General features: G+C 39.3%; 5 protein-coding genes across 5 annotated transcripts in view; 1 reads left to right on the top strand and 4 right to left on the bottom strand.

Moving 5' to 3' along the window:
* LOC109418227 (DNA polymerase zeta catalytic subunit) overlaps window positions 1-6,975 on the top strand; it is a 29,558-nt gene extending 22,583 nt beyond the window's left edge. Inside the window, exons 8-11 of the mRNA XM_029876851.2 lie at window positions 3,743-4,782; window positions 4,873-5,443; window positions 5,629-6,417; window positions 6,726-6,975. Of these exons, the coding sequence (XP_029732711.2) occupies window positions 3,743-4,782; window positions 4,873-5,443; window positions 5,629-6,417; window positions 6,726-6,866 (2,541 nt within the window). The 3' untranslated portion in view covers window positions 6,867-6,975. The remainder of the gene's footprint in view (window positions 1-3,742; window positions 4,783-4,872; window positions 5,444-5,628; window positions 6,418-6,725) is intronic.
* Window positions 6,894-14,821, bottom strand: LOC109418228 (trypsin-1). The gene is made up of 3 exons (XM_062859596.1): window positions 11,780-14,821; window positions 7,229-7,561; window positions 6,894-7,096 (listed from the first exon to the last, which is right to left on the bottom strand). The coding sequence occupies exons 1-3, from the start codon at window positions 12,176-12,178 to the stop codon at window positions 6,959-6,961; spliced, it is 870 nt and encodes a 289-aa protein (XP_062715580.1). The 5' UTR covers window positions 12,179-14,821; the 3' UTR covers window positions 6,894-6,958.
* Window positions 14,822-19,353: 4,532 nt separating this feature from the next.
* LOC109427991 (uncharacterized) lies at window positions 19,354-20,821 on the bottom strand. Its single transcript, XM_019703648.3, has 2 exons — window positions 20,441-20,821; window positions 19,354-20,371 (listed from the first exon to the last, which is right to left on the bottom strand). Exons 1-2 carry the CDS (start codon window positions 20,551-20,553, stop codon window positions 20,008-20,010), a joined length of 477 nt encoding a protein of 158 aa, XP_019559193.1. The 5' UTR covers window positions 20,554-20,821; the 3' UTR covers window positions 19,354-20,007.
* Window positions 20,822-26,257: 5,436 nt separating this feature from the next.
* LOC109427990 (galectin-12) lies at window positions 26,258-27,410 on the bottom strand. Its single transcript, XM_019703647.3, has 2 exons — window positions 27,154-27,410; window positions 26,258-27,071 (listed from the first exon to the last, which is right to left on the bottom strand). The coding sequence occupies exons 1-2, from the start codon at window positions 27,246-27,248 to the stop codon at window positions 26,606-26,608; spliced, it is 561 nt and encodes a 186-aa protein (XP_019559192.3). The 5' UTR covers window positions 27,249-27,410; the 3' UTR covers window positions 26,258-26,605.
* Window positions 27,411-42,918: 15,508 nt separating this feature from the next.
* LOC109418223 (integrator complex subunit 3 homolog) lies at window positions 42,919-44,267 on the bottom strand. Its single transcript, XM_019692381.3, has one exon. The coding sequence runs from the start codon at window positions 44,195-44,197 to the stop codon at window positions 43,013-43,015; it is 1,185 nt and encodes a 394-aa protein (XP_019547926.3). The 5' UTR covers window positions 44,198-44,267; the 3' UTR covers window positions 42,919-43,012.
* Between the last annotated feature and the right edge of the window lie 27,822 nt (window positions 44,268-72,089).

The following is a 72,089-nucleotide window of genomic DNA, read 5'->3' as shown; positions in this document are numbered from 1 at the left end:
GCGTTCAATTTTCTTGCAACCACCTCTCTCAGCGCGGTTGTCAAACACGCCGTCGCGACGCTGTTCGGAAATGGTAAACATGATCAATCCACCATTATTCCAATTTCGTTCTCGTGTTCAAAGTTTCTTATTTTCCATTCGCGATGAAAATTTTGATGGATAGTTGTTACAAAATTAGCTAAAATAGGCTCAAAACAATGTTTATCCTTCTGCTCGCTTTCCAACGGCTTGACAGCGGCAAATGGAGATATCATGACAACAGTTTTGATTATATCCGCAGCACCTAGATAACAATACTCTTCAATCTATCACACAGGTTCAACAAGGTATAACATAACCTCCATCTTCAATGTTTGGCTCCCGCTGAGAGAGCATTTTGAGTCAGTCCGCGACACTCAGGTGAACATCTCCCACATTTGTTTTGCTAGGTTTTGCTGCAGTGCATATAATCAGATGGAAAAGCTGAAATATAATTAACTATACAAAAATATTAACCCTCGAGCGATCGCGCTGTTGTATTTTGTACAACACGTTGAAAAAATCTCGCTTTTTGTACTTAGCATTCGCGTGGTGCTGACGCAGGTAGTCAACCGTGCGAGTTACGGAAGGTTAAGGGCAGTTGTCCTTTGACTCCAAATTTACTTTTCTTTATCACTTCAATGTCTATCATTAATCTTTTAGTTGAATCATGGTATAGTTATGCTGCATATCTATGAGGATATCATATCCGATTTCCATACAATTTTTCTTCGTTTAGGCTCCAAGTTAGAAATGACTGTTGATGAAATGTTAATGTTACAATCGATAATACTACGGCATTAATAGGTGTCATATTCTGATGATATCGTATCAAACAAAACAAGTTTTCAATCACGAGATTCTTCTAAATTTAAAATAAAATCTAATTTAAATTTTTACTTATTCATGTAAATTAATGCCTAATAAAATATCAAAATGAATACTAAATTTGTTATTATTTTTAGTTATTACCCTTTAGATTTGATAACTCCCTGAGAACTGCGTATGATATCAAGTCGTAAAATGTAGATAACAAAATGAGATATCAATTTGTTATCAATGAGAACTCATTCTGATTTCAATTAGATATTCCAGTACATTATTTTGTTATCATTTTTGTTATGTTAACACTTAAGTCATACAAAATGAAAACTCACTTTGTTATCAAAATTCGTGATATCTAAATAACTCAATTTGTTTTTAATTAGTTCTCATTCCCTGCTCGGGGGGGTTGACCTGGGTTTAAGAAGCTATGCTGGAACTATCATGGTTTCAGTGTAGGTAATACGGTAATACGATTGCCAGATGAATCTGTGATAGTAGTAACATAGCTCAGGTGGTTAAATATTATTCTATAATTCTGAAATAAGTATTTGTTTACTCCTTTTCACATGTGCGTACCCGAATAAAAAATACAGTAGAAAAACCGAATGTTGTATTGTAACAGTACTATTTAGAACCATATTGTTACAATAAACACCACTGTAAAAATAAAAAAATACAAAAACAATAAGATGTAATGTAGACACCATACAGTGAATTGTAAATAAGGTTTTTACAATATACTATACGGGTTGTTAAGTATCGTAACAATATAAAAAAATATTTTTCTCCATATATATTTTTTTACAAAACCATTCATTTTATTGTAAATGAATTGTTCGAAATACTGATACGTGAGCTTTAATATACCGTACATTGTATGGTACACGTATAGTTTCAAACAATAAAATGTACCGTAAATATATTGTTTTAATTGTAATTTCACTACTGGTTATAAATTTAATCATGGTTTTGGAATGGTTCTCTTTTGTTATGTTGTACAGTGACGATTCGTTCGTTGAGAGCTCGTTAGATGGGCTGTCTCGATGGTTGAATGTTCACTGGTTGGGGCAAAACCCAACTAAAAAGCACTGTCAATGTCAAAATAGATGTCAAAACGAGTTTGACGTCTGACCGCCGTCGCATCACAGCTCCTGTATACAGAACTTTTACGCAAGTATGTGAGTGTTCCGTGACGTATTTCTCGTCACTTGCGTGTGTCTAGAGCATTTTGATCAGTTGTCAGTTGCCCCAACGAATGAACACGATTCGCTAATCGGGGCGCAGTCGTGACCCAACCAGCGAATCCGGCCTGTATTGCTTTACATTAGATAAACCATATAATGTTATATTATCTCGTCATGTTCCTTCGTTAATGGCAGTTCTAGCCAAACTAACCTAAACTCGTCTAAGTCTGAGTAGCCTCTGATTGCATTAACAGTTGAAGCTTAGGCTCCCATGTCCCACCAGCCAGATAACTGGGTTTTGCAAACTAAGCATTATTTGTGGCAACACTTTGAGCGGCATGATGGAACTATGCCTAGCGCGCTAAGTGTTATTAGACCACTAATGTAGTTGCATGAAGTGGGTGACGAGGTACATAAGTATCATTACAGCGTGCTTAACCGTTATTGCAATATTGAGGCTCCAGTTTGACTGAACTATGAAATATGTACATAACAACTCATGAGAAAACTGAGTTAGGTTAAAAAGCGAAGACGAACTTATATCAGAAGTCGTTTCAGTGTCGCAGTGATGCTAATACCCAACACGGAATAAAAAAAAATTCGGTTGTGGTACAACACAATTAAACATGAGAGAAGAAGAGAAAGAATAGTGTTGAACTCATCCACTTATTTACGGTAATCTGGCCTGCGTCTTTCCGGTTTGACCTACATTCGTATTCCTCTCATCGCACTCTACATACCTAGCCCACCATATCTCTTGGATATGCAGTCCTTAGGACACCTGGTTTACCTCGTGGTTTACCACTTTATTTAAACAATTGACTTTAAATAGATGTTTCAACTTATTCACTTTTTTCTCTTTCATTTCTTTTGCAACAAAAATGTCACGAACATCAACAAAACAAAGCACGGAAAAAATCATAAACTGAAAAATAATTAAAAATGCACGGAAAAAGATTGTTTCGGAATAGTTTATGGTTCAAACGTAAGAAAAACAGTATAATATATTGTTACATAAAGATCGGATGTAAATGTATAGTAGCTACCAATGTGCACAGCTTTTAGCGAACCATTCCATTACAATACACTATATTGTAGCTGGTACACTGTATGGTACAGGAATGGTTTTCACCAAATACCCTATGGTTAGTTTTTATCCGGGTAAGTATTGGAATTTATTATTTTCTCTGTGATAACCGCTGGGAATTGGGTTGTTTAGTGAGTAAAATATTGCTATTTTCTATAGCCTAATAGAAAGAGCTCATTTTTCTGAGCATAACGTGATTTTATTGGATTCCAATATCTTTGTTTTGATGGTTAAATTAACAAAACAATTTTAATTTTCGTGGATAGAATGACAGTTCAATCGATAAAGTGACAGTTCGACCCGAACAAAAAAATTTCCCCATACAAACTTTAAATGCATTTTAAAAATAGTTCCCGGACTCCAAAAATTATGAAATTTTGGATTTCGAATATTTTTTGGGCGGAGAATCCGATTATGAAATAATCCGGATACCCCTAAAGAACCCAATTTGCTTATATTCATGGCATACAAAATTTTTAGGATTCATTGTAGGGCACTCTGTCATTTTGACGCACACTGGTTTGTTCATCATCAACTGTGCTAATCGGTTTATTACCAGGTAATGCCATCCATTAGAACTGGTATCCCCTAATGCTCATTTTTCTGTTTTCTCCTTGCTTTCTTCCAGTACAACTTCCTGACGATCATGTCCGTTGAAGTGCATGTTCAAACAAGAGGCGAGCTGCAACCAAATCCCGAGATAGATCCCATTTCGGCAATTTTCTATCGCATTCATAACGACGTGCCGGAGGATCACCGGAGGGCACCATCCGTTTGCGGTGTGATTCTCAACAACGCGCAAGGTTTGCTTGGAGGATCGGAACAGGCCGACCCGTACAAGTATAACAAGTGCAATTATGTGGCCGATGTGGTGACTGTGGCGAACGAACGGGAATTGTACGAAAAGTTCCTGATGTTGATCTCATTCTGGGACCCGGACATCTTCGCTGGGTATGAGATTGAGCTGGGTTCGTGGGGGTACATTATCCAGCGGGGATACACATTGGAGATGAATCTGATGAAGATGCTGTCGCGGGTACCGACGGCCGAGAAAGTTCACGTTTCCGAAGAGGAAGAGCAAGAGCTGCTGGAGATGCATGAGTACAGTGCAGGGTTGAAGATTCCCGGGCGGATACTGCTGGACATTTGGCGCCTGATGAGACACGAGATAGCGTTGACGTCGTATAGTTTTGAGAATATTGTGTACCATATTTTACATAGACGAGTACCGTGCCATGCTTTGAAACAATTGACGCGATTGTGGAATAAACCGTACTCCAAGTGGGTCGTACTGGAATACTATCTGGAGCGAGTTAACGGTAATCTGGAACTGCTGCATCAGCTGGATTTGATAGGACGAACAGCGGAGTTGGCGAAACTTTTCGGGATTCAGTTCTACGAAGTGCTTTCGCGTGGATCTCAGTTCCGGGTGGAGAGCATGATGCTGAGGATAGCGAAGCCCAGGAATTTCGTGTCCGTTTCGCCGAGTATACAGCAACGAGCGCATATGAGGGCTCCGGAATATCTACCGCTTATATTGGAGCCCGAATCGAGGTTTTATGCGGATCCGCTGATAGTGTTGGACTTTCAGAGCTTGTATCCCAGCATGATCATTGCATACAATTACTGCTTCTCGACGTGTCTTGGAAGAGTCGAACATCTGGGACAGTAAGTATTGTAGATTATCAGATGTTAGACCTTCTTTTGAAAACCGTTTTGAAAGTCATTCTCTTGAATACATAACTTTCAAACTTTCAGATCCGAGCCATTCGAATTCGGTGCTTCTCATCTCCGACTATCGCCACGAATGCTCAAAGTGCTGGTAGAGAAAAATCTGATCACATTTTCCCCATGTGGCATTGCGTTCGTAAAATCCTCCGTCCGAGAAGGTATCCTGCCAAGGATGTTAAACGAAATCCTGACCACACGCCTGATGGTGAAAGGTTCCATGAAACTGCACAAGGAAAACAGTATTCTGCAGAGGGTGCTACACTCGCGACAGCTTGGATTGAAGCTGATTGCCAATGTAACCTACGGGTACACGGCGGCCAATTTTAGCGGTCGAATGCCTTGCGTCGAGGTGGGCGATAGCGTGGTTAGCAAGGGACGCGAAACATTGGAACGGGCTATCAAAATGGTCGAAAGTACGAAACGTTGGGGTGCCAAAGTGGTTTACGGCGATACCGATTCGTTGTTCGTTCTCTGTCCGGGACGAACCAAAGAGGACGCATTCAAGATTGGAGCAGAAATTGCCGACGCAGTGACGAAAGACAACCCTCCACCGGTGAAACTCAAGTTGGAAAAGGTTTACCAGCCGGCGATTTTGCAGGTGAGAGCAAAGAATTAGAATATGATACCGTAACTGTACGTAATTCCAATACCAACAACATGTGTTTTCTACAGCCCTGAGGCTTAATGCGTCACTATAAGTATACGGAATTTTGCACAGTCACGATAGTTGTAGTTTGTAGACATACCGTTAGTCAAAGATATAAAAACCTCTTGCTTTTGTAGACAAAGAAACGTTACGTGGGTTACATGTACGAAACACCGGACCAGGAGAAGCCCGTTTACGAAGCCAAAGGTATTGAAACAGTGCGCCGCGACGGTTGCCCTGTGGTCAGTAAAATGCTCGAAAAGGTCCTCCGGATCCTGTTCGAAACGCGAGACGTATCCAAAGTAAAAGAGTACACCTGTCGGCAGTTTTCGAAAATTCTCGAAGGACGAGTCAACCTGCAGGATTTTATATTCGCCAAAGAGTTTCGTGGTGAGGATGGATACAAGCCCGGAGCATGCGTTCCAGCGTTGGAACTGACGCGCCGTTGGAAAGTGGTGGATCCGAGGCGGGAACCTCGTCGGGGTGAGCGTGTTCCGTACGTTATAATCAACGGTCCTCCGCTAGTTCCGTTGATTCGGCTGGTGAGAAGTCCCGATGAGCTGCTGGCAGACAACGGGTTGAAAATCAATTCCAGTTACTACATCGGAAAGGCAATCATTCCACCCTTGAATCGGTGTCTGCTTCTAATTGGTGCCGATGTTAACCAGTGGTACAATGATATGCCGCGAAGGTACCAAATGTTACATAACACCGGCGGAAAGCGTTCGTCACTTGCTAGCGAATTGCAGTTACCGAAAAAGAGCACGATCTCACAGTACTTCTCCACCACTAGCTGCATCGGGGATTGCGGCAATCAGACGCACAGTGGAGTGTGTAATGAATGCCGCAGGCGGCCACAGAAAACAGTGACCTATGTGATGGATAAGATCAATCGGTTGGAAAGGCGAGTCGAACTTTGCGAAAAGGTAAGTTACTCTTTGGTGTGCCCCATTTTGGGGAAAACTGGGAGCTCTAGGAAATTTTGGTTAGATACCGGTACTTTCCAGATCATAGAGCTTCGGTTCGGGCATGATTTCATACCAAACTCTGTTATATTTTACCAACAAAAGTGATTTCAGTTAAAGAGAAAAATCTTGGAATGAGCAATTCTCGATGTGACCGGCTCACTATTTACATCTTACCTTTAATTTTTTCAAGTAGTAATTTCTTGCAATCCTTGTCAAAATATTGAAGAAAATGCAACGACAGCCGACTTACCTTTAAATACTTTCAGATGTGTAGATCCTGCTGTCAGCGCAATTTCGAAACGGCATGCATTTCATTGGATTGTCCTGTGTTATTCGTGCTGAACCAACGCACTCGCGAGCACGCCCAGGTTCAGTACTATCGTGATCTTGTTGAACAGATGTTCTAAGGTAATCATGTATTTACAGTAAGGCTGTTTAGTTCCTTTTTAGACAATTTATTTATTCTGTTTCTAGTTTAATTCCATTCTACCAAATAAAATCAAGCATTAGAATCGACGGTATGTGTTTCGATTGTTATCCGAACCCACTCCTTGAAGCAACTGATCCACGTCACTACGGTCGGACTGCGATACGCCGTGCACGGTAAGGCTCCCCAGGATATTATACCGATTTGGATCTCTCAGGCTTATTCTGCGCGGCGTGTGAGGTGAGACGAGTCGAATGAGGTGACAAAAGTCGACTCGCCCCATTTGATTTACATTAGTCGTCTCACGTCACGTGAGACGAAACCGTCCGTCTCACCTCACACGCCGCGCAGAATAAGCCTGTCTATTTCGTCGATGGTTTGAATCAGAGGTCCGCCGGAATCGCGATGACAGGCGTTCACCGAACCATTCAACTCTCCGGCGCAAAAATTTGTCTTTTCGAGAGGACTGAACAGCGGGAAGTACTGCAGGCATGCGTCGTACGGGAACACCGGTAAGTACGCTTTCTGTAACTTATCCGGATAAACGGGATCGAAGAATGGCGATGTCGATCCCCATCCTGGCAAGACGGCCATCCCATATATTGGAGTGTTTCTCTCGTCCAGTTTCACTGTTGTCACATTGTCGTTCAGTTCGAGGGGTTTCTCTAGCTTAATCTGGAATATATTTGCGTTACAGAAAAAAAAATTGGAATTATTATGGGCAAACGCCTTGAAGTCCCGCTTCAATAGTGCATCAGATCTTCAGGCGCACAAACCTCAAGAAGCAAGCTTCAAACACCAGTGCATTTGATTATTCTGTTCTTGCCTACTTGTAATAAGCGAAGAGATTTGTGTTCTCGAAATCGTGAGTAGATGCCAAAGTCGGCCATTTTGGGATTATAAGAAGTCTGTCCTTAAACCGAAGTCATTTAGGATTGACTAAATTCAAAGTAAATTTGACATTACCAAGAGAAAGATGTTACACATTTTTGACAAACACTAAATTGAGTAACATTGGTTGAAATTTTTAAACGGGACTATCATGAAAGGCCAAATAACAAAGATAACCCAATAATAAAAGGCTTTCACGGGTCAATAGATGGCCAAGACAGCCAGCTAAGAGTTGTATACTTAGCTGGTAGTGTAGCCTGAGAACGAATAAACTTGCCGTTAGTTCAAAGTTCGGCTACGTGAGCATATACACGCAGTTGAAAACGAGCTAATCAGCAGTTCAAGTGTGGCATTACGCACTGCAACATTGAGTTATGCTCCATATTGGAAAAAAGCGAAGCTGGTGAAAAATGTGAAAAAAGCTGCTCAACTGAACGTTTGGAAGTCCATGTACATCGCCACAGCTGACCGTCCTCTTATGAATGGAAGACGATGCTCCAATCAAATCTCCTCTCTTCAACTTAACAAAACTGAGAATATGGTATGTGGGGGCAAGATGGGTCAGGAGGCAAGATGGGTCAGTACCGTTTTCAATCGCACAATATATGTTTTGAATCTTTCAATAATTTTCCCAGATGAACGACGGGGATACACAAAAAAAGTGATATATTGTTTTGAAAATTCTATACGTTACTCGTACAGAAAAAAAAACAAAATATTTTTTCGTTATACTCCTTATGCTATACATTCCATATAACTACGTGTATTGTGTAGACGGGGCAAGATGGGTCACCCTAATTTTTCGGTATGTTTGCATAGTTTTTGAAAATGTTTTATTTTTCATGGAAAGGCTATTCTGTGACCTACATTATTCAAGCGATGAGAGCACTGAAAATTTGAGAACATATTTTTTAAATTTTCCTTCAAAAAATTTAGGTTTTCAAAGTCCGTTTATGGCTACCCGAACAAAAATCTTCTAGTTCTGAGAATAATCTACCGATATGTTTCAACACTTTCTTCATGTAATCTGTACGTCTATGAAGCTTAGATGTATAAAGAAAAACTAGAAGATATAGTATTTTTTGTTGGAGGAAAATCGAGTTTTCTTATAGCTGACCCTTCTTGCCCCCGTTAAAATGAGGTGGGGCAAGATGGGTCATGTTTTGAAAATTGTTTGTCAAGAAGCAGGTTACAAACTTTATTACCTTTTTATACTCTTATATCATAGCTGACTAGTGTATCTGAGAGTCGTGGTAGAATACAAAGATATGCGATTTATATTCAGAAAATTATAGGGATTCATTTCTTAGGTGACCCATCCTGCCCCCACTTAACAGGTGTTTCTCTGTTGGAAATATGAAACTTGAAGCATCCGATCATTAAGAACGGTCTATGTAAACCATACCAAGTTGTAACAATTTGTCATATTGTGCAGAAATTGTCGAGTAATATAGTAATGAAAACTCAAGATACATAGTGGCAATGCAGAATGACCTTTTCTCAAACTGTTTGCGATTTTTTTGCGCAACACACTCACACATATGCATTTCACTGTATGCCACTTAAATTCAACAGTTTGTCAAATAGTAGCTTTCATTAGTATCTGTACCGATCGAACTTTGCAGTTTGCATTTAGTACACTGAAAAAATAAATCACATATCACATGGAAAATTTCCATTAGTTTGGCTATATAACTGTTATTGGATTTTCCGATGAAAATTTCTTTGGAAATTTCACATGAAATCGATGCGGAAATCACATAACTTCTATTGGAAAATCACATAACTTCGCAAAATCTATGTGATATTCCAATAAAATTCAAAGGATACGCGTATGGAAACAGTCCATGTGAAAATCAGATGAAAGCAATGTGAAGATTTTTTTCAGTATAGAAAAATAAAACAAAATTTTTCGCTCGCGAGCTGAGTTTGTTGTTCACCAAAAATTTGCTTCAGAAAACGGTTTGCAGCGTTTGGAGTGCTCTGGATGGAACAAGGGTAAGTTTTGCATGACTTATGAATTTCTTTTTTTGTGCTATATATCTCATCGGATGCAAATTGTTTTGCAGGGTGCTGGAGCTTGAAGTTAAGGAACCTGATCCGGCCTGATTGTGGAACTGTTAGGGGTCCCGCGAAAGGGAGTAGTAAAAGTTTCGCTCTGCAGAAATTGAATGCTCCTTGTAATTAAAAAAATCGGTTAATCGCTGTAAGTATTACCGAGCCCTCAGCGTGGGGCGTTGAATTTGTTCAATAAAAATATCCAATGTATACGCAAAAACGCTTTTATTTTGAAATAGTTGAAATATAGCAGAACCACATATGGTAAGCTTAAAATACAATGAAAGACCATAAATCAATAGTAACCCATACAGTGTTCGTTTTACTTCTAGATTTATTGTTAAACTGTTCTCTAACCATTTGTTATGCAGTGAATTGTGTGAAAAACTGGATAATATATTAACCATATCCTTTACTGTATTGCGAAAAATTTGTTCGGGAAAACGAACGATTTTTTATGGTAACCAATCTTATCCGCCTATTCCATATACTATAAATTGGCGGATTACCGTTTGTCAAACTGGAAAATATGTACATGGAATGGTGAGCTTACTGTTATCTTTGATAGTCTGAAAAATGGTTCAATGACAATTGCTAATGGTTCTCTACAGTATGAGAAACGTTGCATTTACAGTTCGTGGTTATGCGGGAACTGTAAGTGTTGTATCCTGTCTCGCGTCGCGTTCTATGTGTATTGTCGAGGTTCTTAGCACAAACCTCAAGAATTGAAGAAATTGAAGTGAAATTGTAGGGTAGTGTTTCTCCTACAATTATCACCAAGGACAACTTAACTCCCATAATTATGGCGTAAGAACGCTAGTATTACATACTCATAATAAACAACAGTAACAACAGGTGCTACTAACACCTTTTTCTTATTGAAATCAGCAACCAGTAATCAATCAATCTGAAGAAACTGTTAGACAATACCCCTATAACATCTAGAGGAGAAACAAATCAGCCCGAGCTGAAAGTTTCTATAATAAAAGTATGATGATAATAAGAATATATATATGTACCACAGACAAACAGACGTAACACTCTCAAAACGGCTTGGCACATGCATTTAACGATCAATTCAAATTTGATTTGATTTGCGCGATTGTTCCATCAGATGCGCTAGTGTTTGACCGCTTTGATGTTTGCCAGTGTACACGTTGCTGAATGATGCAAACGAAAATTACAAGCAATTTGTGTAGTAGTGTGCGTGTCAACAAAACGACAAATTCAAATCCATCATGGCCGACAGTGTCGCACGCGGTTCTACCAACAGGTGGCAGTGTGCTCATAAAAATGACACCGGGCAAACGTTTTTGATGAATTTCCTCTAAGAGTTGCGTCTGTTTGTCTGTGTATATACTTTTAGAGGACAATCGATAAATATCCAAATTAGGAGAATTCCAAAAGAATTATAAGAAAGATTTGCAAGTATCTATTACTTTTGGTGACCCTCCTGAAATAATGTGTGACGGAATTGCTTCATCTAATGGATTGCCTGAATACAAATTGCGAGGAAATTTTGGAATTTATCAGAAAATATTTCTAAGGTATTCCTGGAAGAATATCGTAGAAATCCCTGAACACTCTTAAGGACAAGGTATTTGGAGTACATAGCTGAAATTTTCTAGAGCACCGTTTTTTTGAACCGTTGAACCGTATGGCTGAAAATGCATCATACTGATTGCTCAGTGGTTGTCAACAGCGTGATGCATTTTCATCAAAATCCGATCAACGGTTCTAAAAAACGGTGCTCTAAAAAATTTAGGCTATGTACTCCAAATACCTTGTCCTTAAATCAATGTTTTTGCAAAATCCTTTTGTAAAAAATGGTATATATCTGGGACTGCGAAAAATTAAATTCTAACAGCAGAATATAGTCTTGAAGTTATGATCGTTTATCTGGCATGGAATGGCCCCATGCCGCCCAGCTCAAATCCTTCTCACCAGTGCTATATCATTCGGTCCGACGAAGCCAGGCTCTCGATTCTCGTGTACTAAAAAGTCGCTCACATTGCGCCGTTGCTCCGAGCCTTCGTCATGCTGCAAATCAAACTCTCCGGCCACCACTTCCAACCAACCGTCTGCGAACACCGTCTCTCTGCAATGTGCTGCCGTCAATATCCAATAACGGTCCACGATGGTACCACCACAGAAATGTACGGCCCGAGAACCGTTTCCGAAGTTCCACTGAATCGACACCAGGAACGGAAACTCTCCTGCACTTGCATTTTGTCCACCGACCACCTTTGCAGTAGATTGCTTCAACCCTAATCCCAGGCACGAACAAACACCTGCACTGCTCAAAACTATCACCCACAACCACGGTAGAATCCTCGGTTCCATCGCTTCAGCAGGTGGTAACTTCTATGCGCACAGCTCTACGATTAGTACTAAACTGAGGCGTCCTCGCAGCTCGGAACCACGTGAGAAAAGGTGTGCGTACTTTCACCGGTCGCGCTCGCTCTGTTGCCTTCCCGCTGCGCTGATCTTCTCAGCTTTCGCTTTCGTTTGTCTCGCGGCAGCTCACCGCCGCACGAGACTGGATGACGACGCAACGCAACGGCCCGGCCGTCTGGCGCACGAGGATCAAGTTCATTTGAATATTGCCTATCTGCTGCCCTGGCGCTGTCATGTGTGCGGTGACGCGAAGTTGCGATTGCTAATATACGGTGTTGGTATTAATTTATGATGGTGGAGGCGTGACGGTGACCGGTTAAATAGTGATGACGATCGACTTAAGTCTGGTTTGTCCAGCATCTAGGTAGTTACGACTTGGAGAAGGAAGAAAGATTATGAAATGCCAATAATGTCATGCTCGTTTCGAAGGGTTCCATTTGTTATCGATTACATATACGGGATTAAACTGTTACTATCGAACCAGAAAAACTCCAGTTTATATAATTCATAAACTGACACTTTATCTGTCATGAATTGGATACATATGATATCATTGATTTGCATGTACATTAACGATTTGTTTATGGAGTAAGTAAATTACAACAACAATAAAAAGATTAGATCGAAAAAAAATATTGATGGTTGATTACACTACACATTTTCATTTATTTAACTACCCTCATACAGGAATAACAATACTTACTTACATTCAATCTTGTACACCTGCAATGGTGCCCATAGGGTCATCCTGAATGATATCCATTGTGAGACATGACCAATAATTGGCAATTATTGCCAGTTTAAATTTTCGTCGATTCTCTTCGCTTTCGCTCCTGTGTAGAGCGTGGCCTATCAACCTCTACTTTGGCTGCCAAATGTCTGTCGCTGTGACATCAACGATGGAGCTAAGCGTATGCTATTAAACGTTATGAAGCCAATCATTTTAAAATTTTTCACCATGGGAATCTGTTGGTAAAGAGTTGAGTGTTCACCACTGATACACACGTGGTTTTATTGTATATATTCGCATTTTGTTTCTTCGATTTTCTGTGAAATTTTTAAGAAACAAACCCCTTGTTTTCTTGATCAGTGCAACTATGCCTACCTAGATCTTGGTGCCATCTTCTTCTTCTTGGCGTAACGTCCTCACTGGGACAAAGCCTGCTTCTCAGCTTAGTGTTCTATGAGCACTTCCACAGTTATTAACTGAGAGCTTCCTCTGCCAATGACCATTTTGCATGTGTATATCGTGTGGCAGGCACGAAGATACTCTATGCCCAAGGAAGTCAAGGAAATTTCCTTTACGAAAAGATCCTGGACCGACCGGGAATCGAACCCGTCACCCTCAGCATGGTCATGCTGAATACCCGTGCGTTTACCGCCTCGGCTATATGGGCCCTAATCTTGGTGCCATCATCGGAAGCCATTTGGTTATCCAGACACGAATGCCACATAAGTGGTAAAGTGTCTTTAATAAATATTAATAATAATATTTGGTTATCAATACTTTAGAAGCACTCAACATTCTTCACTACCCCTGTCCAGCTACCGTGAAGCTAGAAAAGGCTGACCGAGTTTACATCCACCAGTGGTGTAGCATACAACACCAGTGAAATCTCATTGTTTCTATGAACTAAACCTAGCATATGCATTGGTATAAGTGTCAAATCATTTCGACAATGTTTTTGAATCAAAATTTGAAGTTTTTATAGGCACCCATTGAGAATCATTTCTGGAAGTAAAAACCGGTAACTTATATGGTTGAATTTTCAAGGAAATCCTTTTTACTTACTACTGGTATGTATGTTGCTTGTTGGCCACCCTACTGCCCATATTTGATCATATATGGCTCATTGCACGGTGACGTCATCAAGAAATCGCTCTTTTTCTCTCCTACGGGAAATTAGAAAACAACAGGACCAACACCTTTCAAATTTGACAGGTACTGGTCCTGTTGTTTTCAAACTCTCTGAAAGAGCGAAAGAGATAGAATTTCACCGTGAGGTGGTCTATAGGAAGCAGAGTACCATCAACCTCCTGCAATTTTACACAACCCGGGTAGAGCGAAATGGCAAATGAAGGGCAAATTTTACCATTAAAATAGAATGTTTGAATGGCAAAATTTGCTATTAGTTTGTTTGAAATAAGAGTAAAAATAACAAAAATAATAACTGAATTTCAATGGCATAACAGCTAAAGAATAACTGACTTTGCCATTGTAGTAACAAAATAATAGCAAAAATAATGTCATAATAATAATATATTTTAATATGATGGTAAATTATGTGATTGTTTTGATATTGTGACAGGATAGTAAGATAGTAACATTTGTTATTATTATGTTATTATATTTTTAATAATAACTCGTCAATAGGAAGCAATCAGTGAAGTACTAGATTGAAAGTAGTGAGCTGGATTTTTGTATGGTGAGATGATCAATTCTCCGTTTCTGCAATGAAATGGTGTAAACAGCGTGGGTTATATGATTTCTTGCTTAATTTTATGGTGTTTGAGCAAAACTTTGGGTATCTGTGTTGTTGTATTATTTATTTCATGCAACTTCAACAACACAGTTACCCAAAGTTTTGCTCAAACAGCATCAAATTAGGCAAGAAATCATATTACACTGTTGAAAATGCTTTGACATCCATGTGCACAACAGAACATGTGCTCGATGAACAAATTGAGATTTGAAATTATGAAAAGAAATCCACGTACTCCGGTGAGACTCGAACTCACGACTCCCAATTCGCTAGACGGGCGCTTCTATTCCTTCAAGCTACGGAGTCACTCGACTATCTCCGTCGCCAGCAGGCCTAGAACTGAACTCGATTCCACAATCGCACATGGTTATCTTCTTTTCACAATCCAAACCCCCTTCGGATGGGATTAGATGAACATCTAACACATTGTCTGTTGTGCACATGTATGTCAAAGCGGGAGAGGAAGTTATTTTTAATTGTCGAGAGCTTCGGGCACTGCCTTCCAATCACTTATTGGTATGGCAATTAGTGTGCAGTCGGACTCTCGACGGGTCGGTCCTCGGCCGACCGAATACGGTAAGGGTGACCGTAGCACCTTACAAATGTCAATTTCTTGATTTTGCTTTGGCTGACCAAGCCATGTGGGAAATTACACTGTTGAAAATGCTTTGACATCCATGTGCACAACAGAACATGTGCTCGATGAACAAATTGAGATTTGAAATTATGAAAAGAAATCCACGTACTCCGGTGAGACTCGAACTCACGACTCCCAATTCGCTAGACGGGCGCTTCTATTCCTTCAAGCTACGGAGTCACTCGACTATCTCCGTCGCCAGCAGGCCTAGAACTGAACTCGATTCCACAATCGCACATGGTTATCTTCTTTTCACAATCCAAACCCCCTTCGGATGGGATTAGATGAACATCTAACACATTGTCTGTTGTGCACATGTATGTCAAAGCGGGAGAGGAAGTTATTTTTAATTGTCGAGAGCTTCGGGCACTGCCTTCCAATCACTTATTGGTATGGCAATTAGTGTGCAGTCGGACTCTCGACGGGTCGGTCCTCGGCCGACCGAATACGGTAAGGGTGACCGTAGCACCTTACAAATGTCAATTTCTTGATTTTGCTTTGGCTGACCAAGCCATGTGGGAAATTACACTGTTGAAAATGCTTTGACATCCATGTGCACAACAGAACATGTGCTCGATGAACAAATTGAGATTTGAAATTATGAAAAGAAATCCACGTACTCCGGTGAGACTCGAACTCACGACTCCCAATTCGCTAGACGGGCGCTTCTATTCCTTCAAGCTACGGAGTCACTCGACTATCTCCGTCGCCAGCAGGCCTAGAACTGAACTCGATTCCACAATCGCACATGGTGTACAGTGTAATTTCCCACATGGCTTGGTCAGCCAAAGCAAAATCAAGAAATTGACAAGAAATCATATAACCCACGCTGTTTACACCATTTCATTGCAGAAACGGAGAATTGATCATCTCACCATACAAAAATCCAGCTCACTACTTTCAATCTAGTACTTCACTGATTGCTTCCTATTACAAGTTTTACAATGATAGCATATTTTGTTATTTAAATGTCATCCTGAGCTATTCACAAAAAAACTAAAGAATTGCAAATTTCGATATGATGGCAAAATATGTTATTCTTTAGTTATTGGTTTGTTATTCACCTCTATCCGGGAATAACCACCTTATCTGTAGCTGTTTACGACTCCTAGTCTAAAGCTCTAAAGTGCTAAGATTATCTACACAACTCTGTTACAATTGTAGCTTAAGTGGCAACGGCTTTCTCCACGTAGTAAAAAATGACACATTTTATCAATGGTGATGGCATTCGTGTGATAATCATAAATCGTATGAAGTCAACAAGGCTCGTACAGTGATTTTGCTGTCCAATCAGCATTTTTGTTGGTATATGTGTAATTCTTATCTTTCCAACAATATGGAACAGTCAAAATACTAAATATTATAACATTCAAATTGTCGCACTAATGATCCAAAAGAATAGTTTATAATTGTTTACATACCAAAGTGTCTACTACCTGGAAAAACCTGGAAAACCTGGAATTATCACGGAATTTTACTCGACCTGGAAAAATCCTGGAATTCTCAGGGAATTCTGGTGACAATCAGGGAATTTCTGTGTTTATCATTTTAATACAAATTTTCAGTTAGAAATGCCTCAAAGCGAATAAAAATTTCGGCTGCGCTGCTACTATAATTACCCGCTCGATTAATATTACTTATCGGATATTCATTACGTTTTACGTTTACGTCATTACGTTGAAATTAACTTGTACTTTCTCCACAGCAATATTCTATTTTATGTTTTACCTATTTCGGAAAATTGAGCAGACATACTTTTATTGTAGGATATTCTCAATCTTTTTCAAATCTTTCACTCTATTGCAGCGTTAAATATTGGTTTAGTGACTTAAATTGTATAAGCTAATTTTCTTCATTTTCATGTAAATGAGCTTACTGTCTTTATTTATTGAAGGTCTTTGTTTATTGAGGTTTACCTAACAAATTCGCAATCGCCTGTAGATATTGGAAAATACCTAACACGGAGAAAACAAAGTACCTAAATATGAGTTTATTTCACCCAACTTCGGGGTTGCGTGCGGGAACCCATATTTGAGTTCGTGGAAGCGATGTTGAAGTAGGTTTTTTACATTTGATCCCGTGCGGCAAACTACCTACCGGCTAAGTTTTTTTCACCCAACTGCTAGTTCAAAATACTCAGATTTAAGTTCAATGCTGTTTACTCAATTTTGGCTTCCCGCACCGAACTGTCAAAGTTGGGTTGGTTTGCTCTTCGCTCTCTGACAACAACAAAGAGAGTGGATGAGAGAGGAGACAAAAAAGAACTCAAAAGTGAGTTAAAAAAACTCAAATTTAGGACTAGCGAGGTTGCATCTAGAGAGGTGAAAATGCCGTCTCCAAAGGGTTAAATGTTATTATAGTTGAAACTAGAAATTTCCTAAAAAGTTGCGTTTCCACAAATTTCTGGAAATCTGATATCATGTTTAGTTTAGTTGATTTGTTAAAGTTTCTAGAACCTGGAATTATTTTCAAAATCCTGGAAATATCAGGGAATTTCATTTTCATAATTGAGTAGACACCCTACAGTCAAATTTTAATTATTATGAAAAACAAGTTACCGTGCCATGCCCTAATACCGTGACCTTAAGGATGCTCTTCACTTCAAAGAGCCCTGTAAAAATCAATTATCCGTGTTTCTTGATTTTTCAAACGCTATATCATTGCTTATTGTATGTATTATGCATAATAAATATAATTAATGGAATTCCAAATGTTTAAACCATTGTTAAAATCAAAATGGTAAAACATAGCATTGTGCCTAATACCGTGTATGCGACCCGCATACGTTGGTGGTCCTTTGAATCATCATTATATCGATCATACTAAGTTTATACTTAAATGAACCTGTGCGTCAAACGTTGCATAGAGGTTTGTACAATTGATTCATAAAGTAAAAAAGTATCAATAATATTTTCAGTTTGCAGTTTTAGCTGAAACACGGTATTTGGAACACAAAAGGAACCATGCCCTAATACCGTGTATTGGTACTTCGCACTCACATTTTGTAAATATTTTTAATTGGTTGTTTTTGTAAATATGTGCCAAATTTATTACGCCTAACTTAAGAAGGTTTAATATGCTAATGATTGAACTAGTTACTCAGTTAAAAAAATAATACACTTAGTGAAATATTTGAGTTTCTTGTCGAATACACGGTATTAGGAGGCACACGGTATTAGGGCATGGCACGGTAGATATCGTTGAAATGAGCTCTCGAACTGTGTACATTGAGAATAGTAAGCAAGTCCCAAGCCCTATTCATTGGTTCCTTGTGCAATTTCGATTGCTCTGGTCAATCACGGAGTAGCAACTACGAATTGTGCGGTCATCTATGCTCATGCTCATGCTCATGCTCATGCTTAAAACGAGTAAGATATCGTTGAAAGTACTGCATTTCAGTAAACACCAAGATTACGAACTGATTTAATGGCATCGATTTTTGAATGAAACAACCGACAACGATTGGAACATGGATTATTCCACAACTTGCTAGCGAAACGCAACACATGAAGGTTGAAATGCTGGGACTGAGTGAATTTTGTTAGGCTAACTTCAGAGAACCCAAGCAACCGTCGGGACAGGTGTTGTTATATTCCGGTATTAGAGGCAGAAAATCGATAAATTTCACAGTGAACAAGCAAACACATAGTTGGATTTAAACGGAACAGTATTTAACTCGATTTGCTTTTGAAATGATCAATTTGCTATGAAAAATCTCAGAAACTGACAATCCACGGTGTCATATACTTTATCCCCACTCGTCTCTCCATTAACTTTTGTCGCTGGACAACAATCTCTAAATTGCATTCTGCAATGATTTCGGATAAAGTGTTCGGGCAGTTGGCATGCTCCGAAAGTTTTTAATTTAGTTGGTTTCCATCAAACCAACCGTAATACGCATGCGCCGACCAACATTGTTATGCCCTGCATGTAGCCACCTATATGCAAAGTGATGCGATGCTTGTGAAAAAAGTTATTCGCTTGGTAACTTAGGCCAAAAATTGAGATTTTATTATTTATTAGCACCATTAGACGATCTGAAAGAAATAATTTTTGTTACAAGTGTCGGATCACTTTGCGATCTTCGGCAAAGTTTTTCGGCGTATCCTATGCTATACTTCAACGTTATAAGTTAGACCGTTTGAGACAAAAAAAATCCATCTATGAGAGAAATGCAAAAAAGTACGTTTTCATATACAAAATTCCATACAAATTTCAATCGCAATGCGGAATGCGGGGATGCAATGAATCGCTCCCAAATTTTACAGTTGTTTTGGACGTTAAAAGGAATCAAAATAGCTTTGTTCCAAAAAATCGACTTTGTTGACCTAGTCTAATAAATATGCATTTCCATCAAACTAACCGTAATACGCATGCGCAATTCATTGCCAAAACCAACAAGTAAGAATAAATTTCTACATTGTTATGCCCTGCATGTAGCCACCTAGATGCATATATGTAACAAAGTAGTTGTTTTTTTTTTTTCATTTATACCATTCAATTTTAATAACAAAACATTCACTGGAAGATCAATATTCAAGCAACATTAATCAATAATAAAATACTGTGAATAGCCTGATTGATTGAACGATTCTATCCATTAAAAATTCTCTGCATGCTTTTGTTACAAACATGTGCTGTATAGCTAATCCGAATCAAGCACTATATTTTAGTCGAATTTCTTCCACTCGGTCGATACCATCTCGTAATTCGATGATACATATCTGTTCAATAGGAAACTGATGACCAAATTCGTAGTCCGGCGCGTGTTGAGTATCTTCATGGAACACCTTAATGCTATCCTCGTCCAAACGCACGATTATGTTCACTGTTCGCCCATTGAATGCATCATCTTCAACAATCAAAGGTTCTATCCAACCAACGTTCTTGCTGCATTGAGCCACTTTACATGAATCACCACCCTCCGAGAAGTCCAACCCAAAATGGTACGCAATCCATTCCGGGACGGCGTTTGGGTCGCAGCTGTCCGGCCGATCCAAGCACAGGTTAATTGAAAATCTGTTTAATAGACACAATACCATCGATCAGATCTTAGATCACCACTCAACATTGTAAATATGTTTTCACCTTTCCGCATCGTTACGCAGAACTCCTTTGATGGCGATTTCGTCTCCGTATTGCGGTGTTTTCGGCAGCCGAAGCGAGAAACCGCAGTCCCCAAGATGTGGATCGAATTCCATACTGATTGAATCGTTTCCAAAGACTTACTGAAGATAGACGGTGTTTTCCCCGCGAACTATACTCCTAAGTTCTAGTGAACCATCACTGATAATGATCAATCGAACACTGCCACTTAATTCGGCGTGCCACTGCAAACAGTGCAGTTCGATTGAAAAAATAGATTAGTTCATTCAGTGCTGAACTCGCTGATGGGAGAGCAACAAATGAAGTGACCGACGTTTTTCTGTCTACGCATGTAACTATGTTCGCGCGTATGGTCCACAAGGAAATACCGCCGCCGCCGCCAACGTGTAAACAAAATTTCGATCGGCTTTATTTTGTAGCTATATTATGCTTTTCGACGCATTCCATCCCGCACATAGATTTCTTTTATGATCCAGCTATAATGGGTAATGGTAGTACCGTAACCTGGGGTAAAATTGATAGTTTTTCAAACGAACAAATGTTGCATGCTTTTTGTTTTTCAAACAAGTACTGATCTTTCCAGTGGGCGTTATACCGTTAAGCGATTGCAAAAATTATGTATATTTTTTATATGTTTAAATAAGCGTTTAAATCTGTTATTACATATTGTGATGATCAAAATTATTACAAGACTGCACTGTTTAAAATCCTCTTGAACGCTAATAGCACCTAAAGGTAGGCAATTTGTCTAAACAAGTAAATGACTACCCGAGCAAAGCTTGACAGCAAATTGAAAACTAATTTTGATGTTGTGATATTGCAAATTATGATAACTCAGGTTGTTGTCATTTTGGTCGTTTTAACGGTTAAAACATCAAAAATGAGAGCAGAAAAATGTTCCCGTAACAGCAAGTTGAAAACAATTCCTGCCATCAGTGATATCAAATTGATAACTGTTTTTGCTATCCGTGCGAAAAAATAGAAAAAACGATAAATGTATAGTTTTTCGAATGATATGAAAACTTAAATGCAATATTATCATTAGTTGTATTATTCAAGGTCGCCTAGAAGTTTTGAAATTACTTAAAAACTTTAATATTTATAATAAGTTGAAGTGACAGCAAAACGAAATCAAAATTTGAAATCAAATTGAATCAAGACAATCTGATATCAAAATGTGATATCAATTTGCTGCTGATTACAAATCGTGTTTTTGATTTGCTATCATTTTGTTGTTAGACTTTGCTCGGGTAGTATATTAATAATTAATAGTCATATTAGTAAATTCTATAAAACTCATTTATGAAATCAATCTCTTTCATGTTATAGTCTTGCTGAGTTTTCGAAACTGTATAGCACTGTGATACGAATCACAGTTACAATAAACTGATTCATTCATACGTTTATGAAACTCTGTTTTCATGTACTTCATGTCTCAACATTAATTATGAGCAGACACTGCTTTGATGAAAAAGGTTTCCTTGCATAGCTCAAGAGGAACATTGAGCTGATCAATGTTACCCCATTGGCCAATGGTTCTCCGTTTTACGAAATTTGCTTCACACGTATCGACAAAATTTCTTGCTTACAAAAGGTCTTTGAAAGTGCACGTCATCGTTAGATCGTGCTATTACATATCAACAGAATGAAAATCAATCCATTTAGAAGAATAGGTAATTAAGGGAAACCCAAAAAAACAACGATCACACTCTTCTAAATAAACAGGGTCCATAAAGCCGAAGTAATAAACACCGACGATTTCTGGGTTCGTTTGCCTGTCGGTTCAAAACCATTTGCTAGTGAAAATTTCTTTTACTTGCATGGGCATAGAATACCCACACAGATAAAAATAATGAGATTTACACGTCATGTAAACTTCATTTTAGTCATGTAAACTTAGTGTTATGATGGTTTACATGACATATGATGGAAATTTGTGTTATATGTCATGTAAACTCTCAGAGTCATGCTAAATTACATGACATATAATGGAAGTTTACATGATATTTTATGAAGTTTACATGATATGTCATGTAAACTTCTGTGATATCCCACGCTCCAATTATGTGCATCATATGTCACAGAACTCTACGTTTTTTTTTCGATCTGTGCACCCAGGCATACCACTACGGTATACGAATACAAAAATGGTCATTGTCAAAAAAAAAATGCTCACAATAATAAATGTGGGAGTAGGGCCCCGGTCCATTTGATGTGATGGTGGTGATGACTGATACAACATGTGAGAGATTTTCCTTATATTTTTACTTGAAAGACTTTCTCGGTGTGTTTTTACTTTTGCTGTTCAACCGCCGGAGATTTTTTAACAATTCTTCATTGAAGGAGGGATTTAATTGCTTAAGCAATGCGTTATTAGCAGAGCAGAGCCTTTGCATGAATTTCGAAAGAAGTTCCTAAGCATTTGAGGGGAAATCCTGATTTGAACTTTGTTTTTAATATTATTGAATTCTTCAATTTTGAAAAAATATGGAATCAACATTTTCTTGGACTTCTAGACGAAGTATGATCGATGGATTGGGTAGGGTAAAAAATGACCATGTATGATTGCTTCTTCAAGACTCTCTAATACATTAAGTATGTCAATGGATGTTTGCATATTTAGTTCCTAAATGATTACTATCAGTTTGAAGTTTAGAAAGCTTTCTTTGAGTTCTTGAACTTGAACGCTGAACTATCGAAGTCCATGGTGACGTTTGTTATTTTTTCATTTAGTTTATTTATTTGGGGCTTTTGTTATTTTCAAATGATATGGAACGCGAGATACAATTCACTTGTTGACCTCTGACGTTACCACAGCCATCCTCAGAACACCTGTTGCTTCTTAACCAGTCTTCATATTTACTGGAAATCTCGATAGGTTATCCGAAACCGTCCTTACAGAATATGCCATTACTTGACTTTAGATAACTGTAGATGGAGAAAAACTGAAGAATTTTCGCAAACAAATTTAAGTGAGTTCCTCGAAAAGACTCCTAAGTATCTGGGAAGACCTCGTTGAAGTAAATCCTGGACTGGCCAAAATTTCTGTACCATAGAAATTATTCGTGTCGACAATTATTACTCTAATTTTTATCTACCTACAGTTCTCTGAAGTCGCATTCGGGAGAAAATTCCAGCCCTGCGTAGACGGTTAAGCTCTTGGTGAGATTATTCCTTTAATATCTACTACTATTTATTCATTTGTATTTTTATGCATTTATGGGAGGAGGGTAATTGGGAGGGTATTAAACATATTGACTGGAAGCGGGAGTCGTGGTCACCAGGCTCAAATCACGGAGACATCCTCCACAAGCATCACAATTATTTGATTGTGACGCTTGTGGGTAGATAAGTTTCAACAGTCTGCAATATGTTTGACGCACCCTTTGGGAACAAACCACCAGACGGAAATCTTAATATGTTATGTATTAAGAGGAACCGTACGACATGGTAAGACCTGCACTGGTGGTGGCTATCAATCACATCACATCACCTACTGTAGGTACTGTAACAGTTCTCTGAAGCTACGTTGTGAATTCAGTTTGTTGCCAAATGCTCTTTTGATTTTTTACGAGAAACTTCCTCATTGATCCATGATTCGGTATGCGTTATTGCAGTTCACAGGAGTCCCACGATATTGAACTCAAAGACTGATTTCAACCATCCCAGAAAATCAGTCATCTTGTCGAAGAATTCATTTCATCATGTAGGATGTAATATTGGAATCTGTACCAAACAAAATTTTCTTGCATGCCAATAATAGTTAGTATAACATATCTAGCTACAGTTCCCTGAATCTAAGGTATGAATTTAGTTAGGTCATTTCCTAGAGATAGTTGTGAGAGATCTTCTCATCTACAAATAAAACAATATAAGTTTTTGCAGCCTAGAGGTTCCATGTATGCAAATAACTATGTTGAAAGTTCATCTACATCTCATTGCATTGGTTTGAAGGTCATACCAGATTATCAGGAATCTTGTCGAAGAACTTATTCCATCCTGTTTGATTGCATAGTGGTTTATTTAATTGTTGTCTTACTCTACATATTAATTGTTAACTCTATTTGTTATCCATAAACGCTTTTCGAAATCAGGGCTTGATTCAAATGAGGTCGTCAAGATTGATTATACGTTACAGACGTGTTGAACTAATGATTGAAACTAATGATTTGGAAATTAAATATTTTATTTGTTACATTTTTTTCTTTTCTACTCTGCTTTATTTTTTGACTACTTTGTGTAACTTCAAATTTTAATCATTACGTTCTCAGAGCCCTATTTTCTAACTTTTACTAGAAACATCAACAAAGATGGTATTATTTGTTTCGTTAGAATGTTTACTATAAGAGCTTGAAGAAACTTTTTTGGATATTGTTCTCAAATTGAAGTGGCAGTCAATCGTTAGTGTATTTATAATTTCTGAAACAATCTAATTTCCATGCGTTACTCACGAAATTAAGTCTGGATGTCATAAGTAAACTGTCTCCAAGGAATTCTTCACGTTGCCGTCTAAATAGTTCATAGTTCATATATTACATAAAAAATCCCTTCTAAAGTTATGAAACATATTGATAGTTTAAGTTTTTTTTTAATTTGGAGCTTTGCCAATGATTCCGCCAAAAAAAATTGTCATAGTTTTTTTTTTTTGCAATTTCTCATCCTAACACGCTGTTTTACCTCACGCAAATCTGACAGGAAAAGGCCTACTTTCCCACACCAAATTAACAGTGCTGTAATGGTTCGTTACAGCACCGATTTGCGTTGCGTAATGAACCATTACAGGACTGTTTTCAGTTCTGATCAACTTCTTGATGCTTTCTGGATGCAGTTTGATGAAAATTTCGTTCAAGTGGTAAATTATGAACTTGCAGAAAACGTTGTACGCAACTCGGTGCAGAACTCGATTTTACAGCACTCGTCGTCATTATCCAACTCGGCAAGCTTCGTTGGATAAATGTACGACTCGTGCTGTAAAAATCGTCATTCTGCACCTTGTTGCGTAAACTACTATTCCGCCCCTGTTTCATTGGAATGGAAATGGGTCAATCAATATCTCAGATTTAAAAAAATCACTCTAGGCAGTTTTTCGCTCTACGCTAATGGAGGTGCGCAACAATTGGCGAGTTTTTAAGCCGTGAAATAATTTGCGATTCACCCTAGTTATCTAAAAGCACAACATATGCTCAAATACCTCAAAATTTCCAAAACTTCACGAAAGACAACTATATGTCCACCTGCCACTTATAAAATCTGACGCGATTGCTCGGAACGGAACTCTGTGTACCGCGTATGTACAAAGATCTAAAACTTGTAGATATTTTCTTGTTTGTCCAAACTAATACCCTGGTCTCAGTCAATGCTGTTTGCACAAGCGATAACGATATACCTGCCTGCCGATATGAAACAATACGCTTCGTTCATTACAGTGTGCTGTATCTGTAGACAACTGTCGCCATACAATGTATTCTATTTTCACACGGGTTCGAAGATTTTTTTTATGATTGAGAACAGATGACATTCACTGGGGATTATTTTCTACTTCAGACTTTATGTAATATGATACAGGTACTTTAATTAGCTTGTAAACTGAAGCGTTAGATTTGTAGCCACTATTTTTATGTTAGTCATTATCATTTGTATTGCATCAACTTAAAATGTGTATCACAAATAATGTTGTCATAATATGATCCGAGTACTGCAAAACTACCCATTCTTGGTTGTAGTATAATTTTGAAGGCAACTGTCATCGGGAAATACGTCTTACCATTGAAAAGAAGAATCGATGATAACCAGCATGTCGATGGAATCGATAAAATTTTAATTTTATTGCATTTGTGTCGTGGTGTGTTAAGTGCATTGATTCGAAGAACGATGTGATAATACTGACTGGTTGCATGCCGCATTGGTAGCGCGCAACATCCGCAAGCAATTCGTGACTCAAACTTTTCCGGTGATCCACGTCGATAAACAAACTGCTCAACAAATGGTGCTTCCTTAGGGTTGTAATAAGGCTCGAGTTTCTTGATGTAATGCCAATAATAACAAGCAGATTTAGTGACTGAGATACTAAGGTGTAAGCTGCTCACATTTGCATAGCGTAAATGTTTACTTTCAATGAAGCGAGATAGACATTTGGCAGATGTTGCCTTACATAGAAGCACCGTCTTGAGATCGATCAGCTGCATTTTTGAATCGAAATGTTACCTCTTCCACGTAAAGTACGTCATCCCAGACCTCGACGGTTCGAATACGTTCGAGTGGTAGCTGGTATTCGAATTCATAATCTGGAGTGTGGTGAGTGTGGTCTACAAACACTCGTATCGTATCGTGGTGAAACCGGAAGATGAGAGTAAATGGCTTTGTCCGGTCCTCGAAATTGTGACTAAGAGTGCGTTTTTCATTTTGCCAAACGACATTTTTCCAGTTTTGTACCACGATACTCGATCCATCGTCATTAAAAACCACCTTGAAGTGATAGGCAATGTAGGGCCAACTGTGACTCGTTTGAAACGACGCGCAGCATTTTGAAGAGCTTTTCACGGGACTTTCTGAAGGAGCCGAAAGAGATTTCTGTATAGGAGGTGGTTGTGGTAATATAAGATTGACCGAGAACCTAAAATGGAATGCAAATCATTTACACTTTTTGTTTCTCTTGGATCACGTTTATAATGTTCACTATTTTTGGAAACACCTACACTCTGGCATCCGGCTTAAGCATACCTTTGACGATCACTTCATCACCGACGGCCGGTTTACGAGGAATTTGCGCCTGGAACGGTCGATCGTTCATTATTACAGATTAATATCACAGATTTTACGCGCGCGTGGTTTGCCAATGCTTGCGAGTTGGCGTCTCTCCCGATACTGAGCGCATGAGAGCGGTGCGCTAGAAAGTATATAATATCGCTCGCATGCTACCGTCAAGGATGTTACACTGGGCTGTTCATTCATTTTAACAAATATTTTGTAAGATAGAGACGAAAAGAGAGGCATACTGAACATTATCCGTGGGTGGCGATACGATATTTCACAGAAATTAATATAAAAACTGCCTATACCTATGAGTTCGAGACAGAATGGAATTGAATCAAAATTTTGAAAATGCTTTGAGAACCCCTGTTACTTTAAGTAAATTGATTTTTATTGACTATGTGTATTTATGTGAGCTATGTTATAGAATGTGTTGTGAAATAATGGTTGCTACCATTTTTAGAAAAGACTTCGATTCTACTTAAATTGTCTCAAAAGGATAATGCTCCAATTTTTTTTTAATTGAATGCATCGATAATAACAAGCTTGGTATGCAATAAAAAATTAAACTGCTTGAAAACTAAAAAAATATTGGAAATAACTGTAAACTCTGAACTATGTACCCTGCGGTATTCGAAGATATATCACTTATGTACAAACAAAAAAAGAGTAACCGCGAGAGGAATATATTCATCCGACTTGAGCAAACAAATCGAAGTCCATCCGTGACGGACGGTGGAGAAACAAGTATTAATGCCTACTTAGCACATTAGCATTCTCAGCCTAGGCCAACTAAATAGACGACTTAATTACAATAATTATCGTCGGAAGAAATGTACCATGGGGGAAATTGAGCGTTCCAGGAATAAATCTCTGGGAGGGAAGCACACGCCTGACGGCGGCCATACGTTAACATACGTGATGTAGCGTTCAATTATTATGCAACGGTGAAATTATCATTTTATCGCATTTTTCTCTCGTAATACATGTTTTGTAATATGTAGTTTTAGCGCGAGTCTACTTCTTTCCTTCCGCTGAAGTGTTACGTAATTTGTGAACGGCGTCTAAGAACTACAATGGGACTTTTTCTAGCTCTGTCGTACGTGTAACGAAAAGAGTCAATAAACTATTGAAATGAGACGTAGGTATTTCCCAGTAAAAAGGCACATTCAGAAACAGAATGCACGAGGTGGCCCTACAGAGTCTATAAGGCGCTAACCATAAACTACGTAGACTCATTTTTGGAACCAAGCACCCCGCCTCCCTATCGTAGACATTTGTTCATACAATATTTTAGAAATTTGTATGGAGCGTAGACTTTTGCCAGACCCCCCCCCCCCCCCCCCCTGTCACCCCTAAAAGTCTACGTAGTTTATGGACAGGGCCTAAATGCTTTCACTTGTGCTTGATTGAAGGGTATGTAGGTGTATGTACTCAACACGGACGCTGCTGGCACTAGTTTGACGTTGGATTCGGCTGAAATTCCTCCTACTTCGAGGAATACCGTGTCACGGTTGACGAACTGCTATAGCACACACAGTACCAACTGCTAGGCGAACGGTTCCGGAAACGTTTCATGTAATGTGATGTGATGTCAGTAGGGCAGCACTTTCCATGCGGTACAGTTCCTCTTGATTCATACCTTTTAGGACATCCGATTGAACCTCATACTCGTCACGGGCTATAGGGTATGATTCAGGGCATATTAGTCAACCGTGTATTCCTAAGTAGCCTAAATGCGCTCTATTCGTAAAGTCAAATAACAGATTTATTGATCTTAAACCATTCGGCGAAGTTTACTAAATACTTGTAGATCAACTTAGGAGTAGAATCCACAGAGTTTACTACATTGCTGTTGGTATGGATAAAAAGTTTTCAAACATGTATGTAATGTTACCTTCTTCCGAACATGAGCTTTTACCAGAGAAGTTTTTCGGCTTCGCAGTCACCAAACGCAATCAAACGACAAAATATCGCTCTTCATCCGACGCTTCGGTGTTTAGTTGTTTGAGGAAGCCGAAAAACTTCCCTAGTTCCTACCAGTATTTTCAAAAGATTCGAATAATTCTTATCGGGATTCTTCCTTGTGAAACTTCCGAAATTCCCTAAATCCGACCGTTTCTCCTGGAATTTATCACGGGGATCCTACAGAGTTTCTTTCCAGAATGTCTTCTAGCGATTTTCCCGGCATTGCTCCCAGAGTCCATCATGGGATACCTCCTGCGTTTTGCTCAAAGATATGTTTGTAGGGTTTCTACCATGATTATCCAGAGATCAAGAGTTTCACTAAAAATATATCGCACATGTTGTCGCGGAACTTCTCTTGAAATTTCTCTAGGGATTACTCTGCTTCTTAAAGGTTTTTCGTGACTGTTTCGGGTGTTTCAATTGGGACTTCCCCAGAAGATTTCCCAGGATTTCGCTCAGAATTACTACAGGTGTTATTCCTAGAATTTCTTAAAGAGTTTTCATGATTTTTTTTTTTGCAGGAGTTCCTCACGGGATTTCTTCCAATGTTTTTCTAGATTTTTTTTGAGAAATTTTCGTGTGCTTTTTTCTAGACTCTAGAGCTTCTTCCTGATTTTTTAAAAGGAGTTTCAGTTGGGCTACTTCCTGAAGGTTCTTGCGAGACTTCTTTTGAAGTTTCACCAGAGATAACTCTTGAAGTTTCTCCCGGTACTTTACTTCTGCTAAGTGAAGAGAATTGTCAGACAAAACAGGCACAAAACAAGCAACAAAGAACGCGCGACGATTACTCTTTATCCCTACTGGTAACAGATGAAGACATGATCTCGACATTTTTTGTTGCAGACAAAACGGAAGCTGAATTTGTTGTGTACTTTTCAACTCGTGAATAATCAATTATTACTAACCCAAAGTCGAAACTGTTTGACGATAGATCTTCAACAGAGTTGCAGTGTTTACCGAATCGAAGTTACCGTTCGAAAATCGCAATGCAAGGCCCAAAAATCTCCAAACTCGTGGTGTACGATGTTTATCCTATTATTTTCAAGTTGGGACAAACTTATGTCGCATTGGGAGCATAGTTGCAACAAATACTGGTTGTCATTATTGTTGCGCGATGGTTGAATTTTGATTCACTACTTCTGCTGTTAGTCCTGGGATGTCATTCGGGGATTTTCTGATTTTACCCTAGACTTTCTCCTAAGATTTTTCTCAGAGTGCCTTCTGGGATTTCTGCAGGAACTATTGCTGATATTGCTCATGAAATTCTTCCCACGATTTTTTTCAGAGCTTTTTTCAGGTTTTTCCTCGTAGTTGATTATCGGATTTCTTCCAGTGATCTTTGGGATTATTCCCAGCATTCTTCCATCTCTACCAGAACAGTTCCGAAATGCTGGTAGCTTCTTTTCGGATTTCTTTATTCATTTATCCAGTTCCTGGAATTTTCCAGGAGTTTTATTCGAGAAACTCCGCAAAGACATATTGGAAAAAATCGGAGAGAAACTTCAGAGGACATCCTGATGATGACGGGCTTGGTGGTCTAGTGGCTACCGCTTCTGATTGAAATGCAGAAGGTGCTGGGTTCAATCCCTGGCCCGTCCCTTTCCTCCTACTTTGTATCTTTCTATATACTTTCTCTCTGCTCCCTACTTATGCAACTCATGTATATTCACATGTTCATAGTCATCGCTAGAACAGAAACGGGTTGAAAAAGCCGTTTCCTTGCCTTCCAAACTTTCATAGCTCAGTGTCTGAATCCTATTAGAAGACGCTTACAAGTTTTGTAATCATGCGAATTGTGTCGCACATCTTCAAAATAATAAAAACATACAAGTCTATCACCTTACCCTGGTATCCACACACCAATGTGTGAACCTTCTGCCAACCAAGTCCCACCAACACTCCAACATCCGCATGAATTTGTGCTGACGCAGAGGTATATTCGGTCAGATGTGGATACAAACGATTGCAATCATCACTCCCTTACCCTTCCCCACATTGACCTGCAACCTGACGTGGCAGGCGCCATTGTCGCCTAAAAATAGAAGATCAGCAACGCTCAAACACTGAAGATGCCTGCTAGTCCCCGGCAGATATCTCATTGGTGGTTCCTTGTGTGAGTGTAGCTGGTCTGGCGATACTGGAGTAGCATATACGGACGGTCAATCAAGTTCAAGCTCAAGCTCAAGAAATTTCAGAGGACATCCTGATGAAAACTGGGAAACCTCGGAAAAAAAGTTCTGAGAGGAAATATTGGGAGGGACTTATCCTACGAGGAAATCCAAAAGAAATGTCCGAAAACTCTCTGGAAGAAATACCAGGAAGAACTTTAGAAAATATCTCATAAAAATATCGAGAGAAATAATTGGAAACCTTACCCAAAAAACCACATAAAGAAATTCCTGAAGGAGCAGCTTTGGATGAATTTAGGAAGGTTCGCAGTGAGGAATCCAATGATAAACTCTGGAAGCATATCGGGAAAACCTTTGGTTTCAGAGACGAATGCCCTAGAGGTAAAGTCTCACTAAACAAAAAAAAACCTTTGGAAGAAATCTTGGAAGTACTCTAGTAGAGACCACGTGAAAAAAAAACAGGAATAGCTTTCGGAAGTTATTTCGACTGTCATTTTTAGACTGAACGTATCGATCAACACTTAGAAACAACTCGCATCATCGCACATGAACAGTTTGGCTTCCAAAAGGGTCACTCTACAAGTCACCAAATCGTGCGTTTGGTGAAACAGATTAGGGGTAACTTTCAGCAAGGTAACTCTTCGGGTCTGATCCTCCTGGACGTAGAAAAGGCATACGACTCGGTATGGCATGACGCTATTCTGCACAAAATGCACCTCGGGAACTTTCCCATGCTCCTTTTGAAAATGATCCAGAACTTTCTCAAGGACAGATCTTTCCAAGTATCGGTTGATGACTGTACTTCGGAGCGAACATCCGTGCCTTTTGGTGTACCGCAAGGCTCTGGTTTTAGTCCTGTCCTGTACAATATTTTTTCTGCCGACATTGTTCAAGTAGACGGAGTGGAGTATTACTTTTTTGTTGACGATACCGGATTTCTTGTGTCACATCGTGATGCCAATGTTGTGGTTGAAAAATTACAGCAAGCCCAGGATTCTGTTGAAGAGTACCATAGGAAATGGAACGCCTGTAACCTACAGCCACCAACACTAAATCTGGAGAGGTCCAATATAAACGTGAAGTGAGTTTCTGTTACTGTTTCTCCTAAAAACAATAACATTTGTAACTTGGCTTTTTGGTGACAAGCCCACGTCTGAAAACTATATTCGTCAGAAAATCGGTCTAAATATTTCTGATAGAACACTAGCATGTTTCTGACGGAATATCGATGCTAGCCTTTTGGATTGACTTATATGGGAAAGTGCATTCCAGTTTGATGTGATTTGACTGACCATATGTTTATTCAGTTCTTTTTTTTTACAGAGAGAGCAGTCAGATTCCCACAGAAGAGCTCAGGGCCAATGAAGCTTTCATTCGTTCCATTCCTGGCTAGATCATCAGCGATCTTTTTTCCCTCTAGACCCGTATGTCCTGGGTTTCAATAAAGGTAGATTCGATTGCGTATGAATAAGTTTTTCAAAGCCAGAATGCATTCCCACACTAGCTTTGAGTTACAAGTGCAGTTGTTACGCGACTTAGGTACCGCTTGACTGTAATACATATTTTTGCAAATCTATACTCTCCTCAGGCTGTAACACACTTCCTAGTATTGCATATATTTCCAAGTGGGCAGAGATTTTTGTTCTAGGAGCATAGATTCCGGAGCCTGTCAGATCATTCATTTGGCCGGTTGGAATGCTGGATCCACCTGACGAGAAGGAATGAACACGCCGTAAGGTAAGCCATAACTGACTTACCGTGCTCCAATCGACGGTTCGTTTGACGCGGTTGAATTCCTAAGCGCAGTTTCTCTAAGCTTTATTCCATCATGGAACATCTTTGCTCGAACTAAATTTAGTTAAACAGGTCTCTTGGTAGGCGTTGAGCATTTTGGTTTCAATGGGTTTGGACGCATCATCATAGCAAAAGGGTATATCACAACAGTCCCAAAATCTGGGCGCAGTGATCGTCACCCGACAAACGAGAGATGATCGTTGGTCTCTTGGCAAATTACATAGATTTTTTTTATCTATAATAGTATTTTCGGTCGCTGTCTAATTTAGTTGTCTGAATATCAGGGTACATTTCCGCTATAATGTTCAACGAAGAAAAAAAAACTCAAAATCGATTTGAAAAACCTCTGAACATCTCGTTCTGTACATTTTAGTAATGATCTAGTTTCCTCAACTGCTGTACTATGTGCGAAGACACATTCCAAAGAAATATCAATGCTGGTCATGTTGATACAAGTTATTTCAGAGCTAGCAATTTCCATTCATCTAACTACCTCCGTAATTACAAAACATTTGATTGTGTTTACATCACAGGCCTAACCAAGCGATGAATCATCGTAGAAGGGAATTGTTTCAAGTCGAGATTTCTAATCAGTGCACCTTATCATTGATAACGACAATTTGTATTTCTATTCCACACCTATATTTTGCAACTTAATGTAGGTACTTGTCACCCTACGACTGTTACATTTTGGTCAGTGTTTACCAACCACACTAACATATACTGATTGATTGTTAAAAGTGTGTTTGTTGACAGTTTGGAAATGCTGCTCGCCATCGGAGAATGCATTTCATGGCATTGGTTAAAGAGAGATCAAGCCGGAGACACGTGTTTAAGTAATACTTAAACATCAACTCCTGTGGGTGTAGCTGCCGTAAGCTGTGTAGCTGACTAGAAGTGCTGATTGCTGCCGCAATTTCGTTGTAAAGATGGTTCGTGATTCCTATGCAAACATATTTATGGGAAATCCAATGGATATTGCGAGAATATATTCTGCTTTGGTGCTGTTCAATTTGTGCATTACTAGATATGCACAGTTATGGCGTTTATAGTGCTGAAAGAATTCGCGAACATATTAAAACTCCTAAAAATAGAATGCTATAAAATCTCTGACGTACCTCATGAACGATTGTATTTGAATGTTAGCTCCTCCACATATTCAAAATCGTCCCACAGCTCTATCATTCTGATAGATTCCATAGGAAATTGATGCTCAAACTCGTAGTCCGGCGTGTGCTGCGTGTCTTCCGCAAACACTTTGATACATTCTTCGTGGAACCGGAAGATTAGAAAGAACGAAGCACTTCGATCGATGATCCACACATTTGATTCTTCCGTCTGTTGCTGCCAGATACCTCCGTTCTTCCAGTTGTGAATGGTTACGCTTTCCCCATCATCGAAGAAATCAGTTCTAAAGTGGTAAGCTATGTAGGGTGGGGTCTGACATTCGTTAATGCCTTCCGGACGAGACAGGCAAAAGTTCACTGAAAATCTGGTTGACAGCAAAAACTATAGTTGTATACCATGAAGTATTAGTATCGCACATCTGTTACCTGGAAGCATCGTCTTTTAGTTTTGCTCGCAGGAGAATTTCGTCACCACTTGCGGGTTTCTTGGGCAAATAGGCTCGAAAGGCACGATCGGACATGGCAATGCTATCTCACTACTCTATTCAGGAACACTAGAAATCTACTTAAAACTAATGAATTCGAACACCCGATCAATTGAAAAGGCACAGATTGAAGCAATTTTACGACGACGGTCTGCTTCGAACAGGTGTTTAGCTTACACTAGAAGGAAAGCGCGATAAGACATTTCAGCAAACAGTGCGTTTCCAAACCACTCGAAAGTCACGTTCAACATCTGCTTCAATCACACATCGGGGAGTTGTACTGGGAGGCGTTGAAAGGGTATGTAGGTGGTTTGTTTTGGTTTTTCATTCACAACGCTACAGAGCGAGGACGACTGCTTTCTACTACTACTGATTCGCTTTTCTACGTTTGTGTGATTTCTCGTCTTCCCAGGTGCTGACTTACCTGCTGAATGAGTATGTGTGATGCACAAATGCATCGGAATGCATTTAACCAGCAGTTATGGCAGTGATGCCATTATGTAGAAGTAGAAACCCAGTAATCACAATTTACAAACTACATAAATCCGAATGGTTTTTTAGCATTTCACGAAACTAGGTAAATAGGGAAATGGAACCATCTCGGTAAGGTTTCTATTTTGGGCACATTTCTGCTATAACAGTTAATTTTGAACCAATTGACACAGGTTTTGGAATGCACTGAGATACGTATAGTATCTCACAATGTACAAAATTTCTAGTGATTTGATTTCGAATTGAATGAGTTATTGCGAAAGAATGCCAAAAATACCAGCCGCTACCCAAGTAGCTGCTCGGTACCCTATACCAACAATATTAAATCGATGCAGAACTGCAAGCTTGGACATAACACATGTAGAGTATGGATCAAGGTATCTCTTGATTTTTTTTCCTGGTAAAAATGTTTTTCGTTTTTGCAGAAACCATTCTTAAACAAAGTTCCACAAAAAAAAAAATGTAAAATATTTCCCATCACATGAAAAATCATAAGATACCTTGGTCCATACTCACTTGTGTACGAGAACCGATTTTGAAAATTATGTTTCGTTATTTGAAAAAAAAATCAGAAATCAAAAAATGAAGAAATGCATCCAGTTTCGCCTTATGCACTAGACCAACTGGAGACTTTAAAATACCATTCACTTTTTATTTGTTGAAACTGTTGACCTTTTGACATGAACTATTTATAATTTTGGAAAAAATGTTACTATGTTAAATGATAATTATATATATTAAAATAGTATGCACATATTATATTATTATTTTTATTATCTTATTTTTCTACTTTTATATCACCTAGTTGATCAACTGACAACACTTCCTGAATTTACACGGTGTGTTGAACCGTGTTTATAGATATATACATTCGATGTTATTCCCATTCTCACTGATAGGGTGTGCTCAAAGGTGCGACATAAATTTCGCCTCATTACACACAAAGATGTCGCCCACTGTACATATTCAAAGTATTTGGTATTTGGAATACTCTTAGGGAGGGAAACTGAACGTGATGACGAATAGAATCCGGTTTTAAATAGTAAAAAGTGTAAATATTTCTTTCGGTTTCAGATATAACAATCATTGTTTTGCAATGTGAGTTCGGTTTTAAAATTATTTGATACTAGCTGTCTCGGCAAGCCTCGTTGGATAAATGTACGTCTCGTGCTGAAAGAATCAACTGTTTGCAACTCGTTATGTAAATAACTATTATGCAATGATTTTTTTTTTCATAATGCAACTCATTCGAGTTGCAAAATGTTCATAATGCAGCTCAAATGAGTTGCATTATGAACATTATACAAATTTTTGTCATGCAACTCATTTTAGTTGCATAATTAACCGATACGGAAAAGCAGGTCATTACGATACTGAAATGATTAGTATAAATCAGAAATTATAATACTGAATTGCATAATAGTTATTTATGCAACAATTTGCAAAATTATACTTTTACGTACATTTTTGCAAAGAGTTGCATATATTTTTTTATAATTGCGAAAAAACTTATTGAGTATGATCTTTTGTACTTACACAAACATGTATCGAAAGTAACCACGTGCAAGCATCCATGTTTATCACCGTTGATTTTTTTGTCCGATCAGCGCTACACGCAGAAAAATAAATTGTAAACACAATTGAATTCTAGTTCAAATCAACCGATTTTTCAGTTTACTATAGCGACAAACTGATTTCTAGTTTAAACTGAACTGTTCTATTGTTTGATAATACAAATATTTTCATTTGTCGAAATTTTTGACAGTTTGTTAAAACAAACAGAGACATGGTATTTTCAACATGAAATAATAGATTGATTCAAATGACTGCACTTTTGCCACTAACAAACCCGGAATGTGATTGTGTTGGTGACGGCAGCAACTGCGGCAGCTCGGAAATTTATTTTTAGACCGTCGGTAAGCGGATGGGGAGGAGAACGACTAAAAAAAGACAAAAAAAAGGCAAAACCGATCAAATTTTTGTGGATGCTGTCGTGAGTACCTGCGCGTTATCCATCACGGCCAAAGCTGCACTTGGAAGTTGGCGTGATGGATTTGCTGCACCTGCTTCGTTGTGGCGATGTTGGGGTAAGCATATATTATAGATTTGTGAGTGCTTTCGAATCATGTTTATGGCTTTTATTTTGTTGAAACAAATGAAATTTTTGACATATGAAATGATGGTAATCGGTTGTTTTGATCGATAAACTCTAAATGAAAACAATTAAATATAAATTTGGAATAAATAAATTCTCAGTTTGAAAATCAACCATGCGTTTTATTGTTTTTAACAAGCGCCATTTTTCTGCGTGTTGGGGTTAGCATTTTATAGATGTGTGAGTGCTTTCGGACCATGTTTATGGTTTTTATTTTGTTGAAACAAATGAAATTTTTGACATTTTATGAAATGATGATAATCGGTTGTTTTTATCGATAACCTTTAAATGAAAACAATTAAATATAACTTTGGAATAAGTAAATTCTCAGTTTGAAAATCAACCATGCGTTTTATTGTTTTAAACAAGCGCCATTTTTCTGCGTGTATGGTGTAGTAAGTAACACCGATGATTGAGCTCCCATCGTCAAATAGTTGTGCACAGTAGTATGGCACTCGCTTGTATGGAAAAAATAAATCCCCGCTCCAGTCGACTTTTCGGATTCCATTTAGGTCCCATATGAACTGTACAAAATTTCAGCGCAATCGGTGAAACTATAATTTAGTGCAAGCGGTTCAAAGTTTTCATAGGATTTACTATGGGAAAAGTTAAACTTTCAGATAAAAAATCCCAGAGGTCGCCCCTTGTCTCCTTAATTCGTGCTTACAGTGCTGCTAATAAAACAATACAAAAAGCCATTCGTTGGTTAATCGGTAATAAATTAATAACTTTTTCCACAAGCATCCAATCGTTTTGCGGTCTTCGAAGGAAAGTTTCATAAATGATTTTTCTACAAGAAACGTTGATCGATTTGAATTAAGGAGACAAGGGGCGACCTCTGGGATTTTTTATCTGAAAGTGTAACTTTTCCCATAGTATATCCTATGACAACTTTGAACCGCTTGCGCTAAATTATAGTTTCACCGATTGCGCTGAAATTTTGCACAGTTCACACGGGACCTAAATGGAATCAAAAAAGTCGACTGGAGCGAGAATTTGATGTTTGTCCCATACTAGTGCACAGACATAAGCAAAATAAGTTTCAGCAGCTGCCCCTTAAACTAATTTACAGTTCGAAACAAATAGTCCTGATTCAGATTTGAGCTGTTCAGAAGATGTGGAGGCAGCAGCTAATCTACGGTAGGCGTGGTAGTATGTGAAAAATGCGTGCTGACAAAAGTGCCGAAAAGTTTTAGTAGACCAATTTATCATTCTTCAGCCTATTGAAATATCTAAATTTTTACAACGTAATTTAAAAAAAATAGATTATCATTTTGGTTCAAACACATTTTTTGAAGAGAAAATCGTTGTTGGGATATTGTCATCTCAGGAACTTAAACCGCCTGTCGACAGCAGCTCTTAATGCATACAGCCCTAATGATGTAAATGTATTGCTCATAACTATCTAAACATTCTTTTTTCTCTCTTTTTTTTCTCATATTTTTTATAAATTTTAGATATTGGAAAATAAGACTGTTTGGTATTCTTCCACACTTCTAACGAATAATAAACATTGTTTGCGTATTCAAAAACCTTTATTAATATTTTATTCAGTCCATCATCAAGTTTTGCCAGATGTTTGACCAGATTTTGTTGGTTTTTTTTTCTGAATAAGAAAAAAAAAACCTTCACACAGCATTACCATTTTTTAATCATTGTTGATTTTAGATTTCTCCAGACCAAGCCCTATTCATTGGTTCCTTGTGCAATTCCGATTGCTCTGGTCAATCACGGAGTAGCAACTACGAATTGTGCGGTCATCTATGCTCATGCTCAATGTTGATTTTAGATTTCTCCAGAGGTTATAATTTCTCTAGGTGGTATGATTTATCCAGGGATTCCCTGGATGTGCCTGATAAAGATTCATTAATGAATTTTTCATGGGATTCCTTCTAAATTACCAGTGATTTCTCCAAGATTTCTTTAAGGTTGAAGGATTCGTCATTGATATAATCGTCATCATTGAAAATACAAAAGCAGTTTTCTCGTTCAAAACTGAAATTTACGCAATGAAAATGTATTCACTGTGTTGCGGATGGAGAATAAAGCACAGTGAATACATTTTCTGTGCAAGCGATTCAGTTTTGAACGAGAAAACTGCTTTTGCATTTTCAATGATGACGATTATATCAATGACGAATCCTTCAACCTTAATGAATTCCTCCAGCGCTTTTTCAAGGATTCCAAATATTCCTTCTATGACTTCTCTAGGAATTCCTGCTGATATTCACATTCCTGTTGATATTCACATTCCTTCTGCGATTTATCCAGTACTTCTCAGCCGGATTCTTATAGGAATTGTTGCAGAAACTCCTGTGATATCTCCATGGTTTTTTTTAAGGAATTCTTTTCGGAAATCTTCCGATGATTCATCAAAAAAATCTGCTAAGAATTGTTCTTGCATTCCTGAAGGAATTTCCTTTGGGATTTCTCTAGGAATTTCAGATGGGATTCCTTCTGAAAGTATTCCTCCAGAAATTCTTACTTGAATTCCTTTAAAGATTATTCCTAGGATTAATCCAGATATTCAAAAAAAAAAAAATTACATTCTAGGAATTTTGGCCACATAGCAACTAAAAAGACCGGTTTTTGAATAAGCATGTTCACCCTTCCGCGTCACCGATAGCTCTACTATCCTTTAAATTGTGTTGATCAAACTCCATAAACAATATTACGATACCGTCGACCGACCCGGTACGGTCTAGAGCCATTACAGCAAACGGCAATCTGCCGCTATTGTAAACGCGTAGAATTTCGAAGTCGAAGCCGCGTTGCCTGACGATGGAATGCACGATATAACCCCTCTGAAGGACTACAGTCAAAGCAGTTAAAATCAACACAGCCGCCCGAGATATCGGGTACGTAGAGCGGAGTCGACATAACGATTGGTTCGACAAAGAGTGCAGAACAGTTCTGGAGGAGAAGAACGCAATGCAGTCAAGTTGTAGTATAGAACTCGAGAAAATGTGCAATTGTGCAACTATACAGATAGACAGAAGTGGAAGCAGCAGACACACTTCAGATGCTAAAACGTCACCTGGAAGATGTGAAGTGCGAGGATATCTAACTGCTATAGCATTCTCAAGATACTCAGATCAGAAGTGCCGCAAAGGCTTCGTGCAGTTAGCCGATATAGATAATGACAAGATCCTCCTGACTGGTGAACATGAAGTCATCGAAAACAGCACGTCCTCGTCGAAGCGTGAATGGCGATTAATAACTGTGGAAGTGCTCAAAGTACAAAGTCCAGTGGAAACGTAGAGCCATAAAGAAGAAGAAGAAGAAGAACGAAGGACAGCGTACAGAAGTGCGTATTTAAAGGATGACGGGTTGTCCTGTTGATTCGAATATCGACGGGGACTACGACGAGCTCGCTGTTGTCTACGGCTGTGGCATAGCCAGTCATGCTTTGAACCCGGAAGTTGCCAAGCGGAATAAACAAGCAACCGGAAATCATCAAGGCAACCCTGTTTGTTATTTTGTTAAACAGTTCATTCCATTATCTACTCTCGAATAAATAAGTATAGTTTAGACGCCTTCTCCTTATTCCCTGAATACTTTACAATTTGAGGAAGGAGTTTTGCTCTGGGGTTATCGTATCGTGGTTCCCACCAAATTGAGGAAGATGTTGCTGGACGAACTTCACAAGGTACATCTGGGAATCGTGAAAATGAAGAGTATGGCCCGATCGTATTTCTGGTGGCCATGTTTGGATTACGATATCGAGACCCTCGGAAAGAAGTGCGAGCTGTGTATCCAGCAAAGACCCGAAAGAAGCGATCCTGTCTCACCGTGGCGACTGACATCTGCACCAGGAGACCGAGTACACGTGGACCAAGGTTGTTAATCGATAAATTATCGTTATCGGCGATAAAGTTAACGTCTGTTATCGTTTATCGTCGATAACGATAACGTCTTCAGGCGGAGACGTCATCGGCGATACAGTTAACTGTGGAAATTATCGACTCGATAACGTCTCCGAAAAATTTTCTTCGCGATCTGAGCTGTTGTTGATGCCGTCACTAGGGTAACTAGATTTATCGCAAAATTATCGAAGGTACGTTGATCTTCGCGTTGATTTATCGTTTGGTTATCGTTATCGAAAGATTATCGAGCAACCTTTATCGTTATCGAGTTTGCGTTGAGTTAACTGGCGATAATTTATCGGTTAACAACCTTGACGTGGACCATTTTTCCTTCCGCGGATCGGATTTCTTCGTGATGGTTGATAGCTACAGCAAATGGATTGAAACTTTTCCTGTGCGCACTTTGACTTCAAAAGAAACAATCGAGAAACTGTGTGAGTATATTTCAAGATTTGGTTCAATTTCAACTTTGGTGTCCGACAATGGAACAGCGTTTACGTCGGATGAATTTCAAAACTTTTGTAAATCAAGAGGAATCAACCATTTGCGAACGGCGCCATACAGCCCATGCTCGAACGGTGCTGCAGAGAATGCTGTGAAAACAGTGAAGACTGCTTTGAAGAAGCTCAGTAATGATCCAGCATTCCAGAAGAAATCAACGTCCATCATGATCAGCTCTTTTCTGGAAATGTACCGGGCTTCGAAACATGCGACGACAGCGGAAAGTCCATTCAAACTGATGTTCGGCAGAGAAATGAGGCTGAGGTTTGATACCTTGAAGTTTGATGCAACAAGACGACAGGACGACACAATCCAGAAGGTAAATAACAGAAAGAAACAAGAAACATTTGCCGTTGGAGAAACTGTGTACGTGCGAGACTACAGAAACCCGAAAAAAGCATCTTGGATACGAGGAAAAATTTTGAAAAAACTTGGAGCGGTACTCTACGAATGCTCATCCGAGGAACTTGGTACTATCAAGCGACGATCTCATCAAATTTTGAAGTATCCGTATGATGACTATGAAGAAGATAGGAGAATCTCAAACGGCCACTGTAACGGGAATAACAACGACGACGCCGACTCGGACGCAAGCTATGTATCTCTTGAAGACGATGTGGAGGATAATCCGACCAATCAACCGAATGGAGCTTACGTTACGAGATATAACCGAGTTGTTCGACCACCACGGCGTTAGGAGGGGGAGTAGTTGTGGCATAGCCAGTCATGCTTTGAACCCGGAAGTTGCCAAGCGGAATAAACAAGCAACCGGAAATCATCAAGGCAACCCTGTTTGTTATTTTGTTAAACAGTTCATTCCATTATCTACTCTCGAATAAATAAGTATAGTTTAGACGCCTTCTCCTTATTCCCTGAATACTTTACAACGGCGAAACCAACATCCTGAACATGGGTGTAGTTTGATGGATACGGTGGGCAGGGCATGTTGCGAGAATGCCTGCTCAAGAATGTTGGCTGAAGATCAGATGGAGCGTGATCTGGCGAACATTCGGCGTGACCGAAGATGGAGATAAGAAGATGCAAATCAAGTATTATGGCGGCAAATTGTTGACGCAGTATTATGATATCATGAATTTGATGTTGAACTATAAATAACTGATTGAACTGATGATGAAAAACCTATCAATGAAAAACGGGTAAAGATAGCCCAAAAATAACAAACTACAAAACCATAGGTTCTTAAGAGTTTTATTCAGAGCTTTCAACACATCAACAACGTTTATTATTTGAATAAGTTACAAATAGAAGAATATTTCACTACAGAGTCTAATTCTCGTCCACTGCAATGGATTCATCTTCATCCGATATCACGTTTAGATCCGAGTCGCGAAACTTCCCATCCTCGCCGGAGCAATCCTCGTTCGAACCCACCGAGTGGCAGTCCAGTTGATCGTCGCTCAAATTGCCACTCAATTCATCATCCCCAACTGTACCATCCTTTGGCGGAGAGTTCAAATCACCGTAGATTCGTGGCAAGTTCTGCATAACATAGTTGGTGTTCTTGATAATGTCGTACTTGTTCTCCTTGAACTCGCTGAGGAATAGGGCCGACGGATCTTTGGGCGTCTTCTCGTCCCCATCTGCCGGAAGAGGTGGCGAAGCTAGATTGATGGCTGCCGTGTTTGGCTTGAGACCATCGCGTGGTTTGGGAACACTGAAGGCGGATCCTTGTCGATCGTTGGAGCCGATCAGTTTGGAATGTTCGCTTTTGATGCCGTCCGAGTTGGGGGAAGAGGACTCTTTCTTGCGGTCGTAGATATGCCCTGAGACGCGAAGATCTATGAAGAAATGCAGTGGATCGATTCCATACGGTGGGTACAGGGGTGGATACCATACCGGTGGTGGAGGGGGAAGAATCAAATCAGACGGTGGCATGGATGCTGTCAGTGGATCTGGAATTAGGTTTGCATTCATTGACGGTTTCTCATTTGGAGGTTTCGCATCTGGGGAAGGTTTGAAGTTTTCAATGGATTCCTCGTACTTTGAGGTGATGTTTCTGGAGAATGCTGATAGCTTGTTGGTCAGTTCCAGCGGCTTTTCCGGGTGTCCGGTGGGTTTCTCTTCCGAATCTTTACTTTCCTTCGGGGATTCTGAGTACAAACGGTGCTGCGACCAGGATCGTTTTCTTGGTCGCCGGGCAGGAAGCGACATGGCCTGAGCTTGGGCCTGAGCCTGTTGCTGTTGTTGATGATGCAATTGTTCGGCGTTTCGTAAACTTTCATTCCTCTTATTGGCAACAAGGGACCGAAGCATTTCGCTGAAGAAGAAATTGTGTGGTCCAATTGCCGGAGCGAACAAATACGGTGGATTGGCAGCCATCAATTTGGAAACGAATTCCGAGTTGCGATAGTCGTTGGGGCCTAACCGTTGCTTTTGCTGGGGTTGACTGGATTGTTGTTGCTGCTGTTGGGATTGCTGGGTGTGCGACTGTGTTTGAACTTCCTCAGTCATTTTGATGGATCTGCAAGAGTAACCGAGAGAAGAGACAATCGTTTATGTTTCATTCAATTAGGGAATGCAATTTAAATGACCAACTTCGTGGATGTTCTATCTTGATAGGAGCCCGAATGAATGTTTTCAGATAATTTAAATGCGGAATGAGTTTTGCCATTCAGTCATAAATGAGCTGTACATCAGCGAGGCGGATGCATGGTCCGATATGTGAAAGTTGAGAACAATTGGGCTTCCGGTTTCCGACCCATGTGACAGCATGTGTATGTGATATCCGTTTGCCCACGAGGTGGTTAAATATGTTATTTTAAGTGAAGTTGCTCATTCGAATAAAACGGAAGTTGATTTAGCGGAGTAAAATACAATTTTTATTTTACCTTAGCTGCCCATAACCGCATAACAGTAACATTCAACAAAAGTAGGCATTGGAGAAAATGGAACCCAAAATTGAAACTTTGAATAGTATAGGAATGAATCGAAATTTTAAAAATTTCTCATAAATTTGTCATCAGTCGTATAGCAATCAAATTTTCTACAGCAGTTCCTGTATGCTGGGGGAATTGTCAAAAAATAAATCGAACCTCAGTATGATTGATGTCACGTTTTAAAGCCTATCTATTTTCCTAGTGTGACTGTTATGCGGTTACATTGCTCAATGAGACAAAATGGCTTGGTATTTTTTTCATAAATCCTAGAACAAACTTGATTTTTTTATTCAGGTGGTCGAAAGCACTTGTGATTTTATGATGATTCCCGATATTAACTCAATACCAGCAAAATATGCAAATGTTACAAATATGCAGTTATGGGCAGTTAGTATGATACTGAAATAAGGGTCCGTTGTACAATTATCTTCTCTTCATAAATAAAATAAAATCTTTTTAAAGAAATGGCAAAGTAAATAACAAATTCTGATCAATATCTTACAGGAAATTGAGAAAATTACAATTTTATTGGAATATAATTCATTCCTTATCTATTTACTACTACAAACTAAATGTCAGATGAGAGAGACGAACCAGCCAAGGGCTGAAAGTCTCTGAAATAAAGACAAATCAATCAATGTCAGATGCCATGATAAAAAACAACATTAAAAACGAAAACATCTTTTTCCTGTCTTCCAGTAAAAATTTGCCTCGCAATACATGCACACTCTGAACTCCAAGCTCTGCTTAAACAGCAGCAAATTTGACAAATTTCCTTTCCACAATACCCAACCCACGCTGTTTGCATCATTTCATTGCTAAGACAAAGAGTTTTACAACTCACAAAACAAAAATCCAGCTTTATTGCTACTCATCAGACAAACTCTTTATATGTAATAGAAAGAGGGATGATGATCTCTCCCTTGCTGCATTGGATCCTGGCTAGTACACAATGTTGTCTGGAGTGATATCTCTACCACATCCCTCCTACATACTCGACCTTTGCTCCACGAAGCAAATTTGTTCAATATTCCTACCAAAATTTCTCTAGCAATTAATTCCGAGATTCCTCCAGTAATTCCTTCTAGGATTACTTCAGCCATTTTCCCTGAGATCACTCCGGGAATTTCTTCCGTGGTTTCTCCACAAATTTATTCTATGGATTACTCTCAATCGTTATTCCCTCTAGGATGCTTTCTGGGATTCCCAAAAAGTTGCTTCAAGAACTCCTTTCAGGATTCATTCAGAGATTCCTTCTGTGACTTCCAGGGATTTCTTTCGGAATTTATCAGGGAGTTCCCGGAATCCTCCAGGATTTCCATCCTAGATTTTCCTAAAAGTTTGTTTTTTGACTTGCCGAAAATATGTCTGGAAGTTCTAGTAATTTCACCCGGGATTTCTTGCAGAATTCCTCTTGGAGTTCTCTCGGAGATTGCTTCAGGAACTCCTTATAAAAATTCTGTCTGGAATTCATTCCGTGAATTTCATGCGAGATTCCTCCCGGAGTTCCTTCTGGGATTTCTTCAAGAACTCTTTCTGAGATTTTTCATGGAATCCTACAAAAACTTCTTTCCGGTTTCCTCCAAGAACTCCTACGGGATTCTTCCTGGAGCTCCTTCCGAGACTCTTTCAGTAAGTACTGCTGAGATTGACTCAAGAATTACGGGAATTTCTTCTGCGTTTTTGTCATGAATAGCTTGTGGAATTTCTTCAGGACTTCTTCGCAGATTCCTTCGGGAACTCTTGCCGGAATTGTTCCGGGAAGATCTTCTGGAATTATTTCACAATTCTTCCGGGATTTCTTCAGGAACTCTTTCCAGGATTCATCTGGGATCTCTTTTTCAGTTTTCTCCAAGAGTTCCGTTTGGAATTCCTACAAATCCTTTTGGAATTCCTCCAGAAGTTCATTCTTGAATTCTACCAGATGTTTCCAATGGACATCTTCCAATAGTTTATGGGGGGAGTATTTTGAAAAAATGTTTATGCAGATTTTTTATATGGCATTCCTCATTAAGTTCCTACAGGATTTCTTTGAAGAAATACTCCAGGGAGTTCCTCCTGGTTTTCCTCCACCAGGAGTTCTTGGACGATTTATGACTTCATAACGGCACGGTGGCACCCCTCCATGAGGTCCTTTTGGGATTCCACAGGCATTCCATCCAGGATTCCCCCAAGATTTTTTTCGCGGTTTCTCTAAAAATTGTATCAGAACTCCTGCAGGAGTTTATTGTGCGATTTCTAGGGCGTTCTTGATAAGGTTCTTCCAGGGTTTATTTAGAATTCCTTTTCGAACCCTCTAAGCAGAATACCCTCTTTGAATGAGTGTAATCAGTTTCGTACCTTTTAATTCCGCCCTATGTTGCTTATCCTTTGACAAAGCATAGGGCGAAATTAAAAGGTACGAAACTGATTAGAATTCCTTGTTGTTCTGTGATTCCTTATATCTTCTGAGATTCCCAAAAGGTTTCATCTGAGATTCCTCCAGAAACTCCTATTTGAGGAAAACCAGAAGGAACTAGCTTTTCTCAAATAAATCCTATAGGAACTTCATGAGGAAGGCCATTCTCAAAATACTCCCTAAAAAACTATTGGAGGATGTCCATCAAAAACATCCGAAAGCATTCCAGAAGGATATGCAGGAATTCCAGAGGGAATTCTTGAAGGAAACCAAAAAAAAAGAATTCCTAGATGAATCCTGGAAAGAGTTCCCAAAGAAATCCCGGAAGCAGTTTCTGAAAGAATTCCAGAGGAACTTCCCGGAACAATCCCGAAAAGAGTTTCCAAAGGAATTCTGGATGAAGTTCTCGAATAAATCCACGAAGAAGTTGTTGAAGAAATTCCAGAAGCAATTCCTGAAAGAAGTCCAAAAGAAATTCCCAGAATTCTTGAAGCAATCCCAGAAGCTATTACACAAAAAATCTTCGAAGGAGCTCCTGGAAATAATTCTGCAGAAGTTTTTGGAAAACCAGATCTCAGAAAGAAGTTCTTGCAGGATTCCTGGAAGCATCTCAGAAAGAATTTTTGAAGAATCCGGGAGGAATCTCGCACAAGGTCGTGGGAGGAAACCCAAACAGAATTTTGGAAAAAGTTTCTGCAGGAATATTTTAAGAAATTCCTGAGAGAACTCCGGAAGAAATCCCAAGTGAAATTGCTGGAATTTCCAGGTGTATTTTCTAGGAATACCTTCCGAAAACCAAAGCAAAAACTTCTGAAGGTATTCCAAAAGAAACTATTAGAAGAATCTAGATAGAGCTTCTGGAGGACTTCCGGAAGTCCTTGAGAAATCTCTTGAAGTCCCAGAAGGAATCTCTGGTGGAATCCTGAAAAGAGTTCCTGGGGGAAGCTTTTAGGAATTTCAGAAAGAATCCATAGGGAACTTTTGAAGGAACCTAAAAACAATCTCAGATAGAGCTACTGTGGAATCACAGAAGGAAATCCAAGATGAATCCTAGAATAAGTTTGTGGAGAAAGCGCGGAAGAAATCTCAGGAACTACAACGTCTCATGTAGAAGTTAAAAAGATTAATAGATCAGTTTTTTTAGCTTAAACAAACCCATCTGTGGAAATTATAAATATATATAAGAAATTAACATATCATATCAACGTAGCCAAATATACTCCTAGATCAAGAATGTTCAATCCTCACAGCCACAGCTAGCTCAATAGTTGGGAGTATAGTTTTCTTAGCACAACTTCACACCGCTCCCAGCGGGATGTTTTTATACTCCCACCCACACAACATTGTCAGTCTAAAATCAAATAGAATGTCATACCAAAACTAACTCCCATTCCTTGGAAGGGCGACCCTAGAACAATACTATCTTCTCCGTACCCAAGTCTTTTAACTCAACATTCCAAACGGAACACACCGACCAACGACAGCCGGGTGCTGGAAATTCCTTCGGGCGTCTTTTTTGTCGTGAGAGACAGCTCTTGGAAGCAGATGGTAAAGAAACAGTTGAATGTGCACACTTCTTCCCGCTTTCACCGGTGGAGATGGTGCCAAGAATAATGAAGACGAGTAAGATTCCCTCCGGAGGGCTATTATTTGCACACTCACCTGACTGCATGGAATGTCGTCCGTCGGAAACTAGAGTATAGGTGTCGGGTATTATCTAATCGAGAAATAAATCGAATGTAAATTTGTTCAGGAGCATGTCGTTCCACTAGGTTTGCCTGTGACATCCGAAGACAGGTTCTCTCTGTTGTGTTTGATTTATTTGCTTAAAATTTAATGGGAAATCCCTTCCACAAGTAGCAGAATTAAGAAAAAAATTAAAGCTCGTAGGAATCCCTTTGATGTGACACACAAAAAAACGCGTCAATCGACCCCCACTTATCAGCCCCCGTGAAACAATTGACTCAATCTGTTACCATCCAACCCCACCGAGCGAGCGAGCGCACGCGAGTCCTTGCGGCACGCGATGATAAGCATCATCACCGGTGGGTGGTCCCGTGGAGGTGGTTTGATTGTTCAAGTGAAAATAATTAACTCCAAATTAACTCTTACAACGGGTGGGCTGCTGCCGCAAACCATTTCCCAGGCGCGCGCGTTAATCGTCGCTGTGCTTTCATTGAAGTCGCAGCCGCTCCACACAACCCCCATACACCCCATGTCGGCGGTCGACGACGACGGTTGCCGCAGAAACATTTTAATCCGGGGGAGGGGGTTATTCAGCAAACTTTCTCGTTTCACTTTATATTCCCAAAATAAATAATAAACTGCGTGAGTTTTTTTTTTTCAAGAGCAAGCCTCGAAATTAGTAGGAATTACTTATCCAAATGGGCTTGTGAATGCGGTTTCAAGGATATCAAGCCTTCGTCGTCGTCGTAGCAGGATGTTGCCAAACACGTTTTACAGGACAAGCATTCGGAGAAATCACGACAGCAGAGCGAGCTAGAAATTTGTTGGATGGAGAAAATGGAGAAAAGTGGAAGCTCCACACTGCCTGTTTGCGATTGCACAGTGGGACAGAAACGGTGATAAAGAAACAAATAACCCACTAGCGCCGAAGATGCTCATGTCGAATTCGTTTATTTGCACCGCCTGCACCGCTTTGCCACCGGGTGTAGCAAACTTGCACCGAAACCGTTCGTTTATTCGCAGGTACTGTTCTGTTTTGACACCCGATTGGCACCGGTGCAAGAAAATGCTACACCCAGTTTGAGCGCGGTGTAGCAGGTATAAAGCTAGTTTTATCAATACATGTATATCGCTGAACTTGTATCGTGATTTTGTTTTGGTAGGAATGATGATCTTCTCTTCGGCATTAGGTAAACAGTTTTCTTGGATATTCGTTTATTTTGAGATGTTTTAATTTCCAAACAGCAAATCTGTCCGTTTAAAAATTGTTTAAACTTGATCGATGATTATCATTTTCATTTTCATTTTCATTTTGCAGCATTTGGTGGGGCAATGAGAGCGCAAGTCAGTCCAAAGCCGATGATAAGGAGGGGTAATGGCTGAATAGTCTTTGCTGACCACATAAACGCCATGGGATAGGAAAAGGGTATTTTGGTGTGGGATTAGGGTGTTGGTACAGACTTGACAATATCAATGCTATTCAGATGCAAAATAATTTTAAGGCTCAATAGTGAATCGCATACCTTCCATAACCAAAAAAAAATAATCCACAAAATACCAAGCAAGTCAAAGAAAGAAAAAGCGTCCGATTGTTTATTTTGTCAATTATAACAAACGGAAACTTCTACTCTCTCCGACTCGCCAGTCACCCCGGAAAAAATGCCCCTTCAGTTCTGGAAAATATATTATCCCCAATTAAGCCTTTAATCGAATTGTCCGCGTGGTCTTGTAGTACCCCTGCTAGGTAAGAACCAGTCATTGCCATACATATTAAATGCTAGACATGACCCCATGGATAGCATTTGCATATGTAAAAGCTTTGCTGATGTGACTTTCCTATTAGTCAACTCTCTCATCAAATGTTTGTCTTCAAAACCTTGTCAAGCTTAGAAAATTGGAGTTAATAAACAATACATTACAAGGTTCGAATTCCCATAGAATGAGATCATTCATTCGCACTACAACACCATAGGAGATAATACCACATTGGCTGACTACAGTACAAATGCGAAAAATCTCCCTTTTCCCCCTATCCGCAACCCGGGGACGCGCCCTGTTGCATTTCGAAAGCCTCGGAGAATATTACAAACCTTCAATGGCATTCCCATACACTAACCCACATTGCCCATTCAGGGGTCTGACTGGGCCTATTACCCTCCCTCAGTTTGTAATATTCTCACCAACTTGGAATTATATTTTCCCGGCACATAAATGACTTCGACAAATGTTCGATATACTATGTAGCATTATGATCAGTATAACAATATCAGATGACTTGAAGGTCTGATTTTTACAGAATTGTTTGCCATTGATTATACATTCAGCTATTCCAATCATTACTGCAAAGCACATCGACTACATGCCTGAAATCAAAGCTTCCTGGAAGATATAATCCAAGCCCAGGGTTTAAACTTGATCGATGATTATCACGTCTTTAAACTTCCGAGGAATCTTAAAAAAAAATATCGGTAACATGAAATTTCAAAGAGTATATTTTTCCCATCACTTTTTTCTTTTGATTATCGCAAAAATGAGGATCAATTTAATGATTTTAATCATTAGAATTTTCTGTCGCATGGTGATCTATGATGTATGGAACAAAAAAATACGTTATAAAGATTTGATAAGCCCAGAATAAAATTAAAATCTATTCATTCAAATTGGACTGAAATATTACTGAAGTAACATTTTGTAGGTACAAACAGTTTCAAAAGTTCAAACAGTTTTAATATGAGTTGCGTTTCAATAACGTTATGTTAAAAAAAAAAACATTTATTTATTTTCCATTTTACGTTGTAGCTAAACGTTTTCTATTGAACTGCCTTTAACATTTTTTGTGTTAAATTTGTACACGTGGATCGTTTACAATTGTATATTAAGGGGCCATTAGACTGTTTGTCATTGTGACAAATATTTGTCGTTGTAGTTCGGCATTCATCCGAGGTTGCCATGATTTACATTGTGTTGGCTTTTTGTCGGGCATGTTTGGTCAAATATTTGTCATGTCTAATGGGACCTTTAGCATATTTTTTTTATTGGGCAACGGAAATTGTTAAATTCTTATAAGTAGCTTTTAATTGAAAAATTATGATATTACAAGAATTTGAAGAAGATAAATAATGTAGGAGTGTTAAAACATTGGATAACAATTTTCAAGTAACATTTATCATTACAAGTTTATCATGTACAAGAGGATTACTGAAAACTTTTAAAATTGTTCAATTGTATATAGGGTATGTAATCTCATGCTCCCATTTCCATCCTATTCGAAAACAAACGATTACGGCACCGATTGACTCCGTTCTTTTTATTTTCATAAGTGCTCACTTCTAACAAAAAATACAAAAATAAGAAACAAAACAAACAGCGCTTCAATCCTTTGTTTTTCGTGGGATGAAAATGGGAGCCACATGCTTAATAAGGGAACCAATACCCTAGAAAGTAAAAAATAAAAATGAATAAAAATAATTTTGTTCATCACGGAAATCATGAAAACATTGATTATGTTGTTTTTTGCTATCCTTTATTTTGACATTTTCTGCCATGACAAGTTTTATATTTCCCCATATTTAATCCATGGCTCGTTACACTACAAGGAGGAAAGAATCTATCGAGAAGTTCCGGGAGAAATCACAGGATGAATTCCGAAAGGAATCCCGGGACAATTCCCGAAATGAATTATGGGAAAAATCCCTTCAGAAATCTTTGGAGGAATCCCGGGAGCAATTTACGCAAGAATCCTGGAGTATTCCCTAAAAGAATCTCATGAGGAACCCTTGAGAGAATCCTGAAGATTTCCCGAATGAATTCTATTAAAAGGACAGGAAGAAATCGCTGGAGAAATCCCTAAAGGAATCCCCGAAAGAATCCATAATGAATTTCATGAGAAATATCCGAAAGAAAGCTAGAATTATTTCTGGGAAAAATCAATGAAGGTTGTTGTGACGGCCGAGAGAAATGATGAACACAACAGCTAATCGACAAATTCACTTTATTAATCACTTTAGATTATAATAATTCAATTGGCTTCTCAGCCGCGACCGCGGACATGTTTCGCACTCGCGTCCGTTCGCTAACGGGTTTTTACTTGTTATCATTTACACTCTAACTCGCAACGGCTCAATATGGGGAGGATTTGGGGCAATGTAAATATCAAGGTACATGTATACAAAGGTAGGGTATAACAAGGGTATCCCGGGAGAAATCCATAAACGATCCTAAGGAGAATTTTTGAAAATATCTGTGAAATAATTTCGGTAGAAATCCTTGAACCGAACCCCTGGCGGAGTGTTACGGTCCATATAAAAAAAATCGTTAAAGCGTTACGGATGGAGAGTGGGGAGGGGTGGTCGAAAAATGTCGATTTTAGCTTTACGTAATAAATGGATGCTGCTAAATAGCAGAAGGAATCTCTAAAGAAAACGTGCGGAGGATCCATGAATAAACCCCGGAAAGGACCGAAAGGAACCCTGAAAATGGAATTTCCTAATAGAATCCATGAAGAATCTTTGGAAGAAACCTACACACTTAGAAATAACGACGGATATCGCCGTAATCTTAACAGCTGAACATACGGTAAGAAGCTCGGTGGTTTTATAAATCACCGAACGCCCTGCAAATCTCTGAGTTTTTTTTTAATATTTCAAACAATTAACCTAATTTACAGCTCTTTTACAGTCCATTAGGGCACTGCGTGAGTCATTCCAATTGGCAGCTGCACTTACTTTGTACAGCGCCTAAATGTTCAATTCTAATTCTACTATATCGAACTGGTTGCCTTTGCGCTGCTGTCACTTTTCTACCCTATCGTGGTAGAATTATGAGCACGTAGATGTTGGTTGTTCCTGTTTCCAGTCCGATTGGGGGTCCATTATGAGTTGCCGTTCGCTGATATTCAAGTCTCCGGTTCCGTTTGAGCCGGTTCTGTCACATTCGCCCGAAAACCATTCGCCCGAATTCCAAATGCCCGAATGACAAACACCCGAATGTAACAAACGCCCGAAAGTCATTCGCCCGAAAAGACCATTCGCCCGAAAAGACCATTCGCCCGAAATACCATTCGCCCGAAAAGACCATTTGCCCGAAAGACCATTCGCCCGAAAACCATAATAATCTAGAACACTTTTTCTGAAATCAGTTAAGGCGTCATTCACGCGTATGGCTGAACGCCATTATCAACTAAAAGTTACAGCAACCATTTTCATCAGAGGTTTTTACTTTCTTTGAACACAGTCTTATTTAAGACTTGGAAACATTGATTGGAATTGTCCCTTCTTTTGTTAATAGGCTTTTCTTTCTAGTTTCACCTTCAAGGAAATTAAATTCAATTTTATGTCATTTCTTACCAGAAATTTGCCCTTCTTGCAATCATGGGCTGTTCTTTTAAGTTATTTTGTTATGGGGATAACCTTGACGTTTTATGTGTTTACAACATCTGGATTCCAAACATGATTTCAAAAGAACAGCTTGCTCAAATAAGAATACTGAATTAGCTCACACGTTCTAATTTTTATCAATTATTGTTCATTTTAACTGGAGGTTTGAGTGTTCGACTGTTTGGATGCACTAGATGTTGGATTTCTCGGGTATGCAGTCTCCCAACTCCTTGGAACAACAACGGACGAATTAAATCCGTTGTCGTTCCAAGGAGTTTGGAGACTGCATAGCTGAGAAATCCAACATCTAGTTCATTTTAACGAAACGTAGTTATTCCGAGTATATCAATCGTGAACACTATTAACTTATAAGTATTGACTACTCTGTGCTGAAGTATTGTCTTTATCCTTTCGATCAGCAATGCTGTAACAATTAATGACCTAATATGTAATATTTTCACAAGTAATTAGGCCTTCTTCAAAACATAGGCCGTTCTTTCAAACTAAGTTGATATGGTTATTATTGGCGCTAGTCCAGCTGTTCTTGCGATTGGTCGGATACTAAGTACACCATGGGCCTGTCCTTAAACTTTCATCATGGCAAACCAAAAAAAAACTTGTCCTAAGAAATTGCATGGAATTGGCGCATGACTTTCGGGTAAATGGTCTTTCGGGCGAATGGTCTATTCGGGCGATTGGTCTATTCGGGCGATTGGAATTCGGGCGTTTGTTATTCGGGCGAATGTGACAGAATCGTTTGAGCCATGGGCTCAGAAGAGGGTCAGTGTTAGCTGCTCTCAGGGAGAAAGAGCAACTGACGATACCCAAGTAACCAAAAGTTCCACTTCCCATGACAAAATACACTTTCAAGTTCCGCGAAGTTCAGATAAAGTTCCAAATGAAACTTTCTGGCTGCTTAAGAGGCTAACGATGAGCCTTTCTGGAACTTCGGTCACAAGTTCCGGCAAGGCTCATTGTTAGCCTCTTAAGCAGCCAGAAAGTTCCATTCGGAACTTTATCTGAACTTCGCGAAACTTAAAAGCTGCTTAAGATGCTAATCAGAACTTTGTCGGAACTTTCAAGTTCATAGAAGTTCAGTATAGTAGCATTGTGTTTCAATGAAGATTGAATTTGTTTTTTTTTACAGAAAACAACTGTTTAACCATACACGAATAAAAGACAAATATGAATTTATCAAATCAATGAATACTAGGCTTGAGCAAAAAAAAATTGCCGCCCATCGAATTCGAACCGATAGTCGCTGCGTGAGAACCCTACGCTCTACCACAGTACTACAGTTGCGATTGAATGGCCAGCAGGTAAAGTCTGACTTGAATCGATTTTCTGTCGGCAGCTAGTTTTGCTCATTTGTACAGTAGTCAAGTTAGCTTGGCCTTAGTTAAGTGTCTTCAGCAGCGCAGCGGTGAGTCGCAGGAGGATCCAGTTCAAATCTGCATAGCAGCGACATGTGTGAAAATATAATTATCAGCAGCAATTTTCAGACATGAATCACAAACCCACCAACAGGGTTGTGATTCTGAAAAACACATTTTTGTTTAGCTTATAAAGTACCCTTTCATCTGAACTTTTGGTTACTTGGGTAGCTTGGGCCTGGAATTGAACCCACGACCATCTGCTTATGAAGCAAACGTGTGACCACTTGCGCCACGGGCCAAGGCTCTCAGAAATTTGCATCTGTCAAAAGTACCAGAGATTCGCTACTTTTTACAAATATACTGTAAAAGCACAGGATGTTCGGTATTTTTTCTACGGATGATCTGTGAGTATCACTGAACGTACGATAGTTTTTACAGATGACCGTGAATACTATCGATCCTACTGTGTTTTTACACACCTACACACAGAAAAAAAAAATCACCGACGTCGGTATTGTTTTACCGAAATCTCAACTGTTAAGTTTGTTTTACAGGAAAAAACTTCTAAATATAGCAGCTTTAACTGAATTTTATTAAAGTTTGACAGATAAACGATAATATTTTTTTGCAATTTCTCATCGTAATAGGCTGTTTTACCTCACGCAAATCTGACAGAAAAAGGCCTACTTTCCCACACCAAATTAACAGTGTTGTAATGGTTCATTACAGCACTGACTTGCGTTGCGTAATGAACCATTACAGCACTATTTCCAGTTTTGGTCAACTTTTCGATGCTTTCTGGACGCAGTTTTGAAAAATTGTGACAACTGAACAGTTTAACCTATTATGATCAGATTTTCCTAAGCATTGGCTATGAACATCAGTGTGCAGTTTGATGAAAAAGTTTTGTTGGAAACTATCCTTAAGGGTAATTTATGAAATTGCAAAAAAAAAAACGCTGTACGCAACTCGGTGCAGAACTCGATTTTTCCAGCACTCGTCGTAATTATCCAACTCGGCAAGCCTCGTTGGATAAATGTAGGGTAAGAAATCAAACTTTGAACTAGTCAAATTGTAATCTTAATTTGAACCATTTCAAAATTCATTAAAACGAAGTACTTTTCAGGCAAATATTGTCCCGAAAGAGATGTTAAACAGCTTTCCGTAATATAACCTGATAACATGGACTTTAAAAGCATTGAAAAAAGCGTTTTTGTCATGGAAAACAGGCAATTGAAAAATCACTGTGATTTCACCCATTTACCCCAACAGAAAGCACATTTTCGGTGCACTCGTACAGCTCATGCATTGTATCACACACAATATGTGAACACGTCAAATGAATGCTTATTTATCGTAGAATCGACCAACCGAATAATATTCCGCATTATTTGTCATAAAATAATCAAATTTAAGTGATACTTACTTGGAGAATGTTATCTTAAGTTGAACCATTTGTAATCTAAATTTGAACTAGTAAACGGGGGTGAGCTTCTAGTGTTGGCCTGTAGATTGTGCTAGTGGTTGCTTTGTTTACTCTTGGGGGATGAAAAATTCTAAATTTAGTTTCCAAATTCCTAAAGAATTTCGAACATTCTGAGTTGAGATTCCACTGCCAAATGAAAAATAGGTATAAGAATTGACAGATTCATGTGATTTTTCATTGTTTAGCATGGAATTGACTGTTTTGTGAGTTGCTCGAGCAGCTGCCGCCGGTAGTTCAAATTAACATTAAAATTGGCTTAAATTATGATTACGATGGTTCAAATTAAGATTAAAATCATTGTTGATGAAACATCAAATATTTCAATGAAATTCGGTGCAAATACAACTTACCATTTAACAGAAAGCTTATACCCGTGGCTTTCATGTACATACGATTTTGCCGTAGTAAATTATTTCCATGTGGGAGAAAAAATCACTTAAAATTTGCACTGCTTCAGAAAGCAGCAATTTGGTTCAAATTTTGATTACCTACCCTACAACTCGTGCTGTAAAAATCGTCATTCTGCACCTTGTTGCGTAAACTACTATACCGAAATTTGTTAATTTTTTACAAAATTTCGTTAAAAACCTGCAGTTGAGATTTTGGTAAAACCTACCGAATGCGATTAGCTGTGTACGGTGATTTTATGTGAATACAAAAAAATCTGTTTTCACAATAACATCGGTCGTGGGATTGAACTCACGGCCTGCTGATCAGGAAGCACACTTGCTACCACTGTACGAGAAAGCTTTGCTTGTAGTGTTACGCAAATTCTAAAGCAGCTGATGCTCGAAGCTGCCTGCATGGCTGAAAAACGCATTTCGCAGTAAGTTCGGTAAAATAGTCCCATCACTGTTTGTACATTAAAATTTTCACAGAAATCCCGTAAATTTGTCTTATTCCACCAATTCTTAATAATACTGTGCTTAGCTATTTTACAGACCAGTTTCGGTGATTTTTTTCACCGAATACTGTAATTTATTCAAAGTGTGTAATACAACTTTTTACAAGAATCCCGTCAGAAATAATGAAGAAATCTCGGAAGGAATCTCTGAAGAAACCCCAGGAGGAATCCACAAACGAATTATTCTCTATAGAACTACCTGGCATGCCTGAATTTATTCCGTAAGAATTCTCTAAAGGTATCACAGAAAAAAATAACTAATGATTCCTGGGAGGACTTGATGAAGGAATCCTGGAAGAAATTCCTGAAGGAATCGTGCGAGGAATCCGTAAAGGAATCCTTGAGGTGATTCCTGAAGAATCCCGAAAATCTAGGAAGAATCCTGTAGGAACCACTAATTAAATCTCTGGAGTAATCCGTGGCACAATCTGGAAGGACCCCTGGTTGATATCTCCAAATGAATCCCAAGTGATATCAATGCAATAAAATTTCTGATGGAATGCTGCAGAATATCTGAAAAAATTCTGTGAAAAATCCTAGGAAAAACTCATCAAGGAAATCCGGGAGGAATCCATACACTCGTAGTAAAAATGTTGTTCCTGTACCAATACAGGTTATCTTCGATATAACGTACCCTCGATATAATGAATTCGATATAACGTGCATTTTGCTTCGATATAACGTACAACAATGAAAAATTTCATTTTTCCAGTAATAACACCCAAATAAACTACGAAATCACTCAAATAAATGTTTTAGTGCAGCATCAGCCTTTTTACCCAGAATAAGCGCAAATTGCGGAAAAACATCAAAGCAAAATGTACGTTATATCGAAGCATGAAAAACTAAATGACTCTTTTGTGAAAACTCATGTTTTTCATTATTAGTTTTATGAATTTCACCGAAATCATTATTTGGGATTAATTTCGCATCGAATCCATTAAAACTAGGATAAAAAATATTAAATTTTTCTCTGCTTCGATATAACGTACACTTTAATATAACGTACGAAGATATTTTTTTGTACGTTTTATCGAAGAGTACCTATATTGATAACAACGATTTATGCTATGTTCAGACTGGAAATTAAATAACATTTTATTCAAAGTGTCACCATGAATAACATGTTATTCAGATTGCAGTATGAACATAGCATTATTTCCTATTTTTTGCCCGACTCGAATTGCTTCTGAGCTGTAATTTTTTATTGTTGACGATAGTTTTAAATGTTCCAGATTGTATAAGATCATTTTTGAATTCTTGTGCAATTTTGCTATATTTATTTTTGTTAAATTCTTTCCTACACACTAAACGCTTTCAGCAATATTTTGCTGAATTTTGCCGAGCTGAAGGGTGCAGCAAATTTTTTTGCTGAACTTTCAGCAAAGTTTGCTGAATTTCAGCAAAACGTTACTGGTGATCAGCAGAGTTTACTGAACAAATCAGCAAAATTTTGCTGAATTTCAGCAAAATTTTTACTGAAGCCTTCAGCTCGGCAAAATTCAGCAAAATTTTGCTGAAACCCTCAATCGATTTTTGGTGTGTAAGCCTTTTACTATATTAGTGGAGAGATACTTCGAAGTTTTTTTTTTAATTTGGTGCATTACAGCAGTGGTTTTAGACGTTTTATCTCGCGGTTCACGTTTTGGAAATAAATAGCTATGCGGTGCACCCATATAAAAGGTTCTAAGGATTTACCTAGAAGTATATCGAATAATCTAACCTGGCTTGATTGTTTGTTAATTTTTTATTATTTTAAAATTATTTTATTATTTAAAAATTGGGGACCGAATCTTGCCAAAACCTTTGCAAAGTCATGAAGAATTCTATGCACAGTCTTGAGCAAGTCCTTGCTAAAATAATGACAGTTTTGGGAGGATTCATGGCAAGAACTTTAGTGATGCAGAATGGGGTAAAATATTCAATGCTCATTGTAATCAGTCATTGATTGTAATTGAGTGGGTTGGAAGCAAAGGGGTGTAAGTGACAAAACTTCACTTTCTAGTAAATGAGGTTTAAAGATTTTCTTCAATTTTTCATCCCATACAAATTGTATGGAGGCTCAAAATCGACCCTATTTTCTGCGATGTATTGTAATTTTTGTAAACATCGTAAAAACAATCTTAAGAATGTTCCTTAAAACTTGAATCTGAAGATTTTTTCTATATGCTCAGCTCAAAATCGACAAAGTGGTCTGGTCACTTACACTCCTTTACATTTGGGCGTCTCAATTAGATTTTTTTTGATTGGCATTTTTTATCATTTGATGTAAACACATCAAGGAAAAAGTCATTGATTTCGAATTGAAAGCAACATTATCTGAAGCGTCAGGGTGAACTTGGCAAAGATTTACGGTGCACCAAGTGTAGGTAAAGTGAAAGGTAATGTCTTATAGAAGACCTTATGGCTTTGACACGTGCTTTTTAACAAACAATCCCGTAAAAAGCTTGACAAGTATTGAGTTTTCTGTGTATCATCCTGTTATGGCATAAATTGAAAGGAAATTCTCTTCAACTCGTGGGTTTCGTGTAATTGCTTCTACTTACGGGACCTAGGATCGAATTCCACTCCCGACAAACTTTGTTAAGTCGAAGTCGAAAGAATTTATTATCAGAAAAGATGTATGGTCGAAGCAGGATTTGAACCCGGCGTGTGTATAATCCGTTGAAATAGAAAGTTTTATTTTTTATTTTTTAATAAAATATTGCATTTTTGTCCACTTTGCTGAGATTTTCTTCCCATGTGCCTTTGGTTACGGAGTAGCAAAAAAGGGGTGGCCAGCGCATGACGCAAACCGTGGAAAAATAAAGGAGCTCAGTTTTCAACGACGACGATGACGACGATGACGATGCGGTGGCAATGGTAGCCTTCGTTTATTTTGGTTCGGAAAACTTAGTGGGAGGAGTACCGAAGTCAAGTTGGAAACTCCCACATTGTGGTTTTCAGTCTTTTTTTTTTGACTGCAGGTTTTATTTGTTGGATGGGTTTTTTTATTGTTATTTGTAATCCTTGATGAACATGATATAATCTGTAAACTACTGGGATTCCTATAATATATCAAAGGACATTTACGGAAATCATGTTAATTTACAGCTGGATGAGAGCAATGCATCTATCTATATATATATAAATGCAGTGGCATACGTGGGACCGCGCATAACTCGCAAACGAAACGTCTGATTTGGGTCATCTTTGTTTTGTTCTGTAAGTTTTCACCCAAGGAAGGTTTATGAGCCGAAAAACATTGAAAAATTGAGAGTTTTTGAAAATCAATCTTCCATACATTTTGACCGGGGACTTGGTCCTGGCTAGCAACTTGAAACGTCAAAAAACGCAGTAGGCAAGACAAAGTTTGCCGGGTACAGCTAGTTTAATATAAACATTGAACATTTTATGTAATCCTAAACTTGATGAATGAAACTGCTAAGCCTGATTAGAAAGGGATAGAACGTGCTAATGCAGATCTATCAAAGGGTTCTAACTAAATATTTTCAAACAGAAAAAAATGTTTTTACTACAACAATGTTTCAATTTCAAAGTAAAACATCAAAACTAAACGAGCACAATATCCGCATACTGTTTAACGACAAGCTTTTATCGCCACCGATCCGCTTGACCTACTCACTAATCATATTTCAAACATTTAGTGTTCTGAATATACGTCCTAGTCAGGTAGAAAAAAATCGTTCCTATGAAACCCTTCACTCCTTATCCCAACTACATAGATTTTGATACATTCCACCCCAGCATCCAGACCAGATAGGCAGGCACTCATTCAAAATTGCGCCAAAACCTCGCAACATAGCGCCCCTATCGTCATCCTCACACGGGCTTTGACATTGATTTATATGTGAACACTGACATCGATATCATTCTAATAGGAAGGGTTAACGCGTATGTTATCGCTCACCCCCGCCGCGATGACGTCGACGCACCACCCCCACCGCATCATTTCGTTTTATCATTTTCACCACTAGACGGCCGACAGACATGCCAGACTACATGTGCAGGTTCATACATCAACGCATGTGATGTAACTCCGCATAATTCAATCGGATGATGATGACTGATTTTCGGTGTGCTTACCCCTTTTATGAGCGTAATTTGTACTGGATTATAGGTGCCATTCGGTGCCTCTACGCTGCGTCACCATACCGATTGCTGTTCAAACGGGAACTGCATGATTTTCATCACTGTTGTTGGTGCCCCGATGACAACGATGATCACGATGATGGGGTGGAAAGGATATTACATATGAAAATTAGATTTTGATTTGCTTGATTTGTTGTAAAATTCATTCACAAGGCTACAAGGGTTGCCTAATCTTTTTAAGTGTGTTGCCAATAAGGGGTCCTTGGCATGACATCGACATGACAAAACGGCAAAACGAAACGAAGTGAGATGGATTCGAATTTAGGTTTAGTTTAGGTTCTTATCTTCGATATCACTGAGACCGCATGTTATACAAGGTTAAATCTTTCAAATGTAAACATGTTTAGCTTATGTAATCCTTTGCAGCCGAAGTTCTTCTACCAAAGCAAGGCAAAGATAACCATACATTGTAGATGCTCTTCCGTGATTGACCAGAACAATCTAAATAGTACAGAAAACCAATGGATGAAGTTTGGGACTAGCCAACCATCCTCAATGTGCATAATTCGAGAGCTCAACAACGGCGCCGGACACGTCCTTACGGTCATCGGGAAAAGGAAGGAATGTTAGCTCGACAACCGTTGTTACTAGGAACCGTGGAATTCACAGCATCCCATAGTTGTCTCGGGAAGGAATATTAGTTAGTATGAAAGGGTAAGGCGTGAATCTAGAAGTCAGTAGGTGGAATAATCCACTCCATCAACTACATCAAGATACACGTCGCGTCAACAGTTGAAGAAGCACAATCCCGATTTATTTCATCGCGAAAAACCACACCATACGTTTACGCAAAAGCCGTTCGACATTATTCGCGTCCGCGCCTCGTAACCCGACGTCTCCAGAAGTCCCTGGAAATTTCCCAGAATTTTCCCGGGAATCACTCCAGGAGTTCACTAGAAATTTCTCCATGAATTCTCCGAGAATACCTGCAGGATTCCCCTAGGAATTTCCAGAAAAGTTTTCCAAAAATTCCTCCTGAAATTTCTAAGGAATTCCTCCTGGAGTTTCCCAGAAATTCCGCTTGAAGTTCTCAGGAAACTCTTCCAGGAGTTACCCGCGAATCCCTCCAGGATTCCTCCAGAAATTACTCTGAAAGTTCCCCGGGAATTCCTGTAGTAGTTCCCCGAGAATTTCTCCAGGAGTTCCCCGGAAATTCATCCAAAAAAACTCCGAGAATACCTCCAGGAGTTCCCCGGCAATTCCTCCAGAAGTTCCCAGGGATTTCCCCCAGGAGTTCCCCGAGAATTCCTCCAGGAAGTCAACGGGAGTTCCTCCAAGAGTTCTTCGAGAATTCCTCCAGGAGTTCCTCGGGAATTCCTCCAGGAACCCTTCGGAAATTCTTCCAGGAGTTACCCGGAGATTCCTTAAAAATGCTTCCAAGAGTTCTCCTGGATTTTTTTTTTTCAGGAACTCCTGGAGATATTCCCCCGAGGAGCTTCTGAATGAATTCATGTAGAACTTCTAAAGGATTTCTCAAGTAACTCGTGGAGAATTTTCCAAGCATTTTCCGGAAGAAATCTAGGGGAACACCTGAAAGAACGCTCGATGAACTCCTGGAGTTATTCCCGAGGAACTCCATGAGATATTCCCAGAGTACTTCCTAGGGAAATCTTGAAGAGGGATTCCGGAGAAAATTATAGAACAATTTGCTAGGAACATTGCCAAGGATCTCCTGGAGAGATTCTCGAGAAAGTCCTGAAGATTCTTCCGAGGAATTTCAGACGAATTCCTATAGGTATTTCCGTGAAACTTTTGGAGTAAGCTCTTGGGGAAATTTCCGAGGAACTCCTGAACCCTCGTGGAACTTCGTGAGGTATTCCCGAACACTACTGGAAAAATTTCTGAGGAATACCATGAAGAATTCACATGCAACTCTAGGAGAAACTCCTAAGAAACGCATTAATAAATTCCCGGGAAGCTCCTGCAGAATTACTCTTGGAAATCCTGAATGAATTTCCTGTAAAGTCCTAAACAAAACTACCAGGATCTCCTTGGAAAATTGCCGAGCAACTCCTGAATTTTCCTACGAACTTCTGGTAGAACTGCTGGAAGAATTCTCGAAAAACTCCTGAAGAAATTTCCTAGATATTTCTGCAGAAATTCGCGGGGAACTCCTGGAGAAATTTTCGAGGAAGTCCTGGAGGTATTTCCAAGAAACTTCCGGAAAATAAAATTGCCAAGGAACTCCTGAAAACAAAAACCGAAGACCTCTTGAAGAAACTCTTTGATAAATTCCAATCGAGCTCGTGGAGGAATTTCCAAGAAACTTCTGGAGGAACTGCAGAAATTCCCGGGCTACTCATGGAAGCATTTCCAGGGAACTTCTGGACGGTTTCCCAGGTAACTCTTGGCATAAATGCCATGGGAATCTTTCTTCTGGAGGAAATCCCGAGGAACTCCTGAAGCAATTCCTGTAGATTTTCTGGAAGTACTTTCCAAGAAGCTCCTTGAGGAATTCCCGTGAAGCTCTTTAAGGAATTCTAGGTATTCCTGCAAGAATTCTCGCTCAACTCCCAAGAAATTCCTGCACGATTTTCCAAGGAGCTTCTGGAGGAATTTCCAAGAAACTGCTGAAGGAATTCTCAGGGAACTCCTGCAGAATTTTCCGATGAATTCCTGGAGACATTTCCCAGAAACTCTTTGAGGATTTCCCATGGAACTCCTGGATGAATTTTCCAAGGAATTTCTGGAAAAATCCCCGATGAACTTCTAGAGTAGTTTTCCAGGAACTCCTGGAGACACTTCTCAAAAACACCTGAAAGAACGCTTTATAAGAAGTTAGCATAGCATAGCATAGCATAGCCGACCATACACATAATGGGGTGGCTGTCGATAGAGACGTTTAATGCACCAGAAAAGTTGCCTGGGACTTGACAAACCTTTCATTTAACGAACTCTCGACACCTGGCCTGGTCCTTACGATCAGCGGAGATGGGGAGGAAATGTTGATTAGATATCTACTCAGAATATGTCCAAGAACTTGGCCCACTTCATAGATATCTGGAGTTGAAAATTGGATAGGGTTTAATGGGGTGCTTTCCTTGGTGAAAAAGCAAATATTTGGCATATTTACAAATATAGTGAGATATTGAAAATTGCATTTACCGGAATTGATCTGAAAACAATAATTATTAAATCAAAATGGCTAGATCTTACCAAACTGGAATGAAAGAACGATTTATAAGAAGTTCTGGACAAATTCTCAAGGAACTTGTGCAGAAATTCCCGGCCTACTCATCGAAGCATTTTCTGGGAACTTCTAGACGATTTTCCAGAGAACTCGTGGCATTAATGCCATTTAACTCCTTAGGAAATTACCGAGCAACTTCTGGAGGAAATCCCGACGAACTCCTGAAGCAATTGCTGTGGACCTTCTGGAGGAACTCTTGTAGGAATTTTCAAGAAGCTCCTTGAGGAATCTCTCTGAAGCTCTTTGAGGAATTCTAGGTATTCCTGCAAGAATTCTCGATCAACTTCCCAATAAATTCCTGCACGATTTTCCGAGGAGCTCCTGGAGGAATTTCCAAGGAACTGCTGAAGGAATTCTCGAGGAACTCCTGCAGAATCTTCCTAGGAATTCCTGGAGACATTTCCCAGAATTTCTGAGGATTTCCCATGGAACTCCTGGATGAATTTCCAAGGAATTTCTGGTAAAATCCCCGATGAACTTCTAAAGGAATTTTCGAGGAACTCCTGAAGGCAGTTCTCAAAAACACCTGGAAGAATGCTATAGAAGAAGTTCTGGATAAATTCTCAAGGAACTTCTGCAGAAATTCCCGGCCTACTCATGGAAGCATTTCCAGGGGACTTTTAGACGATTTTCCAAGGAGCTCCTGGCATAAATACCGTTTAACTCCTGAGGAAATTACCGAGCAACTTCTGGAGGAAATCCCGACGAACTCCTGAAGCAATTCCTGTGGACCTTCTGGAGGTACTCCCGAGGAACTCTTGTAGGAATTTCCAAGAAGCTCCTTGAGGAATTCCCCTGAAGCTCTTTGAGGAATTCTAGGTATTCCTGCAAGAATTCTCGATCAACTCCTGGGAAAAATCCCAAGAAACTCCTGCACAATTTTCCAAGAAGCTCATTTTGTTTTTGGTACAAACCTAAATGGTTCAGCATTTCCTTGTCGTTCCGTTGTCGGTGCTGTGGCGTTTACCTCTACATTATAAAGCGATACGGTTAAACACTTCTGGAACAGCAGAATTAACAGAAGTAAATCTAAAGCTTAGATATGAGTGCGCCCGGAAAAAGTAAAAGCGGTACATATAACCCCAGACAAATAGACGTAACACCTAGAACAATTATCGTATAAATCCACCATCCAGTTCATCCTGTTCATGTTTCGCGAAACACTGCGTTGTCAACAGCATCAATAGAAGGCGCTACTGTGAAACGATGTGCATGCCTCTGGTTATAAATGCCACAACGTTTTAAAATCATTGCCAAAAACATGATCGATGGAAATTTTGCCAGTATCACGTCTGTTTGGCTGTGATATAACTTTGATAGAATACTATATTTCAACCCAACCGTGAGGTAGCATTATGCCAGCCCTTATTCTTAAGGTGAAGAATTCGACAATGATTTTTCTTAAGGGCCTAACTGACTTGATCGATTTCTCTTCGTCGACTCTCTCTTTCGCTAATAACTTGATCAAAACAAATAAAATCATTATTCTTTTTGTTTCTTGAGCAAGATGTAGTCGTCGACTTCGCATTTCAACCAAAAAATCTTTGGAAAACTTAATACACTTTTCGTAATAACACAAAGAGAGGATTGATGAAGAGAAATCGAAATTTCGTAATAACACAAAGAGAGGATCGATGAAGAGAAATCGAAAATGTCAGTTAGTTCCTAATGAAGAATCAGTGTCGAATTTTCAAGAGCACAAAGCAGAAGAACCGAATATAGGTTTGTGCTGAAAAGTTGATCGATTGGTTACCCGCTGGTAATGATCAATCGATCAATCAGATTATTTAGATTTGTATTCTTGAAATTTTGAGGTGTGGTTTCGTCATGTCTTCACCTTAACATTAATAAATATTCTAATAATATTAACAACATGAAATCGAAGTGGATAACTGACACTGAGGAAGATTACAAGTGGTAGTTGAAATACGCGTATCTGTCAAAGGATAAGCAAAATAGGGCGGAATTAAAAGGTACGAAACTGATTACACTCATTCGAAGAGGGTATTCTGCTTAGAGGGTTCGAAAAGTCGGTACAAGATGAAATTGAAATTTAAAATTGCGTTGCACTGAACATGGGCTCCATCTGTGGATCAATTTATCTGAAAATGAATAATCGTTTTCAACCCCCACTCCCACTACTGAACCACCGTGATGAAGACAAGCCCGAAATCGCGAAGTAAGTAGGAAGAAATCCATCCTGCCTAATAATGCCAACCGACGAGCGCGAAATGTGAGGGTGATTTATGCCTTGCGGTTGGAAATTGATTTTTTTTAAATCTCTTGAGAAAATCTGTGTGGAAAACAAACACAGCAAGAAGGGGACCAAGCAAAATACCAAGAAGCAATCCGTCGCGGTTTGGTGCAATTAACGCGACCAAGTTTTTCCCGCACTCCGTTCTGCACTTGGCGCGGGAAGCTTTTCCGCGCTGTAAAACGAAACCAGTGTTGAGTGTGGAAGGAATAAAATTTATGATGATTAAAAAGGGGTTGCCTTACTGTCACTACTGACTGTCGCCGCCGTCCCGTGAGGACGTTTCCGAGGATAAAACTTTCTTACAAGACGGAATAAGCTATTTTAAAAAGATGTTTGCAGTGGTGGTCGTTGGTTTGCAATCTGTCTTCGGTGCTCTAATAATTTATCGGGAGAAATAAAATCCCAGAAGTTGCGTCCGCAGATGCGAATTTACCTACAAGCAGCATAAATCTGCATAGTTATAGCAGCGCATTTTATTTGAGTTTTATTGGAGTTTATTTCAGCTTGCGCCATGTGGAAAAAAGTTGAGTTGGTTGTAACCATTAAAAACTTTCCAATGAAATGAATTATTTGTTGAAATGAATGCAACTGTTCGAGTTTTTTTTTTTTGATTTCCAACATACGCCAAAAGCAAAATCTCATTTTGCAGCGCATCTCCAAAGTGCGTCGACTAAAAATTGATGAAGCACCACATTTGTCCAAATTTTAATCCCCTCCGGAAAGTCCGGCACGGTTTTCATTCAAATTTTAATTCAATTTACTTCATCGTCGGGTGGTCGTCGTCGTTAGAGCCTGTTGACTGACGATTGCCCACCGTCATCATCAGTCAACGTTCTCGTTAGCCATTGCAGTAGGCAGTACCTACATATAGGCCGTCATTCAGTATGATGGACGCCTCTCACTCACTTTTCCCATTTAACGCGGGAACTTCAATAGGGGTATTTTATGAAAACGCATCCTAATCTACTTTTAAATGATTGTAGAATCTTATCACTTACCGAAGTTAATTCAAATCAGGTGACTGCCCAACTAACAACAACTCTTTTCCGTGACAAACGTGGAGATGCAGAGATGATTTCGATCTCTAGTGGCATCGTACTTCATACCAACATTCCTTCCATTCCTCAAAAACTTTATCATATTTCGATGTTGCAAATTTAGAACGATTGCGATTTGCGACTCCCAAGCACCGTTCTTTATGAAATTTCGATTGTTCTGGTTAATCATGGAGTAGCAAATATGAATGGTCTGGTCATCTATGCTGATTGTTGATGCTTATGCGAATCCATTAGTTTTTGACGATGTTAAGCCCCTTCTACATCGTCGATGTTGTTGCTGCTGTTCCTTATCAGTGCATCCAGAGTCCGTTTGTACCGCCATGGATCATCATTGATGATATGGTTTTATTAGAGCATGTACTGATATTCCATCGACGTTTGTGTCACCTTAACGAAAAGTTTTTGCTAGGGTGGTTGGGAATTAGGGTGGCACACACTTATATCAAAAACAAAAAAAAAATGAAAAATACCACACAGTAAAACCGCTCAGCATTAAAATGTGTTAACCCTACTCATAAGTGCATAATTTCTAGACCAAACAAAAATGTGTTACAGTTACACATTCTCAAAAACAGCTCGTACACTCGTCTAGATGCGAAATGTCGATATTTTTTTGTTTTTCAAGGTCACTAGTAAACCTAGCTAGATTGCTGTACAATTTTTTTTTGCGAATTTAACTATTTTGCGGACACAGGAGCTGATTTTGTGAATGTGCAAGGGTTACACATTTTTGGTGTAGTCTGGAAATTATGCACTTTAGTGCTGAGCGGCGTTAGCGTGCAAGTCTCACCTCCTGAATCAGTTGTTCAAGACTCCCAGAAGCTACGTTCACAATTTGAGCAAAATCGATTAAGCCTAAGTGGGCACTCAACAAGGTTGAAATTTGTATGGGAAAACTTGGCCAAATGTGTCGAAATCTTAAGTTTTCGATTTTTGTCGTAAGATGGCGCTGTAAATGTTTAATTAATTATTAAACCCTTTGGTATTATGCCAAACAACTTTGTCCAAGACCGCAAAGTGATCCGATGCATGTGAAACAGTTTTATATGTTTTCATATAACTGATTTGAACCCATGGTCATGGCATAAAAAGCGAATGTGTGATCCTCTCAAACACAAGGCCGCGCCACTAACTTTAATTATCTCCTGGTAATGTACCTAATTAAGTTTGAAATTGTCACATTAGAGTGGCACTGAATCAAAGTTCAACCATCGCGCAACAATAATGGCAATGTCCGCAACATGCATTTGCTGCGACATTCTTCTAAACCATAGGGGGATAAATCTGCTATTGCTTCAGAGAGGGGCTAGTGCACATCGCACCCACAAGGTTAGCTGCGTAGCCTGCAGCAACAAACATCGATGACTCGCTTTGGAGGGTCCATCACGGTAGCCTGCTGGCGCTTAGCCAGTTTCCCGAGTGGTCCTCGCCACTCCCTTTGTCCTCGGAAGGCGGGCAGGGTCAACCCCGCCCGCGCCCAACTGCTTAGCAGACATCAAGAACTGATGCCCACGTGCAACCCGATCTGACCTGCCCGCAAAGGAAGGGTATCACTACCCTTCAGGCCCTATCAGATGCATCGAAGGTTGCAGACAGCAGGGTCTCACCTACCCCGACCCTTGCCGGGGACCCCTTTCCAACCGCGGGCTCGGATCCAACCCAGTAGACCGACGCCACGACAGCACCGCTACCGGGACTTCCTCTCCGCGGCCACTTAATCGCTGTAAGGTCGATCTCGACCGCAGGGCACCGGTATGACCTACGAAGCCGACTTCGAACCCCTGGACCACCTCTTGCACTGCATCTGGACTAGTTATCCTCCGAGTCCACGCGCCACCTCCTCTGTAGCTCCCAGAAGATATGGGTGATAGCCGTTGAAACGACAGAGATTTGTCTCAACTTGAACAGAATAGGTATGACAAAAATCGTACACCACGAATTAAGAAATATAAATCTTGCAACTCCTTTTTTAACATCGAGTCAGTAAAAACTACAACGCAATTAATGATCGTTTACCAACATAATAAGTAATACATTATTTTTTATTAGTCCAATGATGTTTAAATTGTCGATAAAACCTTAAAATCCCCAATTCGTACCACTTTCCCCTTCGATTGAAACACATCATCCCTCGAGAGGCTCAATCACAAAAGTGCTTATGTGTTGTTATAGGAGGGTAATGATGATGATGCTGATGATGATGACAAAACAAAGGCAAAGGCAAGAGTGATCCTTAATGCCATGCCCTCTATTGAGATTGTTTCGCAATCACCTGATGGGGTTTACACCGCAGCACGTAAGATATTCATACAGCTTCATGGAAAAATATGTGGGTAGACGCAACGAAAACTGCTTATCCCTCCAACGCCCAAAAAGGACCAATAGAGATAACCGATTTATGTGAATGGGAAGTGAACAACAGAAATGTTCATTTCACTGAACCGGTTCATTTTACTGGTTAACTTTTGATCTACTAAACATTATTTTTTTGTCCTGTACACTGCCCCTCTTCGCATGTCAGTCCCATGTTGTTTTTCAAGGCTCTACCCCATTTGGCATAATGCCATTTGGCATAATGCCATTTGGCATAACGCCGTTTGGCATAATGCCATTTGGCATAATGCCGTTTGGCATAACACAAAAAACAGCCTTACAGGGAATGTGCGTAATATTTGTTATGCCAAATGACCATTATGCCAAATGGCATTATGCTAAACGGCGTTTGCCAAATGGCATTATGTCAAATGGGGTAGAGCCTTTTTCAAAGCGCATCCTTTGTGTTATAATAACTCCAATTATTTCCAAAGAAATGCATTCACTTTATGCATACCCTTTTCATGACATATTGACCTGTGAAATAAGGCGGGAAAATAACAAATTTGTTTTGAATGACCTCGTGAGGGACAAACACATGGTTTGCATAAGAATCAACATGGGACTGACATGCCAAGAGGGGCAGTACAGTTTCTTACCGATTTTGGCAACACCCGTTTTTGTTTATTCCCGTTTTTGGCAACAATTTTTCATCGATTTCGGCAACATTTTTTACTGATTTTGCTAATCCGAATTCCAACTAGTTGGTTCATCAATACTTAGTTACTACTTTCAGTCCTGGGTACCCACGGTGGTGCAGAGGGCCGAATTGAAAGATTTCCTTCTTCTTCTTCTTTATGGCTCTACGTCCCCACTGGGATTTGGCCTGCCTTGCTTCAACTGTGTTTTTTTGAGCACTTCCACAGTTATTAATTGAAGGGCTTTCTTTGCTTGCCATTGCATGAATTTGTATATTGTTATGCAAGTACAATGATACACTATGCCCAAAGAGTCGAGAAAATTTTCCCAATCGGAGCGGGAATCGAACCCGCCGTCTCCGGATTGGCGACCCATAGCCTTATCTACTAGGCTAACTGGAGACCTGGAAAAATTTCCATCCTTGGCGATTGCCAGCCATCGCCTTAACCTGTGGCCAGGTCAAATTTCTGTCGACTTGCTTGATTTCGTTGTTGAGGTAGCGCCGCCATGCGCCTCTGGGTCTGCCTCTGCTGCGATGTCCTGCTGGGTTCCAGTTTAACGCTTGTTTGTAGA

This window comes from Aedes albopictus, chromosome 3 (genome assembly GCF_035046485.1).
Source record: "Aedes albopictus strain Foshan chromosome 3, AalbF5, whole genome shotgun sequence".
Lineage (NCBI taxonomy): Eukaryota > Metazoa > Arthropoda > Insecta > Diptera > Culicidae > Aedes > Aedes albopictus.
Note: the sequence above shows the minus strand (reverse complement) of the source record. Positions and strands in the feature narration are given on the sequence as shown.

What these genes read in the sequence shown, in the direction of transcription:
- LOC109418228 (XM_062859596.1), bottom strand. Translation starts at nt 12,178, where the DNA reads ATGGAACCGAGGATTCTACCGTGGTTGTGGGTGATAGTTTTGAGCAGT. An exon ending in GACCGAATGATATAGCACTG is followed by an intron (nt 7,562 to 11,779) that starts GTGAGAAGGATT and finishes AATATATTCCAG; the next exon opens with ATTAAGCTAGAGAAACCCCT. An exon ending in ACAGGCTTATTCTGCGCGGC is followed by an intron (nt 7,097 to 7,228) that starts GTGTGAGGTGAG and finishes TAAGCCTGAGAG; the next exon opens with ATCCAAATCGGTATAATATC.
- LOC109427991 (XM_019703648.3), bottom strand. Translation starts at nt 20,553, where the DNA reads ATGGAATTCGATCCACATCTTGGGGACTGCGGTTTCTCGCTTCGGCTG. An exon ending in CTGCGTAACGATGCGGAAAG is followed by an intron (nt 20,372 to 20,440) that starts GTGAAAACATAT and finishes TCTATTAAACAG; the next exon opens with ATTTTCAATTAACCTGTGCT.
- LOC109427990 (XM_019703647.3), bottom strand. Translation starts at nt 27,248, where the DNA reads ATGAACGATCGACCGTTCCAGGCGCAAATTCCTCGTAAACCGGCCGTC. An exon ending in CTTAAGCCGGATGCCAGAGT is followed by an intron (nt 27,072 to 27,153) that starts GTAGGTGTTTCC and finishes ATTCCATTTTAG; the next exon opens with GTTCTCGGTCAATCTTATAT.
- LOC109418223 (XM_019692381.3), bottom strand. Translation starts at nt 44,197, where the DNA reads ATGACTGAGGAAGTTCAAACACAGTCGCACACCCAGCAATCCCAACAG.